Below are 72,089 nucleotides of genomic sequence, written 5' to 3' on the forward strand. Positions count from 1 at the left end.
GGGCAAGGTAGCTCCCATGTTCCCAGCTTTTCTAGGGCCAATTCAGACCCATAGCTTTGCTCTGGGTTTTGTTTCTTGAAGCACGGGCATTCTGGAACTTGTCTTCAGCAATTGCAGCTGCATGGATAAGGGGAGCAGGTGAAAGAGAACAAGCAGGCTAGAATGAGCAGGCTTTTGCTCCCTTATTTATAACTTGCAGGGTACTCACCCCTAGCTCAATCTCAATGCTCTGTGGGTTAGAATCATAGAATATCAGGGTTGGAAGGGACCTCAGGAGGTCATGTAGTCCAACCCCCTGCTCAAAGCAGGACCAATCCCCAACTAAATCATCCCACCCAGGGCTTTGTCAAGCCTGACCTTAAAAATATCTAAGGATGGAGATTCTACCACCTCCCTAGGTAACACATTCCAGTGTTTCACCACCCTCCTAGTGAAAAAGTTTTTCCTAATATCCAACCTAAACCTCCCCCACTGCAACTTGAGACCATTACTCCTTGTTCTGTCATCTGCTACCACTGAGAACAGTCTAGATCCATCCTCTTTGGAGCCCCCTTTCAAGTAGTTGAAAGCAGCTATCAAATCCCCCCTCATTCTTCTCTTCCGCAGACTAAACAATCCCAGTTCCCTCAGCCTCTCCTCATAAGTCATGTGTTCCAGTCCCCTAATCATTTTGTTGCCCTCCGCTGGACTCTTTCTAATTTTTCCACATCCTTCTTGTAGTGTGGGGCCCAAAACGGGACACAATACTCCAGATGAGGCCTCACCAATGTCGAATAGAGGGGAACGATCATGTCCCTCAATCTGCTGGCAATGCCCCTACATATACATCCCAAAATGCCATTGGCCTTCTTGGCAACAAGGGCACACTGTTGACTCATATCCAGCTTCTCATCCACTGTAACCCCTAGGTCCTTTTCTGCAGAACTGCTGCCGAGCCATTCGGTCCCTAGTCTGTAGCGTGCATGGGATTCTTCCGTCCTAAGTGCAGGACTCTGCACTTGTCCTTGTTGAACCTCATCAGATTTCTTTTGGCCCAATCCTCTAATTTGTTTAGATCCCTCTGTATCCTATCCCTACCCTCCAGCGTATCTACCTCTCCTCCCAGTTTAGTGTCATCTGCAAACTTGCTGAGGGTGCAATCCACACCATCCTCCAGATCATTTATAAAGATATTGAACGAAACCGGCCTGAGGGTTATGCAGGTGAATTGCAAACTGTCCATAATCATCCTAGCCCCCATGGATGGTGGGAGGGAGGAGGCAGGGAGGAAGACTTGGAGTTGGAACTGTTTGCTCAGAGCAATAAGGAATGTGTGCTTGATGAGAGAGAGAGAGAGAGAGCATTTGCAAGGAGCAACTCCCTTCAGGAATGGCAGGCATCAAGTCTCTTTTCTAGCTGTTCCCTTCCTTCCAGGTTCCCATGCAATGTGGGGTGGCAGGGAGCATCTCACTGCCCTCAGTCAGAACCTTTCCATTCTGATTCTTGCCCATCGGCCTCGGGTCCATTTTCTTTATTCATCTGGGTGATTCAGACAAGTTGTCATTTAGGGTAATAATACATTTTCAGAATATTGTTGCCAGTTAATGTCTCTATTAGCACTGCCAGGCTCCCATCTGAGATCAGCAAGCCAGTGGTGAGGCGATGCCCATGGACAAACTAAGAACTTGCAATGAGAGTGACCGTGGCAAGATTGCTTGGTGGAGCTCAACCGCCAGCCTGCTGAGAGCTAAATGCAATCTCTTGTGCCACCGATATTTTACCAAAGTAAGAAGAATTAGAGGGATGGAACTGGCAATGGTTGACTACCGCTTCAGCTCAGTTTATTGACAGCTCTGTATGATCTGGAGATTGGAGTTATCTGCCTGTGGCAGGGGGTAAGAGAGTTTAGAGGACAGAAGATCAACCAGCAATGTCCCTAAACCTGACCATCACAGTTTCATTGCCCTTTATGAGGGAATGAAACTAGACTCTCTTCCAATTGCACATTCCATTTCCTTGTAACAGAACCTGGAAGATAAGCTGTGCTGGCTTTTTAGAGGGATAGTTGAGCCAGGGCTTTTAAAGACTCTGCACCCACCCCCACACCTAGTCTCATATAAGGCAGGTCCAAAATCAGAGCTAGATCACAGCAAGTTAGAGTCATTAGCACCTGGCCTGGTAGAAGAGTTGTTATTAAAGGAAGAGTTTGGACAGACACAGCCCTAGGTGTTTTGCTGTCCAGGAAAACATTTTTGGAGCCCCAAGTACCTGAGAAAAATAAAACAAATAGCTGAGTGAGTGACACTCCTGCCAGATTTTGGTATGGCACCCCTGGAAGTTAGCACCTAGGGTGATTCCCTGATCGCCTGGCGCTAAGGCCATCCTTGACTTTGGGGGATATGGGGAGTACGCACATGACACCTGGCTATAGAACAATGAACATAAAGGTGGAGTTGTGACTTTTTGTTTAATAGAGCTGTCTTCCAGCCACTGATCAGCTCAGCATTCTGGGGCTTCACTGAGGAAAAAGCACAAACCAGGGAAATAAAAGCACGACAAGCTGTCTTTTTTCCTGGCAGAGTTTTGGTGAATAAATGAGCTCATTTCCTGTAACCGTCTGCAGATGGGCAAAAATAGGGGGAGTGTTTTATCCACCAAGCTAGGATTGAGTTTGACTTTGTTGAAGGCAAGTTTTCCTGGCACAAGAAGAAAGCAGAGAAAACAAAAGGAGCAGGCCAACTATAGAAAGAAGGACAAAGAGCCATTCACACAGAGCCAGAAGGATGTCCCCTAATGTGACCAAAGCCTATACACACAGCTGAATAGAAGCCCTTGAAGAGCAGCTTCACACTTAAACTCTCATATCAGCTAACCTCTTCTCTTGAAGGACCTGGAGTAATTGCTGCTGCACAGAGTTGGAGGTGCGGGCTGTAATGTCACACTATGTTGCATGGAGTGAATGAAAAGACTTCTTCCCAGTCTTCTTCAATAATGGAACAATTCCTCACCTACCCTGCCCCACCCAGGAGGCCCACTGTCAGAGAGAGAGAGTGTGCACCTGTCTTCATATTGGCTTTTTCCCCATGTGACCGCTTCTTAAGTATGCTGTCACAACTTAGTTTCCCAGCAAGAACTCTCAGCCAACTGTTGCGGGTGAATGTTAGTTCTAGTAGCACTCACCCAGAGGTCCCACACTGACAGCACAAGTGTGTGAGGCAGTGCCCTCCTGCAGGAGGCAGCCATCCCAGGATCAGTTACAAACAGAGGAAGCTCAGTGCACTGCCTGTTGCACCAGAGATGATTTGTTGAGGTAGTTATAATCCAAACACTGTCAATACATTTAACTGGCTCTTTAACAGGGTGAGAAATGTTCTCTTGGCAGCAGGTGAGTTTCTGGGAACCCCTCCAAAAGCGGAAGTGCAGAAGCAGTTCCATGCAGTGAGAGACGACGTAGAGGACAGAGGATCAACACGCTGCTTTCCCACAATTTAATCACCTCCTCCTATAGGGCATTATTAAAAAGCTGGCAAAAAACCCTTGTCAGAGCTAGACTGTTAGTTTGCAACAGGGCCTGGTGCTTACTGAGACAGGGAGAGGGGGTTAATATCTTGTTGTGAAAGGGAGGATGGGCCAAGCCATGTCATAAAACTAGATATAGTGGAAAGAATCCAGGATAGGAAAATGCTGGCTCCAGCAGAAGAGCTGGAAGCAGAAGAGTGAAAGTGGGTAGCAGAAGCCTGTGAAAAAAAAGAGGAGGGGAAATGGCAGCCCAAGAAAAGCAGAAGAAAAGGCAATATGAGCTTAAAAAGCTGGAATTAGAAGGAAGAGCCCTCAGCCCCTGGGTGCTCCTCACAGGGACCGCACAACTGGGACACACTGTGCCCGAGTTACAGGGAGCGGGATTGCATTGCAGAGTATTTGACCATAATATCTTACTCCACAAAGCTGTTAATATTGGGACCAGTAGCAAAAAGGAATATGTCCCTAAGTTCCCAGCGGTAAGCTTTGAGGAGGAAGAGGTAGTTGATAGAAGGGAGAGGAGTCTTGTGCTCCCTTATCAGCAGAAAATAGTTATGAGTCTCTAAGGGAGGGGAGTGAGGATTCACCACTATTAGCTGAGACAGCTCTCAGTGCAAGCAAAAGCTAAATAAAGTTTGCCCTAGAACTAAGTGCAGACACCTCCCCGGAGAGCATGGGTGAAGCCATCCTTAGTAAGGCCATGGAGAAGCTCTTTACAGAAAAGGGAATGATTTACAGAGAGGCCTTAGTTGGGAAAAAGAAAAGTCCAGGGAGTTCTACAAACAATTGATTGTGCTCACAAAGCATTGTGTCCAGTTAATGCTACTAATTCATGACTGCCATTTTGCTGGAAATGGAGAGGACATATGCTAGGCTAAAGAAAAACTTCTATTGGCTCAATATTAAAAATTTGTGACCACTAGTGAATACTCTCCCCCCCTGCCCGAGCCTTAAAAGGTACCCACGATTCCTGAATGGAACTGCTGCACCAGGAGAATCTGAGGGAGTCCCACATCACAAGATCCCATAGTTCACTGCTTAAAGCCTCCTGTTCAAATCCTTTCTCCCCTTCTAGCAGAGAGGGGGGAATTGAACCTCGGTCTCCCACAACCCAGGTACATGTTCTGACCATGGGGCTAAAAGTTTCAAGATCAACACCTGCTTCTCTGGCCTTTTTGCATGGAGCAAGTCAGGCATCTAACTCATTCCTGCAAGAGATACCTGACTCCAAGTGGTGGGTTCCTGTTTGTAGATTGCTAAACAGAGATAGGTGCCTCCCTGGAGCCCAGACTTAGACATCTATCTCCCAGAGGGGGCGGGGCTTAGCATACACCTCTTTTGTTGGCATCTCCCACTGGATACCTTAGATGGTTGCCTAGTGTGCTGGCTTTGTTGATTGCAATCTAAGAGCTTGGCTACACTTACATTTTATAGCGCTCTAACTTGCTGGCTCAGGGGGGTGAAAAATCACCCCCCTGAGTGCAGCAAGTCAGAGCACTTTAAAGCGCTAGTGTAAACAGGCTCCCAGCGCTTGGAGCTAATCCCCTCGTGAAGATGGAGCACCAGGACTGCACTCGCACTTCAAAGTGCTGCCGCGGGAGCTCTCCCGTGACAGCGCTTTGATGTTTCCAGTGTAGCCATGCCCTGTGGATATGTCTACTCATAAACCATGACAGTCGTGCAGCTTCATCGCTGCAGCAGTGCTGCTGTAGCATTTCAGTCTAGCTATTCACCACAGCGATGGCAGGGGTTCTCCCAAGTGCTGTCTACACTGGGGATTAGGTTGGCTTAACTATGTCACTCAGGGATTTGTATTCTTCACACTCCTGAACAATTTAGCTGGGTGGCAGGGGTTCTCCCAAGTGCTGTCTACACTGGGGATTAGGTTGGCTTAACTATGTCACTCAGGGATTTGTATTCTTCACACTCCTGAACAATTTAGCTGGGTTAACTTAACTTTTTTGTGCAGACCTCATCTAAGGTGCCTATCTGATCCCATTCCTTCTAAAGGGAGGCTAGGCTTGTGGATCTCAGTTCTGATTTTGTGATTTTCTTGGAACTTGAAAGTTAGGCACCACGATGCTCAGCATTGTAACGCCTAAGTCCCTTTGTGGGTCCCACCCACAATGAGTATAGACAAATGTTAAACTGCCTCATCTCTTTTCACTGTCCAAGATAAATGAAATGCACAGCATCATAGAGAAGAAATTACTTTAATTTTTCACTTTAATACTGACCTGAATCTGACACCATTCCATTATTAAAACAGTATTCTAATTGTGTTTTTAAAGGGGGTGGTTTTGGAATATTACAAACTAATTTAAAAACATTACACAACTTCCAATTAATTCAAAAAATGATTAAGTTGTGTTGTGATGAAATAAAGGCAGACCTGCAACTAATGATCAGACTGGTGTTCTTCCAGGTTTAATCCTGCAGTCATTGTGCATATAAAATTCTTAATGGGAACTGCATGCAAGTAGGGGCAGGAAGGTCAGGCAACCAGGAGCAAAATGATCAAGAAAAGTTTGTCAGTACATTGCTGACAGGCCCACGTGGAGTTTACATTTCCATAACCTTAACAGGGTTTGATTGTTAGGATTATACTTGTTGGTAAAGCATGAGTAGGAACTATAACCCAATTCTGGTTGTGAAATGAACTTTTTAAAGTAGAGTTTGATTCTGGAAAGAAACAAGACAAAAGTTGTTGTCAATGTATTTCTGTTCTATAGTGTGTATGATGGGTCCACTCAGAGGGGAGTCATGGAGTTATACTGCTCCCTGCAGGTCTAATGGTAGCTCTTTTTCATGTTCACATTGAAAAAATTGGTGCAGGCATAGCACTATGTATATGTAAGGTTAAGGTTCAGATTTTAATCACTAGTCAAAGACTTCAGAATCACAGCAACATAACTGAGCATGTGGACACTCAGCATTATATAGAACTTTAAATGTACAAAACATAGCTCCCATTGACATTAATTGCAGCCGTGGATGCTCAACACTCCTGCAAATTGTGTACTCCAGGAAATGAGGGCACCCTTGTCTCCTGTTTCTCTCACTTTCCGCAAGTGGGTCCTGTGGGAGGGTGCTCCCCACCCACACCTCACCCCTGGCCCTCCAGAATTCCCCCTTAGTACCCTGCCCGACGAGCCTCCCTGTCTGTCCCCACCTGACCTGGCTGCATGACATTCAGCTGGTCCACCTCTGCACTGCACCCAGACAACATCTGAACGCACTCATGCTTCACACCATCCACTTTCTTGCCCTTGTGTCCCACCCTGACATAAAATGGCAGGACCTGTTGTCACCTAAGGAGGGTGAGGAACCCTGGAGGGCCCTCCAGGAATACTAGCTGGCAGTGCTTTCATGGAGCCGTGAGTACAGTCATGTACCTGCTGTGGTTCATGAACTCACCCGACAACTATCCCTTTTGCAGGAAGAGGGAGATTTCTGTATGGTGTATCAGGTTGCAGCACCTCTTCCAGGTCCTCCAGACCCTCTTGCTGAGATTCTGGCTTCACTTTTCCCTGCATCATCTGATTTCTACAGACCCCATCTGTGGTCCCACAAAGTCACGGGACCTCCTCACAGCTTCCTCCATGGTGGCCATCTACCATATATGGAGGAGGAAGCGGGATGGGGGTGAGTACTTTGCAACCGTGGGGCCTGTTTCCATTCCCTTGCTCTAGCACATCTCCTGGCAGAGTTCCTCTGGGCAGTTCTCACTGACTCCCTAAAAGCCTTTGAGGGACAGTGGGCTCTGTCTGGGGTTCTCTTGTAGGTGTCCCCTTCTGGTTTGTTGATTTTTAAACTTTGACCTCACTCATGTTGCTATTTTCTCCTTTGTTGTCCTCCATAATCAATCTGGACTAGTGGTTCCTCTCCCTTGGTTGAGGGGAAGGACCTTTAGTTTGGGGTAGGCCCAGACTCAGCTGTACCAGTACTTCAGATAGTATGTAACTGATTCATTCCCAGAGCAGAGTCCAGTCTGTGCACTGAATGAGGCAGTGGGTCTTGTGGAAAAATTTGTACGTGATCATGTAATTAAAGTCATACTGCACACACACTGGTAAACTTAACTGGCATTTCTTAACTTTTTCTAACATTTTCAATGTAATTTTCTAAATTAAAAAAACAAAACAATAAAAATAAAATTCTGTTTTGTGGAACCCTATTGAGCCCGTGTGTGTTTTCAGAAGGGTTGGAACCTTTAGATTCACTGCACAGACCCCTGCCACTTGAACTAAAGGAATAATTGATAGGTCATCCTCCACGTACGCCAGCATTAGAAGAGGGAGAGACAGACTGTGCCTGTGGGTTTCACAGATACTTGCTGACAGCAGAGGAATGATGAGACACAGGAATCTTCAGTTCCATTCCAGGCTCTGTAGTGTAGTCCCAGCATCCTAGTCCAGCCAGCCACTCTCCCCTCCACAAAGGATCCTTTTCCAAATCTCACACCTCCCCACCAAAACCTGTGGCTCTTTCCTCTTTTGCATTCAAAGCAGTTAACTTCCTCCTCCATAGCGGCTGTGTCATCAGGGAAAGCACTGACAAGTGAGAGCCCCCAAGCAGCCCACAGCTGCAACTGCAGGGAAAAAGTCCTGCTCAGCACAAATGGAAGCTTTAGGGAATTTAGCTGCCAAGCTCCCCCATCACCCCGAGAATGTGTGAACTGCAATTTTTCGAACACATATCACGTGGCCAAATTTAGGTGAACTTTCACAGGCATGGCAAAAGCCCTGCTCTGGGGCCTGGAAGTGCTAGAGCATCTCAAAGAAAAGTTTTCCACAATTTAACATGGGCAAAAATGTACTAATCTCTAACCTTGTTCTTGGAAACTGCTGAACAGTTTTGTCTGAAATTTTCCAGAGATATCCAGCCTGAGGCTGACACCTGGCTTGGAAAATTTCACTCTGAAGAGTTGAAGTTTGGCAGAGTTTAAGCAACTGAACACAGGATCTTATAATGGGAAGTATCAGCCCTGCCTATAATAGCTTTTGAGTACAGAAACACACAGTAAGCGAGGAGACAATCTCCAGACAATAATACAACATAAAAGAAACTCCACTCTAATCCTATGATTCACAACCCATTTTGCTGGAGCTCTCTCCACCCCTACCTTCCAAAGGCTGCGTAGATGGCTGAGACACTTATGTGAACTAGCTCCACTATTCTATTTTCTCTCACCTGTTAATAGTTTGGGAGGAAAGAGGATTTGAGGGCTTTAATTTCTTTTGCCATCATCCTCCTCCCCCCCACTTCATGGCGCATCATTCCCCAAAAACTAAACACGTTGCCCATGTATGGGAGCTGACATAAGTTCTGTAGCAAAAAAAAGGGGAGCTTGAAGGTAGCTGCTCCTATATCTATCTGCTGCACCAGAATCCGGCAGAGGCACCAAGCTAGCACTTTGCATGCAACTATGGAAACATGGTAGCAGGGCAGGGCCCATGAATGATCCCATAACTTTTGGCAGCCCTAATGCTCAGGCAGATTGTGGTGGCCCCCCACAGCACAATTACATGGTAACTATTGTAATGGATGCATACAGTTAACACGGGTGAGTTAGGAAACTAGAAACTGAATTTCCCTATTAAAGTCTCAACTAAAATTTTAGGGTATTTGATTTTTTTTTTTTTTTAAATACAATTTGATGTTAATCTGTTTGAACTTGAGTCAACAACTCAATCCTTCCTATAGAATTACACATTTAAAAAAATCTATTTAGCAGGTAGGCACCACTGATAAGGTCTTTTAGATATTAGCTTACACCTTTTGAGATTTAACACACAAATAACTTACAGTGGAATAGTAACTTGCCAGCCATTTCTCATTTAAGGTCTTCTGAGCAATTTAATTGTACCATTCTCAATATACTATATAGTACTGGAGCCCTTTTGAAACAAGTATATCGTGAAATGACAGCTAAGATATTTCTGTGAAACTATAGTGGGGCTGTTTTGAGAATTTTTGAAATTGCCCAGAATCCCCACTTCTCAATGTTTACACTATAAATAGCTGAAGCAGTGTAGATTATTCTTCAGTATGTCACTTTCCATAGCAGAGAACTCTTCTGTGCAGTTGGAGCACATGGAAGTTGAAGTTCAGTTTTACTTCATTTATTAGAAATTGGTGACATGCTCAATTATTAGGAAGTAGCTTTTGAACTTTGTGGTTTAAATTTCTCAAGTGAAAGAATTTAAACTTTCCTTCTTAAACTGCAGTAAAACACTGCCCTTGGGTCTCCACTGGGTTTTATCATGTTAGTCTTTAGTTTCTCCTCTGAGGTGGTCTTTCATCATGTGTCAGCATTCAACGGTATGTCTACACAGGGATAAAAATCCATGGCTGGCCAGTCAGCTGACAGGCTCAGGCTGAAAAACTGCTATGTAGATATTTGGGCCCGGGCTGCAGCTTGAGCTCTGGGACCCTGGGAGGGTGGAGAGTCCCAGAGCTGACTCCAGCCTGAGCTCAACCATCTACACAACAACTCTTAGTTCCGCAGCCCAAGTCATCTGACCTGGGCCAACCACAGCCATGCTGTGGGTCTTTTATCCCTGTCTAGCTGTAGCTACAGCTGGCGACAATAGGAGGTAGCACTAATCATTATGACAATGATCACAAGTTGTCATTAAAAATGAAATACTGTTAAATAAAAGCAGCTAAAACTACTGGTTTAGAGAATAATAAAAATTAAATGCTCACATAAGGGAAATATATGCTTCAGTGCTTTGATGAATTAGGGGTCTTTGTAGCCGGTCTGTTTTAAAGCTTCTAAGTAGTTTTATTCAGCAAAGCACTTTAACATGTGCAATTTTCAGCACGAGTAGTCCCAATTACTAAAGTTAAGCACAGATTGAAGTGCTTTGCTGAAACTGAGCCAAAATAAAGATAACAAATAAAGTAGTCCAATTTAAGAGGAAAATGAAAGGAATGGACTTTCTACATGTCTAAAATACAGCTATTAGTAATAAAAAATTCTGCAACAAAACTGAAAATTAGGGAGGATGGGACAGTGTAAAATCAAATTTATCACGTGAACAAAGAATACTGCATTATTCGTTTGCATATTTAATTCCATACAAGACTCCATTTTTAAAGTTTATGTAAATTGACAGAGAATTTCCAGTCTGCTGCACTGAAGAGCTAGAGAATCCAGACCATTGGACAGTCAATGGAAAGAGATTCTGTCTACAGGCAACAGCAGGAGTCTGCTGCAGGGACAACGGATGAAGGGCCATAAATAATTTGAACAATGGAACATCTGAGCTACCTTTCTTGCCACATATCAGTATAAAAGGATGTATTTGCTAGGAAAAATGTAAGAACATACAATGATGCCACAAATAACTCTTGAAGCCACAACTGCTAAATGGCATTTTATTGTCTTCAACAACTAGCAGTTACAGTATCTAAAACAAAAAGAAAAGTTGTCAAGAAATAAATAGCTGAAGATGAACTGTTGAGATCTCACTAATTTTTGTTACTGCAGTGGCTCCATTACATTTTATTCCTTGTTTTTCAGCCTTCATTCTTCAGATTCTCCAGGCCTACGAATATCATCAATCTTTAGAATCATTCTAACCATCTGAGTAGCCAGAGCAATCTGTTGCTTTTTACCAATTAAGGTTTCTATGACATGCTGTTTCTTCATATCTGTCAAAAGAGGGGAAATATTTAGACATCCCCCCCAAAATAAAAAATTAAAGACACACTAAAAGAGCCCGTAGAGCGCAAATCACATTTCAGATTTAAAATTCTACCACCATACAATCACACCCTTCTACCAAATCCCAGAATTTTGGTGTTATTCCCTTTCAGCTGTTTAGAGATTACAGTGAGGTATCATTACACATACTGAATCTATTTCCTTAAGTTAAGTATCCTCACACCTTCCTGTCAACTGTCTAAATGGGCCATCTTGATTATCACTACAGAAGTTGTTTTTTCCTGCTGATAATAGCTCATCTTAACTAATTAGCCTCTCACAGTTTGTATGGTAACTTCCAACGTGCGTGCGTGCGTCTCTCTTACTATATGTTCCTTTCTATGCATCTGATGAAGTGAGCTATAGCTCACGAAAGCTTATGCTCAAATAAATTGGTTAGTCTCTAAGGTGCCACAAGTACTCCTTTTCTTTTTTCTAAAAGCAAAGACAGTTCCAAGTCAAATTCTCACCTGAACTCATTCTACTTATGCCAAAATGTTTTGCTCATGTGGTGTAAAATTAAGGGTTTTTATTCCAAATTCTTCAAATATGAAGTACTAAGTGACTGCATTTTCCAAAGTCTTTGTAGCATGCACGGTAAGTCTACTATGGCTTTTTACATTTGCTGAGAAATGCCTTCCACAATATTCACAGTGTACCAAGGATTTCTTACCATTTGTTCCTTTGCGCAAACAATCGATCCCAAGAGCAGGATTGTTTTCTTTCACTTGCCTAGCTCGCACTTCAGTCATAGTCTGTATGGGATTCATTCCACTGTTTTCAGAAAGCGCAATGGGAATGACTTCTAGGGCATCAGCAAAAGCCCTCATAGCATACTGTTCCAAAGAGGGGCACTAGAAGAGTACAGGCTTATATTAGACTGTTGGAAAAACCAGGTTACCACACTAAAACAGTGAAAGAATTTATCCATATACAATAGATACAAGTGTTCCTTAAAAACATGGTCCACCCTACCCAACAGGATGTTTATATGTGGTGCCAAAGTACTTATATGCATAATACATCCTACATCAGTCTTAAGGACAAATGGCTTGTCTACATGATAAGCCATTTCACTGTGTGAATCTACAATGCATCAGCTGGCTGCTCAGTAACTCATCACATAGACCCTGCTACATTAAAAGTCCTGGCATGAAATGGTGGGAGTGACTGCAATTTGATTATCATATTGAAATGAGGGTCTAGGGGTAGGGGATGGAGTCATGTGACACTGAATGCCTCATCTACAACCACAGTCTCCATTCCAGGGGCTGCACATTGTGACCTGGCTAAAGGTTACATCCTTTTAAAGCCAAACCCTAAGATCTGTACTTGAATTCAGACATGACTTTGATATGTTTAAGTTGCCCCATTTCATCTTTCAAAAGACAATTTTAGTATTGCAAAAGGAACATCACTGATAACACTACATCAATCTGGAAAGGCCGCTAGCAATCCAATGGAAAATTTCACAGTATCATTTAATCAGTAACCACAAAGTAGTTTACTAAAGCACAACAGCTTTTCTTCTTCTACTTTGCTTTCCTATGCTGAAGCAGCAGCAGTTACTATGTGAAAAACTATGTATAGTTTTTCAGAAACTATACGACACTGTGCATAAGTGAAAGCATGAAATTCCTTAGCATACACTTGTTTTGCAAAAAGAAAAGGAGTACTTGTGGCACCTTAGAGACTAACCAATTTATTTGAGCATGAGCTTTCGTGAGCTACAGCTCACTTCATCGGATGCATACCGTGGAAACTGCAGCAGACTTTATATACACACAGAGAATATGAAACAATACCTCCTCCCACCCCACTGTCCTGCTGGTAATAGCTTATCTAAAGTGATCATCAGGTTGGGCCATTTCCAGCACAAATCCAGGTTCTCTCACCCTCCACCCCCCCACACACAAATTCACTCTCCTGCTGGTGATAGCCCATCCAAAGTGACAACTCTTTACACAATGTGCATGATAATCAAGTTGGGCCATTTCCTGCACAAATCCAGGTTCTCTCACCCCCTCCCAAAAACCACACACACAAACTCACTCTCCTGCTGGTAATAGCTCATCCAAAGTGACCACTCTCCCTACAATGTGCATGATAATCAAGGTGGGCCATTTCCAGCACAAATCCAGGTTTTCCACACACCCCCCACCCCCATACACACACAAACTCACTCTCCTGCTGGTAAGCTACCAGCAGGAGAGTGAGTTTGTGTGTGTATGGGGGTGGGGGGGTGAGAAAACCTGGATTTGTGCTGGAAATGGCCCACCTTGATTATCATGCACATTGTGTAAAGAGTTGTCACTTTGGATGGGCTATCACCAGCAGGAGAGTGAATTTGTGTGGGGGGGGTGGAGGGTGAGAAAACCTGGATTTGTGCTGGAAATGGCCCAACCTGATGATCACTTTAGATAAGCTATTACCAGCAGGACAGTTGGGTGGGAGGAGGTATTGTTTCATATTCTCTGTGTATATATAAAGTCTGCTGCAGTTTCCACGGTATGCATCCGATGAAGTGAGCTGTAGCTCACGAAAGCTCATGCTCAAATAAATTGGTTAGTCTCTAAGGTGCCACAAGTACTCCTTTTCTTTTTGCGAATACAGACTAACACGGCTGTTACTCTGAAACTTGTTTTGCAGTTACAGATACTAAAGGCTGATGTTTTCCTTGAGCAGGAGAATGATGAAAAAGGTTGTTTGTTTGGTTTTTTTTTTTTTTTTACCTTATCTGCTGTTTCACTAACTGCCAAAGCACAAGAGATCTCGGCAGCACCTCCTCCATACACAATGCGGTTATCACGAACCAGGTTCCGGATTACACACAAGGCATCATGAAGAGATCGTTTTGCTTCTTCGATTATCTTGAATTTTAGAATATAACAAGTTATGTTACAGTATGTAAAGTTAGGAGAGTCCTGAAAATCTTACTTCATCAAGGTTTCCTAATACAAAATCAGAAACTCCACACAGCCAAGTAATATCTGAATAGAAATCTGTTGTTGTAATGACCTAGATTTTTTTAATTCACTGTTTTCATGAACCTTTACATTTTGAAATAATCAACTTTTCAATACTTAGAAATTGCACATGCACATTTTAAAGATTTTTCAACCCTTCACTTGGATGATCAAATTGCGTTTCAAGCCTGGGGTATTTCCAAGATAAAAACAAGGCTTTTTACACTAAAATATTTATGGTTCATACTTCAGAAAGTCCACTTAATAGCTTGATGCATTTTATTTTTTTTTAAAAAGTTAAGCAAACATCAAAAAGTTTTTTTTTTTTTTTTAAAAGATTACAAATCTATTTTTAACTCTTTATTTGCACCCTCTCAGTTTTCCCCTTTTTCTTATGCTTTTGGCTCCAAATAGGACTTAAGTACCAGCAGGATAAGAGCAACACACTAGACACCAACCGATTTAATGCAAAGTTTTGAAATTTTGTTTTGCTGTACAGGAGATACCATTCTTATCTAAAGGTCAGGCCAAGACTTACAGATGAAGATTAGATATCTACTGCTATGTGAAAATGAGTAAGAACCTGATCCTCCAAATTATTCATATCATTTTATTCACATGAGCAGTCCATTAAAAGTAAAAGGGATTAGGCACAAGAGTAAAGTTACTCGTAGAGCATGATAACAAACAATCATCAGTTTTACTCAACACCAAACAAAGTGATTCTTGTGGTACTTTGCACAGCGAGTTGCCACTCTTAACTAGCAATCACTGTTGGCTATCCCAGTCAGGTGGACTACAGATTTATTCACTCCCTCTAGCCACACTTCAGATAAGACAGTACAACACTGAGGCTTCTTTTGGATGCACCTGCTGATTTTGCAAGCTGATAGAATTAGCAGGAGACATGATCAAACTCTCATTTACATATTGAGCATCTCACCATCTTATTTCCTCCTCTAATGAAGATGGTCACAGCTCTGGAATTCTGACATTGCTCAATGACAAGCATTTTATCCTTTGTTGTTCCAAATGAGATCTCCCTGACAATGCCAGCAAAGCCTAGTTTCTCAGACGTGAGTTCGCAGAAACGAGGAACGATGCGCCCTCCAGTTGCAATGGCAATCAACTACAAGTTAAAAAAACAAAACAAAACCAGTCATTTTGAAAAGAATTTTTTCTCAAGGGTTTTTTATTGTGGGACATGGATGGAAGAAGGCCAGCTTATGGACTAGACTCTGAAATGGACACTTCCCCTCCTTCAGAGTATTTCAGGGAACCAGTTGCTTCTGCAGAGCAAGGAATGACATTTTAAATGTGGAGTCTTAGGTCACCTTTCTGTAACCCATCACACTTTTTTAGCTCAATTTTAACTCCCATCCTTCAGTTATTATTTGTATTGGGGTAGTGTCTAGAGGATTCAATTGTGGATCATGGCCCCATTCACAGTGGGCCCTTTTCACAAGTGATATTTTACAATCAGTGATTTAGACTCGTATATATTAGTTGTGCTGCTCTCCTCCTGAAAGCCAGAGCTTCTGAAGTGATCATGTGTTAGAAGTCCGAGAGAAGTTTACTTACTTCTATTTCAGGTCCGCCAACCCAACGAACAGCAGGTAGCTCATTCTGAAGCAGTAAGTGATTTGCCTCATCATCAAACCCCCACTGGCAAATAGCTAGGTTTGCACCAGTGTCTTTAATCTGAAAACAATTCCAATATATGTTGCTAAGTTAAAAGCAATACAATGCATTTAATTTGAACCCACAAGTACCAAAATACAGTGGATACAAAGGATGACCCATAAAGACACTAACCATGGAGCTGAATTTCAAAATAGTCTGTTAATTAATTACAGCTATTTTTTTTGAATAGTTTGTCATTCAGTTGTAACTTTTTAAAAGTATATGTATGCAAACAGGTCTGCTTCTTTCGAGACTACTGGTCAAATCATACATGAAAAGCAAAATATTTCACTCTTATATACACTGGGGAAAAGTCATCAGGGATAAATACGTTTATAAACTCTAACCTGTTTTATCATCTCTTCAAATTTCTCCTTTTCATATTTCTGCAGTGCCTTGTAATCTTCCACGGATGTTACATCAAGCTTGTGCTTGGTTTTAGGCTTAGGTGGCTCAAATGGACAAGTGAGAATTGCAATTTTAGCATCTTTAACTTCCTACATGTTAAAATAAAGTTTAAGATTAATTATTTTGACCTCAAAAATATTTGCACTCTCTCTCCCCCGCCCAACCCCATACTAATAAAGCTATTTTTTCTACAAGCTAGGAAAGAGCAACTTCTATTTTAGAATACATGAGAGGTGTTCAGAGACAGTAGTTAGAGGGGCAAAGAAAAGTTCCTTGATGATTTAATAAAGCTTAACATACAGACACTCCAGAAAAGACTAACTCACTTTAGGCATCTGTGGATGGCTGAAATCTTTATCCACAATCACTCCTTTGACCAACTGGGTATCTTCCAGTCTCCCTCCCACTTTGCCTTGTACTTTGATTAGCTCAAAATCAACATCTTTGCGTTCCATATCAGCCACCGTCAGTACAGCATTGACAGCGATTTCTGCCATTTGTCTGTTGCAACGATTAATTCTAAATTTAAGCAAAATGTAATGAAGTTAGTTAAGATTGTTTAAGACATCCCCCCAAGAGAACAACTGTCCTAATAGAGAACAAACATTATTTGAGCACTGAATGTTTGTTCATTGTAGGAAGATGGGAGAAGAGGAGAAAAAGGAAGTTAAACTATAAAACAGGAGACAAAGACCTGAATATGTCTGCCTGTGTAGTGGAGACGGACACCTCTTCTTGGATATGTTACCAAGAAGCAGATTTGGGCTCTCACACTTAACTGATTACAAGTGAGTTATAACCAATGAATGACCTATAGGCTGCATGCCAAACAACATGCAAGGTACATCTTGGAAAGGACCTCTTTTAACGTGCTTACATATACTTGGTATACTGGTGCATGCTATAGACAACTGGTGCTGGACCATATGTAGATTTTTGGTTGCATAGAAGAAGTTAAATTCTAGATTAATCTTTAAGATTAAAGCAAAATGGTTTGACTATATCCACTTTAATATGCCCCAAAGACAGGGGGAGGAGAGAGTTGCCTCCAACTACGACACTAATTGAACAGTTTTCTGAGAGACCTGAAACGTTCCTTAGTGTAAGACAAGCAGCAAATGTCACAGAGTTAACTGAAAAAACCAAGTGTTTTTTGAAACTTTCTTTATAGTGCCATTGTTCTACCTGCCCTCCATTAAGAACAAAACAAACAGTAAAAAGAAGAGTACTACTTGCGGCACCTCAGAGACTAACCAATTTATCTGAAATAGTGTTAATCAGACTTACAGTTAAGTCAAGCATCACTAGTAGCTTTTCCTTTGTTCCAATAGTGACAGGAAGGAACAAGTGGATTACTTTTGTTTTAAAAAGAAAAGGAGGACTTGTGGCACCTCAGAGACTAACCAATTTATTTGAGCATGAGAAGATAACTCACACCTACTATCTTAAAGGGAACTGAGAAAAACCGTCAATGGTCAATTGATCTGTTGAATACTTGTTGATGCATCATGCTGGGTTACCCTAGACTGTGTTTCTTAACTAGGGGGTCATGAACGGCAATGGAGGGGTCATGAACATTTATTAAGTCTAAAGCAAAGGACATCTCACTCTCCCCTCCCCGTCCCCATTACCTTTCAAGGTTAAATACTCTTCGTCAGCCTCTCAATACACACACAAGTTATATAAGCTTATTATCGTCATCACTGATATAAATTAAATGTAAGGAGGTAGTGGAAAAACTTTGACTTCAAAAAAAGGGGCGGCACACCTGAAAAGGTTGAGAGGCTGTCACCTAAAATGCCTGCACCACTTTGGGCTGGTCTACTGACAAAAGGGGAAAACTATATTATGCCATCAAATCATTATCCCAGCAAATTAAAGAGCCACATTTCATTAATTAACCCATGATGAGTATCAAATTAACTACCTAAATACCATTTTACTATAGCCAAAAAAATAAGAGCAGTGACAGAGCAAATTAATAGAAGTAAAGGAGCAGATAAGGCTATAATAATATTAGCTATTTGTCACATGTGAAATCCATCTACTGTCATCTTTTCTTTAAGCAAACTATCATCTTTTAAAAGTGAGGGGAAACAACCACACAAATATATAAAGGGCAGTTAGGAAGCGTGGAAGTGGAAAAGAAAGGAATTAGACAGATAGCATAGAGGAATTTCTATTGCAGCTGCTTGTCACATGTCATCAAATCTGTAAAGAGAATGGTTTACTAATGTCTTCTCCTAAACTTGCTGCATCAGGGAGTTACAGAAGAGAAATTAACTGGCAATAAAAATAAAAAGTGACTTTAACTTTAAGGAAAAATTTCATTGACGAATGCAACAAATGTTATATTCCAGCTAAAAAAGTCAAACAACTGTAAAGGATTTTTTCCCCAAAATGCTTTCAAGTATGAAACTACATTAGTTAGGTTTTTCAAGTATAAACTTACACTTTAGAACCTAGAGTTGTCTTTGCAGTCTGGATAAGAGGTTCGCTGTTCTGTGGATCAACTGGAAAGCTGTCACTGATTTTGTCTAGATTCTCAATGGCAACGCGTGCAGCCTGTTCATAACCATCTGCTATTCGCATAGGGTGAATACCGCGATCTAACAACTGCTCAGCCTGTTCTAATAATGCACCAGCCAGAACTACAAAACAAAATAAAAACAAGGATTTACTTTCCTCCATCGATTTATTAAGTTATTTGATCTTGCAACACGTTCTTAGAACACGGAAAGTGTGTTTAACGGACTTGCCCCTGCAAGTTTACACTAATTTCTAAAATTCATCAACAGCGGTTGACCAATTATAGTGAGGAAACTACCCAATTATTGCTTTTTCTTAAGGAGTGAAGATGGAATTGGAAGAAAATTAAGATATGTGAAAAAATAAATACATGGATGCATTTTTAAAAACAAAAACAAACCACCCCCTTTCCCCAGACTTCTGATACAGAGCCCGCAATATGGGAGCTGCAAGAGGATTAAAATGCTAGCTACTCTACTAGGTTTGTTCGAGATGCTAATTGTTTATGTAGGGCCAACTCTTTAAATATTTTTTAAATAACCTAATTTCAGAGGTGACAGATTTGAAATGTCTCTTACCAACAACCCCTGTAGTTCCATCCCCAATCTCATCATCCTGCGATTTAGACAACTCTACCATAAGTTTAGCTATTTGATGATCCACATCCATCATACTTAGAATGGTGGCCCCATCATTCGTGACAGTCACCTCACCATCCTTGTCCACCATCATTTTATCAAGACCTAAAACAAGTGTTCAAAAAGTATACAAGTTATAAATAATAAAAGAAACCTTACCAAAAAAAAAAAGTTTTTAAACTTACATTCTCAAACTTACCATTGGGCCCCAGTGATGTTCTCAGTGTATTTGCCACAGCCTTTGCTGCCATTATATGAGACTATGAAACAAAAATGCAAACATAAATTCAGTCATTATGACACATCCTTAAAAATACAATGCTTTATTAGTAACACTAAGCAAATAAATAGTGAAAAAGAAAGTCCTTTGATTTTAGTTGTTTGCAGATACAGTTATGTGTGAGAGAAGATTAGGTGTTAGTGTTTTCAGGGCCATCAGTTAGCCAGTAGCAATTCCCATCTCCAATGTTTTCCATCGGTGCAAATATGAAAAAAACTGGCACGGGTAATAAAAAAGGCAAAGTAACTTCCCCCCCCCCCCAACCACCAAAAAAACCCAACAAAAACAGCATTAAATGGGGCTGAGATACAAAACAACTGCTACAAATGATTTTACTCCATTTCAAGCAGAAGTTAAACTAAATAAAAATGTATACTAAAATTATACCTAGATCAGGCAAATTGTGTGTGTTGAGATCGAGGGATGTGATCATCCCCCTCTATTCGACATTGGTGAGGCCTCATCTGGAGTACTGTGTCCAGTTTTGGGCCCCACACTACAAGGATGTGGATAAATTGGAAAGAGTCCAGAGAACGGCAACAAAAATGATTAGGGGTCTGGAACACATGACTTATGAGGAGAGGCTGAGGGAACTAGGATTGTTTAGTCTGCAGAAGAGAAGAATGAGGGGGGATTTGATAGCTGCTTTCAACTACCTGAGAGGTGGTTCCAGAGAGGATGGTTCTAGACTATTCTCAGTGGTAGAAGAGGACAGGACAAGGAGTAATGGTCTCAAGTTGCAGTGGGGGAGGTTTAGGTTGGATATTAGGAAAAACTTTTTCACTAGGAGGGTGGTGAAACACTGGAATGCGTTGCCTAGGGAGGTGGTGGAATCTTCTTCCTTAGAAGTTTTTAAGGTCGGGCTTGACAAAGCCCTGGCTGGGATGATTTAATTGGGGATTGGTCCTGCTTTTGAGCAGGGGGTTGGACTAGATGACCTTCTGGGGTCCCTTCCAACCCTGATATTCTATGATTCTATGATATATAAATATAGACCCCAACTTTACCTTCTGCACACCCACTAGCACGTGCATGCATTAAAGGCATTTGACTAGTGGGCTGGATCTTTGCCTGTGAACTCTAACTCTCTCATACAAAAGGGATGATCTGGGAAGGACTTTCGCCAGATAAAGGATTATTGACATTCAGTCATTCTTTAAAAATCCCTTGGCCTTTCAACATACCATTGGATTACTAGTATATCCAAACTGCTCACATTATCCACTAGGATAAAACAAGAGCATCCCATCTCTGCTGTTGCAAAACACCAAAAATCCTGGGTTTTTAAAATTATACTTTCCTTCTCTTTCAGTGATGCAACAGGTGAATTATTGAAATGCAACACATTTATTATTTGTGTTACCAAAGCACGTAGGAGCCCTAATAATGGACCAGTACCCCATTGTGCTATATACTGTAGAAACAAAAAAATACGGTCCCTATCCAATCATTTATAATCTAAGGACTGGTCTACTCTGAAAACTTTACCCGAGAGACATAATTATGCTGACCTAACCCTCAGTGTAGACAATACTAGGTCGATGGAAGAATTCCTCCATTTACCTACCACTTCTCAAGGAGGTAGATTAATTACAGCGATGGGACAACCCTTCTCGTCACCGTACACTGTATATGGGATGAAGTGCTACAGAGGCGCCGCTGTAGCATGGCAGCTGTGCCGCTGTAGCATTTTTAGTGTAGATGTACCCTAAGTACGAGACAAGAGCCAACAGATGGATATAGACAAGGGAGTTCATGTAAACAATGAGACGATACATGATCTCGCACACCAGCTGTCCAGTATTTCATAGGCAACATGGTAAAACAAAATTTTAGGTCTTTATAGTCCTGAAGTTTGGGCTATCGGGCATCTGAGTCGCATGCCCCGAAGTGTTGTACTGTAACTGCACCATGTAAACCCTGCTGGCGTGAGCTAAAAGGTACCTAATTCATGTTTCCAGGACTATGTTGATATGAACTGGGTACTTTTTAGTTTACACTACGTAGTTAAGTGCAATGCTATAGTGCACGGCAATTCACACCCCCATAATCCACATCTATGTAGACAAGCCCTTAGGAAGTAGGATCAGAAGGATAATGAGGTAGCTTTGAGAATGTTTATGAGGAGTGCTTCCCAAACGTGAGAGGCAGCATGAGAGAAAGCACAAAGGTGTTTGTTTGAAAAATGCAACAAGTGGGCAGTGGAGGCTGAAATCATGGGCTGATTGTAGGAGAATATGGACTGCTCAATAATCAATGACAGATAATAGGTAGCGTGACCATGAAACACCTTGAAAATTAAGACAAGTAGCTTATGTTTGAAGGGATTGAGAAGGGGGAGCCAGTAGAGGAACACAAAGAGAGGACTGACATGGTCAAAGCAACAGGTTAGGAAAATGATCTTTGCAACAGCATTCTGAATGGATGTGAACAGGACATAACTGCATCTGTCAAATCAGAGAAAAGAACGTTGCAGTAATCTAGATGCAAGATGACAAGAGCCTGGACAAGAATTTTAGTTGTGTGGATGGAGTAGAAAGGCCATATCTTAGCCATGTTAGCCAGAAAGAATTGGCAAGATTCACACACTGCCTGGATATGAATACAGAGGTCAAAGACAAAGCCCAGTTTAACGGCATAAGTGACAGGCAGGATGGTGGTGTTGTCTACAGTGACTGAAAAAGGAAGGAGCAGGGAGAACAGATTAGGAGTTATGTTATAGCCATATTCACCTGGAGCTGACAGCTAGATATGCATGAGATGTCAAAGAGAGGGGCCAAGATTTTAGCTTGGGCAGAAGGAGACAGGTTTGCTGCAGGCAGGTAAATGCGCGAGTTGTCAACATACATGTGGTCGTTTAATTTGTATTTGTGGATGAAATGGATTAACCAGAGGTAAGTTGTAAAGCGAAAGGAGAAAGGTACAGTGCCCTGTGGTCCCCTCCCCCCAAAAGTTGAAAGTGGGGGGAGGGTTGAAGAGCATTCTCCAAAGGACATGCTGAAGGAGTAGTTAGAGATCGGAGAAAAACCAAGAGAAAACAGAGTCCAGGAAGCCAAAGGAGGAAACATTTCAAGAGAAGGAGGGTGGTTAACTGTATCAAAAGCAGGTGACAGGTCAAAGAGAATGGGGATAACATCCTGGCTGTGAGCTCTGACATCATTAGAGACTCTGAGTGGGTTCAGTTGAGTGCAAGGCAGAGAAACTTGAACTGGAGGAAGCGGGCTGTAAACAACGTGCTCAATGCGGTTATTAGGTGGAAGGGAGACGGGACAATAACCGGGGCGAGGGGTTAAGACAGGGGAGACTAAAGCACGTTTGCACGGGGGGGTGGGGTGGGGGGGTTCAGCGCGTGAGAGATTTAAGGGAAGACGCAGACCGATGCTAGTTTAGTGACTCCGTGACAACAGGGCCCGGCCATGGCGTTTAACAAGGCACCCGGCGGATGCCGCCGCCGCCCCGCTCCATCCGCACCAGGAGCCAGCTCCGGGCAGCCTGGGGCGCTTCCGCAAAGGCTTCGCTGGGGCCGCGGCCGGGCCAGGCGGGGAGCCCCCGATGGGGCAGGCCTAAGAGCTCCGCGCCCGAGCCGGGTCACGGCTCCCCCCGCACCCGCCTGGCCTGGCCCGGCCCGGCCCGGGGGGGAGGGCGGGAGAGACACACAAAGGTCCGGCGGCTCCAGACCCTACAGGGGGAAGGGGGATTAGTGACCAACCGGGGGGCGGGGGGGAGAAATCGGGGGGTGGCGCGCTCTGATCCCGAGGTGGGGGAGGGGAAGCACATGGAGCCGGGGCTGGGAACCGGCGGTTCCCCGGTGGCGCATGCGCAGTTACCTTGAGTGCCTCCAGCCCCATGAGGCGGCTCTTGCGATCCTGGTCCTTGAGGATCAGGAAGGGCCGCCCGTACTCATCGAACGCGAGAGTCCCCATCGCCGACATGGTCCTGCCGCCACTGGGGCCGCACGCAGAGAGCCGCTCGGACACCAACCGACCGAGCACGAGCCGCGGCTGCTGCCCGCCACGCCCAATTGCAACGTAACGTGATGGGCGGGAGATGCCGCGCCGCGCATGCGCAGCGGCTTACTACCGGAAGGATTTCTCAGCTGGGACCAATGTGGCGCCCCCCTGAGCCCTTCTGGAAGCGTCTGACGGAAAGAAGGGCGCAAGTCAGAGTGGGAGAGACCATTAAGCGGAACTCCGACACACGTCATATTCGCAGGGTCCACGGCGCTACAGCGCGAGCAGAAAGAAACGGCGCAAATGCGCGCTGCGAGGTGGGATACGCTACTCTACAGTGCTGCGCAGCCTGCCCCGGGCGATCGTCCCCCCTGCGTTTCGGGTGGTATCGTCCACTCCGCTGCTCCTGCGTCGGTCCAAGTCCCCCCACGAGGAGTTCCCGCCTGTTCCTCCGAGTCTCGCGGTATCGGCCCTTCGGTGAGTGGGGAGGGCGCTGGCCTGGCTCGGCGAGGCAGGGCCCTTGGCTGCGCCGCCGGGGTGGGGTGGAGCCCCTGCGTGCCGGACCGGGCCTGGGCTACCGCCGCCCCCGCCGGTGCACGGCGCGTTGGCCAAGGACCCGCCCGCTAGCCGGGGGACCCTGGGTCTGCCACGCCGCGGAGCCGCGCCCGCCCCTGCCGCGGTGACTCCTGAAGCGACGCGCCGGGGGAAGCCGGCTCGGGCTGCTGGTTTTCCCCCTTTATTAAGTCCCTTGAGGCCCGAAGAGTGGAAGTTAGAGCCAGAGAGATGCAGGAGTGGAAGGGGCCTTGCTAGATCATCCAGTCCCGTCCCCTGCACTGAGGCAGGATCAAGTGTTCTCTCGAGCAGTGGTCTCCAAGCTCCTTCGGTCGCCCACCCCTACCAGTAAATATTTTTTGAGCACGCACCCCAATATATGTATATTTGTTTATGTATAAATTATATACATGTACTACTATATTAGGTAAATTATAAAACATACACAAAAAGACATTAGAAACAATGAGATAAAGATGAAATAAACAATATTTTTAATTTTTTAAATTTTTTATTAACGGTACAAAAAACCTTTTTGCTCTCACTAAAAAAATATTAGTGAGAGTAATGTGGTTGAATATGCTTTTATTATTTTTGAAAATCTTGGTTTAACATTTTGTGATACAGCGGGCGCTCAGGGTGGGGTGCAGGGTCTGGGAGGGAGTTCATAGAATAGAATATCAGGGTTGGAAGGGACCTCAGGAGGTCATCTAGTCCAACCCCCTACTCAGAAAGCAGGACCAATCCCCAGTTTTTGCCCCAGATCCCAAATGGCCCTCTGAAGGATTGAACTCACAACCCTGGGTTTGCAAAAAGAAAAGGAGTACTTGTGGCACCTTAGAGACAAACCAATTTATTTGAGCATGAGCTTTCGTGAGCTACAGCTCACTTCATCGGATGCATACTGTGGAAACTGCAGCAGACATTATATACACACAGAGATCATGAAACAATACCTCCTCCCACCCCACTGTCCTGCTGGTAATAGCTTATCTAAAGTGATCATCAAGTTGGGCCATTTCCAGCACAAATCCAGGTTTTCTCACCCTCCACCCCCCCCCCCACACAAACTCACTCTCCTGCTGGTAATAGCCCATCCAAAGTGACAACTCTCTTCACAATGTGCATGGTAATCAAGTTGGACCATTTCCTGCACAAATCCAGGTTCTCTTACCCCCTCACCCCCCTCCAAAAACCACACACACAAACTCACTCTCCTGCTGGTAATAGCTCATCCAAAGTGACCACTCTCCCTACAATGTGCATGATAATCAAGGTGGGCCATTTCCAGCACAAATCCAGGTTTTCTCACCCCCCCACCCCCATACACACACAAACTCACTCTCCTGCTGGTAATAGCCGTCAAGAACACTATCCCCGATAATGTCACGGCTAACCTGGTGGCTGGACTTTGTCCTTACCCATAACTATTTTACATTTGGGGACAATGTATACCTTCAGATCAGCGGCACTGCTATGGGTACCCGCATGGCCCCACAGTATGCCAACATTTTTATGGCTGATTTAGAACAACGCTTCCTCAGCTCTCGTCCCCTAAAGCCCCTACTCTACTTGCGCTGTATTGATGACATCATCATCTGGACCCATGGAAAAGAAGCCCTTGAGGAATTCCACCATGATTTCAACAATTTCCATCCCACCATCAACCTCAGCCTGGTCCAGTCCACACAAGAGATCCACTTCCTGGACACTACAGTGCTAATAAGCGATGGTCACATAAACACCACCCTATACCGGAAACCTACTGACCACTATTCCTACCTACATGCTTCCAGCTTTCACCCTGACCACACCACATGATCCATTGTCTACAGACAAGCTCTGCGATACAACCGCATTTGCTCCAACCCCTCAGACAGAGACAAACACCTACAAGATCTCTGTCAAGCTTTCTTACAACTACAATACCCACCTGCGGAAGTGAAGAAACAGATTGATAGAGCCAGAAGAGTTCCCAGAAGTCACCTACTACAGGACAGGCCTAACAAAGAAAAGAACAGAACGCCACTAGCCGTCACCTTCAGCCCCCAACTAAAACCCCTCCAACGCATTATTAAGGATCTACAACCTATCCTAAAGGATGACCCAACACTCTCACAAATCTTGGGAGACAGGCCAGTCCTTGCCTACAGACAGCCCTGCAACCTGAAGCAAATACTCACCAGCAACCACATACCACACAACAGAACCACTAACCCAGGAACCTATCCTTGCAACAAAGTCCCGTTGCCAACTGTGCCCACATATCTATTCAGGGGACACCATCACAGGGCCTAATAACATCAGCCACACTATCAGAGGGTCGTTCACCTGCACATCCACCAATGTGATATATACCATCATGTGCCAGCAATGCCCCTCTGCCATTTACATTGGTCAAACTGGACAGTCTCTACGTAAAAGAATAAATGGACACAAATCAGATGTCAAGAATTATACCATTCATAAACCAGTCGGAGAACACTTCAATCTCTCTGGTCACGCAATCACAGACATGAAGGTCGCTATTTTAAAACAAAAAAAACTTCAAATCCAGACTCCAGCGAGAAACTGCTGAATTGGAATTCATTTGCAAATTGGATACTATTAATTTAGGCTTAAATAGAGACTTGGAGTGTCTAAGTCATTATGCAAGGTAGCCTATTTCCCCTTGTTTTTTCCTCCCCTCCCCCCCGACATTCTGGTTAAACTTGGATTTAAACTTGGAGAGTGGTCAGTTTGGATGAGCTATTGCCAGCAGGAGAGTGAGAGTGTGTGTGTGTGTCCCCGGAAAAAAAAAAGGGGGGGGGGTGAGAGAGCCTGGATTTGTGCTGGACATGGCCCACCTTGATTACCATGCACATTGTAGGGAGAGTGGTCACTTTGGATGGGCTATTACCAGCAGGAGAGTGAGTTTGTGTGTGGGGGGGGTGGAGGGTGAGAAAACCTGGATTTGTGCTGGAAATGGCCCAACTTGATGATCACTTTAGATAAGCTATTACCAGCAGGACAGTGGGGTGGGAGGAGGTATTGTTTCATGATCTCTGTGTGTATATAATGTCTGCTGCAGTTTCCACGGTATGCATCCAATGAAGTGAGGTGTAGCTCACGAAAGCTCATGCTCAAATAAATTGGTTAGTCTCTAAGGTGCCACAAGTACTCCTTTTCTTTTTGCGAATACAGACTAACACGGCTGTTACTCTGAACCCTGGGTTTAGCAGGCCAATGCTCAAACCACTGAGCTAGAGGGTGCTCAGGGCTGGGGCAGGCAGGAGGTGCAGAGCATTTATGTGGGGCAGCTCCTGTTTGGTGCAGAGAGTGTGCAGGTGGCTCTGCGCAGCGCGGCACCACCCCCAGGGCCACAATTCTGGGAGCTGCCCCCCACCCCCGGCAGGCAGGGCCACCCGGAACACAGGGGCTTTAGGGGCTTCAGGGCCCTGGGCTAAGGGCGCCCCGGGGCCCTGGCCTGCAGCTCTAAAGCCCTGTTCTGAATGCGGCCCTGCGAGCGTGGGCCGGAGGACTCAGGGGCAGCTGCGCAGCCAGCGGCCGGAGGGAGGTGGCACTTTCCCCTTCACCCCACTTTGGAGACCGCTGATCTAGAGAGAGACCCTGACAGGTGTTTGTCTAACCTGATCTTAAACCCCTTCCCCCCCCCAAGCGACAGAGATTCCGTAACCTCCCTAGGCAATTTGTGGCAGTGCTTAACCACCCTGACAGGTTTTTCATGATGTGTAGCTTACACCTTTGCTGCAGTTTTAGCCTATTATTTGTCCTGTCCTCAGCAGCGAAGGAGAACAGTTTATCACCTTTCTCTTTATAAAACCTTTTACATATTTGCAGACTGGTGTCATGTCCTCCTTTGGTCTTCTCCCATTGTTTGTCTTTCATCGTAGATCTTTTTTTTTAGACATTTAATAATTTTTGTTGCTCTCCTTTGGACTTTTTTCTTTTTGGGCACATCTTTCCCAAAGTGTGGTGCTTAGAACTGGGTGCAATACTCCAGTTGAGGCCTTACTAGCGCTGTGTGGAGTGGAAGTATTAATTCTTGTTTTGTATACAACACTCCTACTAATATATCCCAGAAGGAGGTTTGCTTTTTTTACAACAATATTATATTGTTGGCTTATATTTAGTTTGTGATCCATTGTAATCCCAAGTATCAGAGGGGTAGCTCTCAGTCTGTGTCCACAAAAACAATGACCTTAAACACCTTAAAGACTAATAGATTTATTTGTGCATAAGCTTTTGTGGGTAAAAAACCCCCAGATCCTTTTCTGCAAGATTTATTTGAGGCATTTTCCATTTGGGGACAGCTACTGAACTGATATGACTAAGACACGTCTACATTAGAGCCAAAGGTGTAATTCCCAGCTGAGATCCAGCTAGCATGCTAAAAATAGCTGTGTAGCTTGGCCATGGGTGGTAGTGTTTGCTGGCTTCCCAGAGTACAAACCAGTTTGAAACAGTAGGTGTGCTGGAAGAAGCTAGTGCATGCCACCACCTGTGCATCTACACTCCTTTTTTTTTTAGCATGCTGAGTCAGGGCTAGTGCAGGTTTGTCTACACCAGGGGTGGGCAAACTTTTTGGCCCAAGGGCCACATCGGGGTTGCAAAACTATGGAGGGCTGGGTAGGGAAGGCTGTGCCTCCCCAAACAGCCTGGCCCCTGCCCCCTATCTGCCCCATCCCACTTACTGGCCCCTTCAGAACCCCGCACCCATCCAACCCCCCCCCCCGCCCCTTGTTCCCTGACTGCCCCCCTCAGGGACCCCCCCACCCCTCCAGGAACCCACCCCCTATCCAACCCTCTGCTCCCTGACTGCCCCAACCCCTATCCACACCCCTGCCCCCTGACAGGCCCCCTAGGACTCCCCTGCCTCATCCAACTGCCTCCTGCCCCCTGGAACCCCTCCACTTCCCTCCCCCTTACTATGCCGGAGCCTGCCGCGCTACCTGGCAGGAGCGGTGGGCCAGAGTATTGGCGGCGCGGTACAGCAAGCTGAGGCTGCGGGGGAGGGGCCGGGGGTAGCTCCCCTGGCTGGGAGCTCAGGGGCTGGGCAGGACGGTCCCGCAGGCCATAGTTTGCCCACCTCTGGTCTATACCTTTCACACCCTGCGCACCCCTTGAAATTACAACTTTTTGAAAATTAGGATATTTACTTAAGTGTGTGAAAATAGAGCTTAGGCACTTTGGGCACTCATTTTTAAAAATCTTGGCCATTGATTCTGCAAAGGGCTCATACTTCTATCATGCCATAGCTCTTTTGGCACAAAGCAGCTTGCTCTCAACACCATGTGGTACTGGATCTTGAGTGGTAAATGTCACACTTGTATGGACAATGCCTGATGACATGAGGGGAGGGGGGCCCTCCTGTTTATATAAGTGTAGCAACATCGTATTAACTATTTTGATGTTCTCAAAAAAATTGATCAAGACGGAAGCACACCAGTGGGACAATGTGGGGAAGCCTGCACTTTCACTGACTTTGCTATATTGTGTTGCAAAATATAAGACAGGGTTGTCAGGTCAACCTTTCATGAGCACTATATTCATTTCACATAAAAAATACGATATTCAGATTCTCTCTAAGATTTTTAAAGGCATATTGTGTCTGGAGTGTTAATATGATATTACAATGAGCTGAAAGAAAAATTATCAGACTTACATTATTTCTGTACAACTGTTTGTCTGTGTTCCTTGAGAATGCTTGGCTACCTTTGGATATTAAATAAAGTACATAAAGAAGAATGTGTTGTACTTTTTACATTGAACCATAGGTTTATTAGCAGGCTTTGCACTGCACTGCACTTAACTACTTGATTTTTTTTACCTATTTTTCTCTGTTTTAAGTAGAAGAAACCTGCTCCTTTCATGACTGAACACAGTTCTATTTTGATGAGAAAACAGCTACTGATATTTTAAAATAAAAATTTTGCAATCATTATGCACAAGAACAGGTTTTTTGAGTGGAGGTGTTTTCATTTCTCTGTATGTGGGATTTATGTACTTAACTTCTATTTGTATTAATGGGAGTTAAATGTGTAATTTCCCTGTGTTCTGGATGAAAATAGGCTGTGTGCTTCTTAGTTATGTATTCCTTGCTCTCCAGTACATTTATGATGGCCCAAGGTGAGCAAAAAAGTCAATTATGGTAGAAAGAACAGATTTTAAAATTCAATTCTATTCTGATGATTTTCTCCAAGGCCACTTAATATTTTGTTAATAGGATTTATGAATACATCCCAGCTCAAAAGGAGGTAAGCTTTATATAAAATGTAGCTTAAGCCTTAGAGTTTAGTATATGATTCTATTATTGTATACTGTTCACCAACAAGCTTTTGTCTAGAAATAAATAGGTTTGTACTTGGCATTTCAAAGGAGTCATGTTATATATGTTTTTCCCTTTCTTCAGGTACACTTTGTCAATGTCAAAAGTACTTCAAGGAGAAAGCCATACCCAAGGCATCTTGCATATGAACCTTGATAATGACAATGCAAGAAAAAGAAATTGGGGAATGTTGGTCCCTGGCATTGTTGGTGGCACACTGGTAGTACTGTATGCTGTTGTCACTCCATTCATAACTCCAGCACTGAGAAAAATTTGCCTTCCTTTTGTACCTGCAACTTCAACTCAGATTGAAAATGTTTTGAAAATGTTACAGTACAGAAGTGGATCTCTGGTTGACATAGGTAGCGGTGATGGACGTATTGTGAGTTATAAAACTCTGGCTCCTCTAAATTCATGTACATCAAACAGTGTTATAAAAGTGAGCTACTGTAGTAGATATTTTCCATTATGCACCCCTTTTTCCTGGTATTTGTGAAGGTTCTCTACCCTGTTTAAAAGTTTTCCTCTCCATCCCACAAAAATTCAGACAAAATCAGTTAGACTGTTTTTAAAAGTATATATTACAGGCTTCAGGAATACCTTTGGGCAAATAATGAAAATAGTATTCTTCAAATAATATGAAAATGTCAAGTTATTTGACTGTGAATTTTTTTAATAGTGCATAATGGAAAAAATGTTCATTAACTAATTGATATGGAAAACTTCAAAATGTGTGGAATAAACTATTTGAATATTTGACTAGTTTTATTCAGGAACAAAAAATATTTACTTTCTTATCCTTTTCTACTTTTCCATACATTTCTAATACAGAATTTTTAAATTTTAGTTTCACATGATTTGAGTCATTTTATTATTTAAAGATACTTGTCAAGTAGTTTAAATTTTACATATTGCATATCTTGAAAGTTGCTAATTTTGTTACCATATTATTCTCCTGATTAATTAATTGGGGCTTTAGTGTTCAAGCAGCCAGAGGTGGATAAACACAACTAATAAAGACATAGAGCACTCTTCTTTTGGGTTCTGCTGTTAATAAAATTACACTATTCTCTTATGTTTCCTGCAAGCACAATTCTATCATAAATAGTGTCATACTGTAGGTTTATTCTGGCCCTGAATGAAGACTGCTTTTTCTTTTTGTAGGTGATAGCAGCTGCAAAAGAAGGATTCAAAGCTGTTGGTTATGAATTAAATCCCTGGCTAGTCTGGTACTCCAGATACCGTGCTTGGAGAGAAGGGATGCATCATAATGCCACATTTTATATTTCAGATTTGTGGAAGGTACGTGTTTTGTGAAAAAGTACTATAGAAATCAAAGTATGCAATAATAATTTCACTGGTGAATTAGAAGTGATCAATTTGAAAACACACAGCTGTAGATAATATAATTATTAAAAAACCCTCTGCTAAAATAATGTTAATGTTATATATTTCGCATTCATAAGTCAGGAAATACCAAAGGTAAAGATGCAAAGTGAATGTGCTCATGCATTATGATGCAGATACTAATTAGATAATCTCACTGTTTCTCAAATAATACCCTATATCATATAATATTTTCTACAACTTTAACTATGCTAATGTATACAAATATATAGTTTCTACAACTTTCACTAGATTATTTTGTATTATTTGAGAATAGTGTGGTATTATGTAACTCATTCATGTGCACAAGGGAAAAGAGTTATGGTTGCACTGGCAAGTTCAACTTTAGCATTTACTGACTTAAGTATGCTTGTGTGCAGCCTCAACATTCTCATACTGCAGTATTTTTTTTTTCTTTTTAAATAATGGAAACCTCAGGTATTTCTTTTTAAGGGAAAGAAAAAAATAAATTTCATAATCTGGAATTATTTTATTAGACACCACTGGAATGTTGTCTCCTATAATGTGCTCTTCCAAGCCCTGATACAGCAAAGTACACAAACACATGCTAACTATGACTACTCACTAGCTTAAATGCTTTGCTGTTTTTTGGTCCTTGGATATACACCCTTTGCAAAAAGAAAAGGAGTACTGGTGGCACCTTAGAGACTAACCAATTTATTTGAGCATGAGCTTTCGTGAGCTACAGCTCACTTCATTGGATGTATCCGATGAAGTGACTGTAGCTCACGAAAGCTTATGCTCAAATAAATTGGTTAGTCTCTAAGGTGCCACCAGTCCTCCTTTTCTTTTTGCGAATACAGACTAACACGGCTGCTACTCTGAAACCCTTTGCAAGGGCTCTTTTGGGGCCCTGATTCATTGAGTACTTCGCTCACATTTGTGTACTTACTGAATGAGGCTGGGTGCTACAAAGCCCTGCCATAGACAGATCTTGATCCTGCACTCCCTGAAATCAGTGGCAAGACTACTCTCTGTAATGGTGCAGGATCAGGCCTCCATGGGCACTGTATAAGATGTGCATGTTCATATTCTTATTGTGCCTACATGTCATGTAGGACTATCTTTCATTTTGTGTGTGTATATAATATGTGTGCGTGTGCACACACACACTCGATTTTTGAACACAGCTGTTTTAAAGCAACATCGTGCAGTTTGATTTTTTTCAAAGCCTCATAATTCAGATAAATCAGAATAATTTTCTATCAGAACATTTCTTAGTGATTAATTCTCTGCAGGATTTCAGTTTACCTACCCCCTGCAGTTTCAGCCATTGAGTGATAAAGAAAAAGAATGGCAAGAATTTTATATAATGGGAAAAGTGTATTCCCCCCCACCCCCATGTTCAGAAACAGATAAACTATTTTTGAATGAGAGTTTTTTTGTTTTTTCTTTAAATCATCTTAAGGCAGAGAACTGACCCAGACATTCCTTCCCAATAATTAAAAACTGCAGAAAGTTGTGAGGGACTCAAAACACAGTCTTGGATTGGAAATGGTTAGTCCATTTTAACTCTAGATATATTGCTAAAGAGTTAATTGACAGGTGGCAAAGTTAGGATGTTAAATGAGCAAAGTTTTCCTTAGGGATAAGAACTGGAGTAAAAATGAGTAAACTTGTGCAACTTCTCTGAATTGATTAATATTCTGGAACTTAGGGCCAGAGCCTTGGTGACACTGAAGCAGTTTTGTGCCACTCAATTGGTGCAAAGCTACCCTGTGTTGCGGAATCCTTGGGCTATGTTGAGCTGGTGTAGTGGCTTCTATATAATTCCATGTCCTTGTCCTTGGTGTAGGAGGCCTGGCTGTGAAAAAGAGTGTGAATAAAGGGAAGATTATTATTACTAACATTCCCCCCACTATCCACTCATATTATAAATATTGATTGTCCACAATGACGGTAATATACAATTTTTTTTAATAGGTTAGCTTTTCCCAGTATACAAATGTTGTTGTTTTTGGGGTACCTCAAATGGTAAGTCTCTTTTCATTCTTTCATTGTCTGTATTGTGTTTTATGACCATAATAGCAAGGCATTCAGCATTGGGATATTGATCTATAAAGTGAGTCCACTTATCGGGACCTTTGACATTCAAGACTTTGGTTTGACAAAATGCTGATTATAGTTTATAGACATTTAAATAATAAAACCTGTTACAATTTGAAACTTCTGCAGAAGATCTAAATCTCAATTGTCTGTCTGTTCTTCCGAAATTCCAATTTGTGCACTGTCTAATGAAGTCCAAATTCCAATATAGTTCAGAACCATAATTCTGTGAACTCTTACAAACAGCTTAAATTACTTGAAAAGTTAATGGAATGTTCAAAATTCCATTTTGAAATTGGAATTTGAAATTCCATTTTGAAATTTCAATTTCCATTTGATCATTGAAATTGATCATTCTACAGATTTTCAGTAAAATAGTTTTCAGGGAGGATGAGTATTGACTAGTTTCAGCTCACTTCTGTAGACTTATATGGTAAAGAACAAAGTATTGAACTTTGATTATACACTTTTCAAAAACTGAAAGCACCTCAACCGTGTATCAGTTCGTAGTACTGAAGTACTCTTCAATTACCTTTGTAAAGATTAGTAAGATGGAGTGCTTTTAATATAATTGCTAGTTTGCAGAGCGTACAGGGAAACTCTTTTTCACTTTGAGAAAGCTGTATATCACCCATAAAATGTCAAGTTCCAGATGAAATTGTATGGCTTTTTAAAATTACTGTGAAAATGGTATTTCGAGAGAACACTTTTATGATACAGTAGATGGATGGGTAGTGATCAATGGCTCCATGTCTAGTTGGCAGCCGGTGTCAAGTGGAGTGCCCCAGGAGTCGGTCCTGGGGCTGGTTTTGTTCAATATCTTCATAAATGATCTGGAGGATGGTGTGGATTGCAATCTCAGCAAATTTGCGGATGATACTAAACAGGGAGGAGTGGTAGATACGCTGGAGGGAAGGGATAGGATACAGAGGGACCTAGACAAATTGGAGGATTGGGCCAAAAGAAATCTGATGAGGTTCAATAAGGATAAGTGCAGGGTCCTGCACTTAGGATGGAAGAACCCAATGCACAGCTACAGACTAGGGACAGAATGGCTAGGCAGTAGTTCTGCGGAAAAGGACCTAGGGGTGACCGTGGACGAGAAACTGGATATGAGTCAGCAGTGTGCCCTTGTTGCCAAGAAGGCCAATGGCATTTTGGGATGTATAAGTAGGGGTATAGCGAGCAGATCGAGGGACGTGATCGTCCCCCTCTATTCAACATTGGTGAGGCCTCATCTGGAGTACTGTGTCCAGTTTTGGGCCCCACACTTCAAGAAGGATGTGGATAAATTGGAAAGAGTCCAGCGAAGGGCAACAAAAATGATTAGGGGTCTGGAACACATGATTTATGAGGAGAGGCTGAGGGAACTGGGATTGTTTAGTCTGCAGAAGAAAAGAATGAGGGGGGATTTGGTAGCTGCTTTCAACTACCTGAGAGGTGGTTCCAGAGAGGATGGTTCTAGACTATTCTCAGTGGTAGAAGAGGACAGGACAAGGAGTAATGGTCTCAAGTTGCAGTGGGGGAGGTTTAGGTTGGATATTAGGAAAAACCTTTTCACTAGGAGGGTGGTGAAACACTGGAATGCGTTGCCTAGGGAGGTGGTGGAATCTCCTTCCTTAGAAGTTTTTAAGGTCAGGCTTGACAAAGCCCTGGCTGGGATGATTTAATTGGGGATTGGTCCTGCTTTTGAGCAGGGGGGTTGGACTAGATGACCTCCTGAGGTCCCTTCCAACCCTGATATTCTATGATTCTGTGACTCATTCAAACTTTTAAAACTCATTTTTGGTTTTTTTTTCAAGTGCTATTTGGTTATATTTTTACATTTTCCTTTGAAGGGCAAGAAAATACAATATTTATTCCATTTACATACTTTTATGACAGTAATAAGAGCACTAGCCTTGTATGTGTTATGAATGGACTGAGATATCTCCCTTTCACTCCCCCATTAATGTTTGTAAGTAGTTTCATTCCTTAGGGCAGGCGACTGTGTGGCATGGAATGTGTGAAGAGTTTATGCCAGAGAAATGCGGTATATGGTCGTAGTGTAAAACGGGAATAGTGTGTGATTAAAATATCGTTGTAACATAAACAGGGAGTCACAGTAGGAAGCATAATAATACCAACATTCTGTTTTGTTTTCTGTCTTTTTTTTTTCTTTCTTCTCTTGTAGGGAATAGGACTAAAAGCTTATCTGATTCAGACACCAACCACAGTACTCTCTCATTTTGAAAACTGTGTATTTTAAAATGCAGTTTTATTTCTACTTCTGTAGTTGGCATATTGAAGGAAAGTCTACATTATCAAGTGTTCCAACAGTTTTATTGTATGCGTTCCCAAGAGACTGGGTAATAAACTAACCATTTTGGTTGATTTACTGCACCGGAGCAGTCTTTGTTCCAGGAGAGGGCAGTAGATGCCTTTGTTACAGGGATATCTGTAATTAGAAAACAAAGTGTTCAATTGCATGATTTTGACAAGACTATCATGTAGTAATTGTTCTTTGAAGCAGTTAATATGTGAGGAAATTAGACCACCCTTTCTGAACTGAGTGATATTATGATCACTCTCTGGTTCACTTGCCAGTACAGATATGAATTTGCAATTAGAAATTCTGTAGCCGCATTGCAGAATCTCTAAGGGCAAAGGTGCAGAGGCAGGAAGACTATTTGGCAAATAGGAAGTTAACAGTTGCACAGAAAAACAAATGTGAACAAATTGATTAGACATACGTGTTTGGAACAAACTTCAGAATTAGTAGCAGCCTAAGATGAGGTAGATTAGTTATTGTTGCTATCTGACCTAATTAGGTAGAAGGAAGATCCACAAACGTTTGTGGGGAAAAAAAGAGTATTTTACTTATTTAATCCAATATTGTGGTAGTATGCGTTTTTTGTTTGTTTGTTTTTGTTTTAAATCCCTCAAATAATAAAATACTTTTTGGTATGATCACAAATGTTGCCATAAATGCAATGGGCCCAAATGTCTGAAGTAAATGCTGAGGGCCTCCTTCTGGTTGTGGAATGCCCCCATTGCCTTCAGTATGGTGGTTGTGAGAGCTCAGCCTCAGGACACTTTGTAACACATATTTTCTTATATCTTATTACTTGTAGAAAGGTCAGTTACAGTGTTGGCCTAGTTTGAAGCCATGAGCATATTACTTTTTTTCTATTTAATGTCTAAGGCTAACTTACAAAGACAGAGCCTGGATTTATTGACCCACAGGCCACACTGCAAGATCTCTGTTCCCACAAGCTTTTTCTGAAGGAGAGGGTTGATCAGTATGTGTGTATGGGTGGACTGAAGGGAGAGGATCTTATCTGTGGTGGTTGGAGATGTTTTGTAGATATTGAGTGGACTGAAAGGAGAGAACTTTGGGATTGGATGGGGAAATTTTTTTAAACATGTTAATCCAGTGAAAATTTTGTATATATTTTATAATATATTTGTATAGTGCCTATTGCTTTAGTTTCAGAGTAACAGCCGTGTTAGTCTGTATTCGCAAAAAGAAAAGGAGTACTTGTGGCACCTTAGAGACTAACCAATTTATTTGAGCATGAGCTTTCGTGAGCTACAGCTCACTTCATCGGATGCATTCCGTGGAAACTGCAGCAGACTTTATATACACACAGAGAATATGAAACAATACCTCCTCCCACCCCACTGCCCTGCTGGTAATAGCTTATCTAAAGTGATCATCAGGTTGGGCCATTTCCAGCACAAATCCAGGTTTTCTCACCCTCCACCCCCCCACACAAATTCACTCTCCTGCTGGTGATAGCCCATCCAAAGTGACAACTTGGATATGTATAAGCATACCATGAGCCCTTTCCTGAGCCAGGATACAAATTAGAAGGTCTGTCAGCCTTCTTCCTTCAGGTCATAAAGTGGCGAGCATCTGGGGTAAGGCCTTTTAGGTCTAGGTACATGATGAATCTTTTTCACTTTCCTCTGAGTGTTAGGGGGCTTATTCCTTCACCCACTTACTTCCCTGGTCCTTCTTGCATGAACAGAGAGCAACAATACCCGAAGTCTAAAGGTGCAAACAATTCGATGTTTATTGGGGTGAACTTCCAGCAAGCATGATTCCAGTTTCCTTCCTTAGTATCCTCCTTCCAGCTCTGACACCACAGAGCCTTACGCCTGTGTCCCTGTTCCCATTCCTACCCTTTAGCCAAACATGATTCCAATTTCCTTACTCCCATTCCCTGCTCCCATTTCCCACACCCACATGCCCACCCACACCCAGTCACTTCCTCATTGACTACAGATTATATAGTAAAACTTGAGTTCTGCTTAGCTATACCTTAACCAATCATTTTCCTGAAATTTAACTAACCAATCCTAACATTGTAACATGATTATGTAACCAATTATATCCCACCACCTTAATTAGTTTACACCCAGCAAAATTAATTTTACAGCAGACAGGAACAATCACAGAACCAGACAGAGATTATACAGACAAACAATAGCAAAGTGGGAACTACAATGACAAGACAACACAGAAGCGAGGATTTCACATCCCAGCTATTGATAAGTGAGTTCTTGCCAGACAGGATGCTATCAAATTAAGTTTCCTTTTACATTTTCTAGGCACTTCCCTTTCTCTGGAGGTGATAGGAACTATCAGGACAGGATTGTATTCCTAACAGCCGAATAGCACCTTATTTCAGTGTGACTAGTTTGGAATGTGAGGATGTGACTGTTCGCTTCCCAGCTTATGGCTGCCTCTGCTGCTTAGCCAAAGGCCTTAGCCTAAGAACAGGGCCACAAACTGTCACAGTAATAGAAGTCACTTACACCGGCAGACAGTGATTTCTTTCTTTTATACCTCTAGAACTAGCCAAGCGATAAGAATACACCTAAATTCTTAGAGTATAGGCCTTTACAGACAGGCTTGAATATCTATATCCTAACACTGAGCATCTGGTATAAGTTATTGCTGGAGGTAAAATGACCAATTAGATGAACCATTGGTCTGTTCTGGTCTGGCAAATCCTATTTTCTTTGTCCCTGACTATATACTCAGCTTTCTGCAGGTGGAGGGAAGCTGGATTGAATGGATCTCGGGCCAGATGTAGATGTACCATTGTAGATGTAGGGGGAGTTGTGCATATTGGCCCTGTGGTACTATGGCAGGGATTAACCTGCACAAGGTGAGAGCGTGGAGCCAAGGGGACTGGCCTCTCTGTAGCATTGTTTCCTCTTCAATCACCGTATTATTCAGTAACTCCACCTTCCAATTCCCACTCCTGTTGATTTGGTCATTAGCCATCAGGGATGCACTGACTTCTCCAAAAGATGCCGTAGGGGCATGAAGCATCATAGAGGCACTAGCCTCCAAGATGTATGTGGATTCTGGAACATAATAAAGTTTTAGGGGGATGAAAACACGTGAATGTTCAATAGAGGGTCAAACCCCACCACCAGTCCAGTGAGCTGGATGAAATTGAGTCAAAACTTGTGGAGTATCCTGTCCCCCTACACAAGTTTTTCTGTGTAAAGCAGGGGTCGGCAACCTTTCAGAAGTGGTGTGCCGAGTCTTCATTTATTCACTTTAATTTAAGGTTTTGCATGCCAGTAATACATTTTAACGTTTTTAGAAGGTCTCTTTCTATAAGTCTATAATATATAACTAAACTGTTGTTGTATGTAAAGTAAATAAGGTTTTTAAAATGTTTAAGCTTAATTTAAAATTAAATTAAAATGCAGAGCCCCCTAGACCGGTGACCAGGACCCAGGCATTGTGTGTGCCACTGAAAATCAGCTTGCGTGCCGCCTTTGGCCCATGTGCCATAGGTTGCCTACCCCGGTGTAGAGGATGATATAGCTCCCAATAAATGTGATATGTAAGTTCTAAAAAGTTATGTAAACTTAAAATTTTCTTGCTCTTACCATTACTCAGAATAAATTAAAGACTGTGTTTTGGCTTCATATACTGTGTACCTGCATATCAAAGTTAGCATATGACCCTGCATCATGGAAGCTTTCTAAGACTGAAACAGGGATCTTCAAGCCTTGGATTAGTTTTGAGTGCCTGAAGTAGTTTCAAGAGGGAACGCTTCTGTCTTGCACACCATCTGAAGGGCTTTTGTTGTTGCTCCACAGATGCCACAGTTGGAGAAGAAGCTTGAAGAAGAACTTGTTCACAATGCCAGAGTTGTTGCCTGCCGTTTTCCTTTCCCACATTGGATGCCTGATCATACTACTGGAGAAGGAATAGATGTGGTGTGGGCCTATGATTCAAAAGCTTTCAAAGGAAATTTAAAGACATGCTCAGAAACTCTGCAAAAGATGCATCCTTTGTAAGATTTGACGTTAAAAAATGTTGTTGACGCTAACTGTAAATGGTGACCATCTGATTTGGTTTTTAGTATACTTTAAAGTGGTGGGAGGATAAAAATAAGTAACATTGAATGTTTCTTAAACCCATTTAATTGTCAGAATGTCTTATGGTGTTAAGCAAAACTGCATTGTACTTTTATTTTATATGAAAACAAAGCGAAGGCCAGTAAAATGTAGGCAAGGTGTAGACATGGAAAACTGCAAAAAAGACTTGTATGCATTGATTACAAGAAGAAACTCAAGAAATTTTGTTAGTATTATTTTTTAAAAATTCAACATGAAAAGTTGTAGGATGCAGACAGAGTTCAGTACTGTTAAGGACACATGTATAAACTAAATGCTCTACTAATATTAAAGTTATTGTTAACTGGTTTTGGTTTGGCCATATTTTGAGCTCTCAACATTGGTGCTTATAAGCTTATTTATTTATTACTTTTGCATAGCCAGAAGTGGTTGGCAAGCTGCTTTGCAGAAACAAGTAATGACTTGGAGCCTGAAACTCGAAGTGCAAGGCAGTGGAGTCATTTACACATCTATAAAATTAGTGTAAAATGTTAGCACTCTGATCTGTCGGCGAGTTGCATTTACCTTACTCTCACTTGGACTTCATTGTGCAAGGTAGTGCAGAATCAGGCCCATAGCCCTGGACCTGAGCAGCTTACATTCTAAATTCAGATTGACAAACAAGTGAGGGTCATAGAGGGAAAGGAAGGACTTGGGTTACAATATCAAGATAACTCAGTAGAGCATATACACATCTTGATGGCCTCGTTAAATTGAATTCACTTATTTGAATTAACTCCTTTAAGGCAAATTGCAGAAATGATGATTTAGGAGAGACTTCTACTGTTACAGGTGTTTGCAAATTATCATGACTTTCTTTACACCAGAGTCACTCTACCTCTGTTGACAAATGAGACAAAACAAAGGATTTAAAGGTGACTTGGGGAAAAAAAATATTTGTCTCCTTTCTGCTGCTTTATCATATATCAAACAGGCCTGAAAATTCCCCCCTTCCCTCCCCCGCCCTCCCATTTTTGCAGAAGGGCATTTTGGAAGACTGGAGATAGAAATCTGCAACTGAGAGAGAGAGAGAGAGAATTTTTGTCACAGTATTTAGAACTCTTTGAATTTAGTTTGGTGGCACCTTAAAGACTTACAGATTTATTTGGGCATAAGCTTTTGTGAGTAAAAAGCCCCAGTTCTCCAGATGGATAGAGTGAAAATTACAGATACTGGTATAAATATGTATAAATATAAGAGAAAATAAGTAAATATTACAGATACCTGTAATTACAGATATCTGTAATTTTCACTCTAGGCATCTGAAGAAGTGGCTTAAATAAATCTGTTAGTCTTTAAGGTGCCACCAGACTCCTCGTTGTTTTTGTGGATACAGACTAACACGGCTACCCCTCTGATACGTGAATTTAGTTTGGTTTTATTAATACCGACTTCACTTAAATTCTTGGCAAACACTTGAGAAAAGAGCTTTTTTTTTTTTGAGAGACTTGGCATTGCTGCATGTTTGAGGCCCAAAAAAGCTAGTTTTCTAGTCCTTCAAGGTCAGGGAAGGGCTGGAGCCAAAATAGGGAACACAAGATCTGGTATTTCTAATGCAAAAAACCAAGCAGAAGCCCCTCCCACTCTTCCCCAACAAAAATATTCAGACTTTCTTTGTATATCAGTTACTATGCTCCTTAAACATGATTCTCATCTATGATCCTATTTCCACCTGTCAGATCACAGTACTGAGCAAAAACTAAGCCAGATAGATTTGCCTTAGGTTTAGTTGAAATAGAATGAAAGTATTCTCTTTTTCTCTTATGGCTTTGGATAAAGAGTTTCAGTTCTGTTTTCCTGTTCCTCCTCTCCATCTTTTAAAATAAATACATAAATAAATAAATGTACCAAAGATGACTGCTATTTCTGCTGATCTTCAGGACCATGCTTTCATATGTTAACACTTTCATCCAAAATAGTTATCTTGGACTATTTTTAAAGAGACAAAGCTGATATAATTTTTAAAAATTCATTCTTAATATTATACTCTAGATAATCTGTCCAGTCATATTTGATAATCTCTTAACAATAGTGTGCAATATTTACTTAGTACTTTACCTTTTCTTCTGCACATCAAATTTTGTTATAGCCTTTGATCTCTACTTTTGATGTTTGAACCAAAGTCTACTTGTATGCACTGCTGCAGTTCCTGTGTCAGCTAGCTTCATAAAATGTAATGCATGACTCTTACTGTGTGGGAAATTTGGTTACAGGAGCACACTTAGAGGTCCTATTTTCAGGCTGCTGGAAGATAAATGTGCAGTTGCTGTCCAGGAATGAATGTTAGATTGCGTCTGGTGGCTAATCTATAGGCTGGTGGTCATAACTAGAGTGTCTCTTTTGAACCAGGTTACTTTCTTCACTGCAGCCTTTGTGCGTCCATCTGGTGGCGCAAATGCACTGAAAAGGCCAATGAACTTTCCCAGTGGGGTATTCTGACATGGAGGAGTCCCCAGCTAGAATAGAGCTTCCATAGCTGTTTCTACACCAGCCACTTGCAGCCCCTGGTGGGGTGGAGTGGAGTGGAGTGGGGCTGGATTGGTACAGTATTCCAGCTTTTCTGGGCTGGCATAACAGCTTCTGGGGGGCCATAGTCAGGCAGTGTGCTTCAGAGAAGCCCTAAGGCTGCTCTAAAGTATTTCAGGGACAATCTAGAAGCAATGCCAGGATCAACCAGCTCCTTTGTCGTCCCCATAACCACAACTCTGCCCAGTGGATAGTGGGCACAGTGCGAATCTGGACCTGTATGACTAGTATGTGAAAAGGCATAGAAAAGGCAGCATTGGTGACAGCAGGTGGTTTTCAAGATAGGCAGAGAGAAGACGAAAAGTTTGTGTGGAATAGCAGACACAAGATAGAAAATTCCTGTTGTGAAAGGTAACAAGAAAGTGAGACACTCTACAATACTCTGGGATTCTCCGTGTTATAAAAGAATTACATTATTAATTAGGAAACCAAGGGGAGGAATAAGTGGTCAGTTTTCACAATGGAGAGGTAAATAGCGAGGTCTCCCAAGGATCTGTACTGTGATCTGTGATGTTCAACATAATCATAAATTATCTGGGAAAGGGGGGTGAACAATGAGGTGGCAAAATTTGCAGACCACACAAAATTACTCAAAATCGTTAAGTCCAAAGCTGCTAGTGAAGAGTTACAAATGGATCTCACTACACTGGGTGGCAAAATGGAAGATGAAGTTCAGTGTTGTTATGTGCAAAGTAATGCACATTGGAAAATATAATCCCAACTATGCATGCAAAACAATAGGGTCTAAATTAGCTGTTACCACTCAAGAAACAGATCTTGGCGTCATTGTGGATAGTTCCCTAAAAACATCAACTCGATATGCAGCAGCAGTCAACAAAGCAAACAATGTTAGGAACCGTCAGGAAAGGGATAGATTAAAAAACAGAAGGTATAATGCCACTGAAAATCGGTGATATGTCTACATCTTGAATACTGTGTGATATTCTGGTCACCCCTTTCAGAAAAGATATATTTTGGAAAAAGTACAGAAAAGAGTACCAAAAATGATTGGTGGTATGGAACATCTTCCATATGAGGAGAGATTAAAAAGACTAGGACTGTTCATTTTAGAAAAGAGATGACGAAAGGGGGATATAATAGAGGTCTATACAATTATGAATGGTGGGGAGGCAGAATAAGGAAGTGATATTTATCCCTTCACATAACACAGAAACTTGGGATCACCCAATGAAAGCAATAGGCAGTGCGTTTTAAAACAAACAAACGGAAGTACTCCTTTACACAATGCACAGTCAAACTGTGGAGCTTGTTCATAGAATATAAGGGTTGGAAGGGACCTCAGGAGGTCATCTAGTCCAACCCCCTGCTCAAAGCAGGACCAATCTCCCATTTTTGTCCCAGATCTCTAAATGGCCCCCTCAAGGATTGAACTCACAACCCTGGGTTTAGCAGGCCAATGCTCAAACCACTGAGCTATCCCTCCCTGTTGCCAGAGGATGTTGGGAAGGCCAAAAGTATAACTTGTTTCCAAAAAAAAATTAGATAAATTCATGGAGGAGAGGTCCATCAGTGGCTTAGTCAAGATGCAATCTCATGCTCCAGGTGTCCCTAAATCTTCAATTGACAGAAGCTGGGGCTGGACAATGGGGGATGAATAACTCAAAATTGCCTTGTTATGTTCATTCTTCTGAAGAGTTTGGAACTGGCCACTGTTAGGCTAGAGCAGGGGTGGGCAAACTTTTTGGCCTGAGGGCTATATCGGGGTTCCAAAACTGTATGGAGGGCTGGGTAGGGAAGGCTGTGCCCCCCGCAAACAGCCTGGCCCCTGCCCCCTATCCGCCCCCTCCCACTTCCTGCCCCCTGACTGTCCCCCTCAAAATCCCTGACCCATCCAAGACCCCTGCTCCTTGTGCCCTGACCGCCCCCTCCTGGGACCACCCACCCCTAACTGCTCCCCAGGACCCCACCCCCTATCTAACCCCCCCGTTCCCTGTCCCCTGACTGCCCTATCCACACCCCCGCCCCCAACAGGCCCCTTGGGACTCCCACGCCTATCCAACCGCCCCCTGCTCCCTGTCCCCTGGCTGCCCCCCGGCACCCCCTGCCCTATCCAACCCCCCTGCTTCTTTACCATGCCGCTTAGAGCACCAGGACTGGCAGCCATGCCGCCTGGCTGCGGGCGCGCAGTCTAGAGCACTGGGGCAGGCCGGCGGCTCTTGCAGCCCTGCCTCCCAGAGCACTGGTGGCATGGCGAGCTGAGGCTGCAGGGGAGGGGAGATATCAGAGGAGGGGCCGGGGGTAGCCTTCCCGGCCGGGAGCTCAAGGGCTGGGCAGGATGGTCTCGTGGGCTGGATGTGGCCCGAGGGCAGTAGTTTGCCCACCTCTGGGCTACATGAACCATTGGTCTGACCCAGTATGGCCCCTTCTTATGCTCAAAATACATAAGAAAATTTATTAACAGCAAGGCCTGGTATTTGATGAGGCTTGATGAGGCTGTTGAAGTACCCTCCCCCAACTCCTGAGCAGAGTGGCTGGAAAGATAATGATGTTCTTCTGTGACTGGTGGATATACTAGGGGGAAAGTATTTTCCACACTAAACCAAGTAAAGATATTCAAATATGAAATATCTAGTTGCAGCAGGATTAAAGAATAATAGAGCCAGTTATAGCAGCTTTTTATTGCTGGGAAAAAAATTGTTCATCAACTATTAGATCCACTGAGACATGCTCTGTTATTGCAATGAACAATGTTTTGGCTTTCACTAACTAAAAAGGATACAAGTCATTTATGTTACTCTCACATCAGGGACAGCCACAATTAGATCATACATTATGTCAATTGCAGACTCCAATGCCAATACAGTTTAACACAAACATGTGTCTGTTGTACACAAAAGGATTTCTCTAGAGGAACAGCAGTGAAATCCATGCTGTATCTGGATGATGGAGAAACCCTTGCTATGTCTATAGTACAGACAAAAAGCAAATCATCCTGACAGAGTGCTGGTTGTAGATAGAAACTCATTAGCTTGCAATACCTTTACTAGAACATTATAGTTATATAGAAAACAAATGTCTGAAAGTCAGGAAATAAGCATGCTGTAATTAAAAAAAAAAAAGTCCTCCCATCCAGCCAGTGTAGCTGGTGGAATTTGCATAGGTATTAAGTTGCACTGCAGAGCTTTGGAACTCCTGTGACCCAGACTGTTCAGGTGGTGGAGTTTGCAAATGTCACAGATTCAGTTGCTCTGCATGGTTGACATAAGTTTATATGTTCTTGAGGGGGTTGAATACCGTGTTCCCAGACCTGCCAACTAGACTGGGTTTTCCTGTTGGTATGCAGGGAAAACTACACTTCTTTGGGCAGCAGCTGAAACCTTATCAAATATGATCCTGGACATATAGGTGGAATAGGAAAAGGTGTATAAAAAAGGATGTGGCTATTCAATCTGTTATTGGGATGCCGAGACGATGACATGGGACAACTGGGTAGGAAACTTTTCTTTTGGGGTGAGCTCCACTTACTTTTTTTCCATCTTTGCTTCTAATGGTCCCCATAAGGTTGTAAGTATGCACAAATCTAAAATTGTAAGTCTGAACAATGCAGGAAACCACTTTTCTGTACCTATCTTATTCTGACACTTATGTATAATGATTTTTCCTATGATTTCAATTGTATTTGTCTTCATTAACTGTACGCTTCATCTTCTTAATTAACTGTAAGTTGCTGCCTGAAAAAGAATAGCAGGTGCACTTTGCAACCTAGATTAATACCAGACTATGCACAAAAATATACTATGGGTCTGATTCTCCACTGCCTTGCTCCTTGTAGCATCATTTACTCTTGTGCAAAGTGTGTACAAAATGCTACCATTCTGATCTGGTAGTGTTTTACACTCATGTTGTTGCATTAGGGCTGTTGGCTACAGAAGGAGCAAGGCAGGAGTATGATTGCAAAGAAAGCCATCTGAATGTAAATAGCTTCAGTAATTAGGTTAATTGATTATATAACATTGGTAAAGTTGCTTCTGCTGTTGCTAGACATCCCCCAACTGATTAAACAGGCTCAAATAGTACTTTTCCATGTTAAAATCTGAGTGTGGGTTGTATGGAAGGACCAGGGATTCTCAGCTGTGTTCTCTCGAAGCTACGTGGTTGCCCGTCCACCCAGGAGTGAATCAAGTGCCACACACTTCATTAGCAGAGCCACTGTCATAAATATAAAGGGAAGAGTAACCACCTTTCTGTATACAGAACTATAAAATCCCTCCTGGCCAGAGGAAAAACCCTTTCACCTGTAAAGGATTAAGAAGCTAAGATAACCTCGCTGGCACCTGACCAAAATGACCAATGAGGAGACAAGATACTTTCAAAGCTGGGGTGAGGGGGAAATAAAGGGTTTGTCTGTCTGTGTGATGCTTTTGCTAGGAACAGATCAGGAATGCTCTTCAGAACTCCTGTAAAAAGTTAGTAAGTAATCTAGCTAGAAATGTGTTAGATTTCTTTTGTTTAAATGGCTGGTAAATAAACTATGCTGAATGGAATGCATATTCCTGTTTTTGTGTCTTTTTGTAACTTAAGGTTTTGCCTAGAGGGATTCTCTATGTTTTGAATCTGATTACCCTGTAAGGTATTTACCATCCTGATTTTACAGAGGTGATTCTTTTACTTTTTTCTTTAATTAAAATTCTTCTTTTAAGAACCTGATTTGCTTTTTCATTGTTCTTAAGATCCAAGGGTTGGGGTCTGTGCTCACCTATGCAAATTGGTGAGGCTTTTTATCAAGCCTTCCCCAGGAAAGGGGGTGTAGGGCTAGGAGGGATATTTTGGGGGGGAAGACATCTCCAAGTGAGCTCTTTCCCTGTTCTTTGTTTAACACGCTTGGTGGTGGCAGCATAGGGTTCAAGGACAAGGCTAAGTTTGTACCTTTAGAAAGTTTTTAACCTAAGCTGGTTAGAATAAGCTTAGGGGGTCCTTCATGCAGGTCCACACATCTGCACCCTAGAGTTCAGAATGGGGAAGGAACCTTGACAGCCAACACATCTGGCAGCATGTATTCAGGTGCCCCTTCCCCTGCTGCTTTGCAGCCGCTTTTGCAGTATTGCTCCTGCCCTATGCCTTGGAACCCTTGGCCAGCTGCTCCCGGGAGCCTCCTACTTGGTGTGCAGAGTGGGGAGGGAAGGGGGGTGCTGATGTCAGGATGTCCCCCTCCGCCGCCTCCCATCCTGCCCATGTATCCAATGCCCGCAGAGGGGGGACAGGGCTTAGGAGCAGGAGCGCTGCTGCGGTGAGTGATTACCTTAAAGAGGCAGCGCAAAGTCTCTCAAAGACTTCCCCAACAGCCAAACTGTCACTTTATCTCTCTCTCACACGGTGTGTGTGTGTGTGTCTCTCACACACACACTGTGTTTCATGCTCATCTTCCTACCTACACTTGTAGTGTTGTTGTTACTACTTGGTACTTCCTGTAATGCGCTCATATTCTCTGTAATTGTATTCTTTCAAAGTGCTGTTTTAGTTTTTTGGCTGGTCTGTGCATTTCATAATTTTTATTTCTCTCTTATACTTAAATTTATATACTTTGAATAGTGAGTTCTAAAATGCCTAACCTGGAGTACTTATCCCTATGGTAACTTTTAAAAAATATATATGATGTCTAGGTTTTTTGTGTTGACTGGTGGCACACATCCACACATACCTCGATATTGGTGCACATAACAAAATTCATTCTGCATGTCGGGGAAAAATTAGATGGAACATTGGTTCTCAGCCTTTACACCCTGCAGGTCCCTTGAGAATCTCTGCAGGCACAGATACCTTCCTCTGGGGAGACCCTGTGTTTCTATACTGGCTCCTGGATCCCTACGACTCTGCCCTGCGCATTGGATGTCCTGGTGACCCATGACAAAGGGCATAAAGGGCAGAGTGTGCTTAATCACCACTCAGTTCCTTCACTAATACAACAAGGAGTCCGGTGGCACCTTAAAGACTCACAGATTTATTTGGGCATAAGCTTTCGTGGGTAAAAAACTACTTCTTCAGATGCATGGAGTGAAAATTACCGATGCAGGCATTATATACTGATGCATGAAGAGAAGGGAGTTACCTCACAAGTGGAAGAACCAGTGTTGAAAGGGCCAATACAATCAGGGTGGATGTAGTTCACTCACAATAATTGAGGAAGAGGTGTCAATTTCAGGAGAGGCAAAGCGGCTTTTGTAATGAGCCAGCCACTCCCAGTCCCTATTCAAGCCCAAATTAATGGTGTTAAATTTGCAAATGAATTTTAGTTCTGCAGTTTCTCTTTGAAGTCTGTTTCTGAAGTTTTTTTGTTCAAGTACAGCTATTTTTAAATCTGTTATAGAATGTCCAGGAATATTGAAGTGTTCTCCTGCTGGCTTTTGTATGTTACCATTCCTGATGTCTGATTTGTGCCCATTTATTTTTTTACATAGGGACTGTCCAGTTTGGCCAATGTACATGGCAGAGGGGCATTGCTGGCACATGATGGCATATATCACATTAGTAGACATACAGGTGAATGACCCCTGATGGTGTGGCTGATGTGGTTGGATCTTCTGATGGTATTGCTAGAGGAGATATGGGGACAGAGTGAGCAACGAGGTTTGCTACAGGGATTGGTTCCTGGGTTAGTGTTTCTGTGGTGTGTAGTTGCTGGTGAGTATTTGCTTCTCTAAGCAAGGACTGGCCTGCCTCCCAAAGTCTGAGAGTGAGGGATCGTTTTCCAGGATGGGTTGTAGATCGTTGATAATGTGTTGGAGAGGTTTTATTTGGGGGCTGTACGTGATGGCCAGTGGTGTTCTGTTATTTTCCATGTTGGCCCTGTCCTGTAGTAGGTGATTTCTGGGATACTAATACAGTATCCCTTAGGAGCAGGACCCTGAATAAATGGGGGAGGCAGGTAGGTTGTGGAATATTTGTGGACAACACATTTCAAAGAACCACCGCTATTCTAACTGTTCTTTCTTGTTTAAGTGATTGCCCACTCAGATTCCACTCTTGGTGATTAACCGTCAGTTGCCCAGTTGTTTGGAGGTAGGTAAGAGGTGTCCTACTTGAACAGCAATTACATGATGGCCCTACCCAAACTGGTATCCAATCTGGAAGCCTGGACTAGTTGTAAGTGTGTGGATCAGGCTCCATACTGCTGCCCTACATAGATCAGGTATGGAAATGTTTCCCAGACAGGTAGCAGTCAGTCTGGGCCCCTGAGCTCTAATATTATGGCTAGGGGTTCTTTCTTAGTTAGTTAGTAACAAGTCCTTATGCAGTCAGAGGTTGTCCAAAGTGGGTCTCTAAGTAGGCCTTCGACCCTATCAGTGAATGCCACAAGGAGTGTTCCTGAAAGATTTTGTCCTATCTAAATAAAAATATTATGCTCCCACTACATCTAATGAATGGAGTTTTGCTTCTCCTGGGTTAGAATGAGGTTTGGAGGTGAAAAGATTGATCTTTATGTGGAATTCTGAAACCACCTTTCGCAGGAACTCTGGGTGAGGTCTAAGGGTGATTCTGTCCTTGTGAAAGACTGTATACAAGGGACCCTTCCCTTCCTAGAAAGTCTGGATTTCCCTGTCCTCCTAGCTGATGGAATGACCACCAGAAAAGCCATTTAAATTGAAATACAGTAAAAGGAGCAGATTGCCCTCGGCTCTAAACATCAAACCAGTTAGTACTATATTAAGGTCCCTAGAAGCAGGGGGCTCCCTAGCTGAGAGGGAAAACAAACAAGTTCTTTCAGGAATTTTGTCACTGTAGGGTGTGAAAATAGTGTGGCCCTGGACAGGAGGGTGATTTGCAAATATCTCAGCTAGATAGACTCTTACTGAGCTGATGGATAGTCCAGAGGGCTAGCAAATAATTTAGTATTGCTGGAATTGGAGCTCTCAGCTGTGCTGGTGCTGAGCTGCCTAGATAGCAAACCTTAGATGAGCAGATTCTTTCTATGGATGCCCTTCAGCCTGCTTCCAGGTTGTCTGGTGTAACAGTGCTACGTTCAGCTGCCGGATCTGAATAATGTTCTGGGAAGCAAGATTGGGCAGAACTGGTCGGGTAACTGGGGTCTGTACTGATAGATTCACCAGGACTGAGTACCAGAACTGCCTGACCCATGCTGGGGCTATCGCAATGATGCAACCTTTATTTTGACCCAGCTTTCTCAGAACCCTGGGTATCTTGGGTATTGGTGGGAAGATGTACATTAATCCTGGTTTCCACAGAATGAAGGGGGCCTCTGTCAGGGAGCCTGGGCTTGCACTCCCTCTGGAGCAAAATATTTGATACTTGTTGTTGTGATATGTCACAAACAATTCAACTTCAGCATTGTGTCCTTCAGGGACTGCTCATGATTTTTGGAAAAGTCCCTGCTGATCTGATCTGCTAGGGTAATCTGTAGAATGGGTAGGTAGAGAGATACCAGGGTGATATGACCAATCCCAAAGACACATCATTTCTTTAAAGAGTGGAGAGGATCTTGCTTCCATTTGTCTGTTGATATAGTGTATTACTAAGGAGTTTTCTGTCAGCATTTGGATTACTAAATCCTAAAGGAGGAGTAAGAAAGCCTTGCATGCCCTGAGTTCCAGAATGTTTATGCGCAGGTATGCCTCATGAAGAAACCATATCCCTTAAATTTTCTGCTGTTCAACATGCACCCACCCCATCCCTGAATAGAGGCATCTATTGCTGAAGTCTTTGTAGGTGGAGGCATGGAGAAAGGAATTCCATTGCACACCTGAAGTGGTTCTGCTCACCAGTTTCAGGAGAGGACTTCTTGTAGGACTACGATCACCAAATCCATGCAGTGCCTTTGGGTGGGTATAGTGATCTCAACCACCCTGGTGTGAACTGAAGGTGAAGTCTGGCATTCTTTGTAACATAGGTGCATGTCTGACCCATGAGTCTGAGGCATGTTCCCATTGGTGTCCTTAGCTGTGCTTGGAGCTAGTTGATGAGGTCTGTTTTTGTCTGGAATCTCTGAGGAATAAATGCCCTCATTGACCTGGAGTCTAATACTGCCCCACTGAACTCTATGCTCTGGATGGGAGTCAGTGTGGATTTCTCCCTGTTGACTTTGAGTCCGAGCAAGGCAAAGAGATCTAGAATCACAGAAAATGAGTGGGTCACTTTCTGAGGAAATCTTCATCGACCTAACCAGTTTCCAAGATAGGGATATACTTGAAGTCCCTGCATTCTTAGATGAGCTCCCCAACAGCCAGAACCTTGGTGAAGACTCTTGGCAGTGTGGAGAGACTGAAGGTCTGTGCTGGTAGTGTGATGAGCCTCCCAGGAACCTGAAGTATTTCTGTGTGCTGCATGCATCAAAATGTGAAAATATGCATCTTGCAGGTCGTGAACCACAAACCAGTCTATAGCATCCAAGACGGGGGTTATGGAAGTGAGGCTAACCATGCAGAATTTGAAACAATGAATAGAAATGTTCAGATGTCAAAGATTGAGGATGGGTCTCCAACCATTCTCCTTTGGGATTAGGGAATAAAAGCCCTTGCCCCGGACTCTAAGGGCACTTCCTCCACTGCTCCCAGGCACTAAAGAGAGTCTCTACCACCTGCTTCAACAATCATTTGTAAGAGAGATCCCTGAAGCAGGACAGAGAGCATGGGATAGGAGTTGGCATAGACTGAAACTGGATGGGAAACTTTGTTTACAATCTCCAGGACCTACCATTCCAAGGTTTCCCTAGCTCAGGCATCTTGAAAATAAAACAGATGGTTGCCAAATGGAGAGGTTGAACACTTCGATGGTGGTCCAGTCAGGCTCTTGACATTGGCATCAAAAGTATTGCCTATTTGAAGTCCCAGACTGTGGGACTGAATTATAAAAGAAGGGTAAAAACATTTACTCTACTCCTCCCTTTATCTCTGCTCACAACATCAGAACAACAAAGAAGAAACACACTGAATTGCTTGGGGGACTCCTGGCTGGAAGGAAATCCAGCCTATTATAGCATGTAGGTGAGAGAGAGACATTTGCTCTGAATCCATTTTAGTTTGTTAAATGTCAATTGTGTTTTATCTTTTATTTCTTTTGTAACCAGTCCAGACTTTTTATGACTCATTACTTGTAGTAACATCTTTCTTTTCTTCCTGTAGCTAATAAACTTATCTTATTGTTTTATCTTAACCAGTGTGTTTTGGATTTAAATGTGTAGGAAACTCCATTTGGCATAACAAGGCTGGTGCATTTCATTTTCCTTTGATGAAATGATGGCCTTTCTATAAGCTTACATTGTCCATTAGACTGCTGGGCACATTTCTGGGGGACAGGGCTGAGATTGAGAATTTGCTGGTCTCTGCAATACAATTCATGAGTGGCTGGCAGAGTATTCATGAAACATAGCTTTTTTGCATGCTTGAGACTGTGTGAGAGCAGGCCAGGAGTGGATGTTCTTACAGCAAAGCAGTAGAAAAGACACCCCAGGTTGGAGAATTGAGGGGGTACAGTTGTTCAACAGTTCAGATTGTACCCTGGGGAATGTCTCTCTCTCATCCCTAGACTCACTGATGAATAGATCTTTCAGCTTCTTTGGGTCCTTCTTGCAATGACTTTGGATAACCCTGCTACTTTGATCTTGCCTGGACTGCTTGTACTACCAGGGACACAAGTGCAGGATGCTGGCAAAAGTACCCAACCCCTTTGACCAGTACCAGGGTCAAAGGGGTTGGGTACTTTTACCTCGCACCTCTCCAAGGTAGCTGGGATGGATGCAGGCATGTGCCACGTTACCTTGGCAGGTTTGAGTAAGCTCTCATTTATAGGCATCACCAGCCTTCCTAGTGTTGTCATATGGAGGAAATCCAGAAGTTTATGCTACTTCTCCTGGATGACCTTTAGAGGAAAGTACAGTATTTCTACTATCTTTTATTAGGTCCTGAAAGAGCTTGAACTCATCTGAGGCTGTAGATTGAGGGCTGACAGCCTTGTCTGGGGAAGAAGAGGATATGGTAGGAGGTGCTGGGTGCTCCTGTTCTGGGGAATGATTGTTGTCTTCACTGTGCTCCTCACTGCCTTTCAGTAGCTGAGGTTAAATCATCTGGGTGGTTGTGGAGGTTGAATCTGCTTCCTGTGGGGAGAAAATTTCGCTGTTGAGACGGTTGAGGATGATGGTTTTCTGGCGTAGGGTTTCATACCCTAGGGGGATCTAGTATGACTATGGCTGATACAAGTAACAAGGAGTATCCAACCTGTGTATCCACCAACAAGGGTGTTCCCGATGTTATTCCAATATCTTTCTGGCACCCCAACAGAGCAATCTCTGGAATCTCTCCCAGACTCACTGTGCCACGCAAGGGAGGATGAGTCATGAGCAGGGGAAGAAGCTTTGCTATGCTCTTCCAAAGAAGGAGAGGAAAGGAGTAAACCTCCTCAAGGGGAAGGCAGTCCTATCTGGAGTGCTCTGTCTAGGATATGCACATGTCAATGTCAGTGGTGACTGAGCAATTGGGGGTTTAGCTACAACCTCCCTTAATAGCTTTTGCTAGTGAGATTGGAACCAGACCCACTGAGACATAGGATCATAGAATAACAGAGTTGGAAGGGACCTCTGGAGGCCATCTAGTCCAACCCCCTGCCTAGAGCAGGACCAATCCCAACTAAATCGTCCCAGCCAGGACTTTGTCAAGCCTGACCTTAAAAACTTCTAAGGAAGGGGATTCCACCACCTCCCTAGGTAGTGCATTCCAGTGTTTCACCACCCTCCTAGTGAAAAGGTTTTTCCTAATATCCAACCTAAACCTCCCCCACTGCAACTTGAGACCATTACTCCTTGTCCTGTCATCTGCTATCACTGAGAATAGTCTAGATCCATCCTCTTTGGATCCACCTTTCAGGTAGTTAAAAGCAGCTATCAAATCCCCCCTCATTCTTCTCTTCCGCAGACTAAACAATCCCAGTTCCCTCCGCCTTTCCTCATAACTCATGTGTTCCAGTCCCCTAATCATTTTTGTTGCCCTCCACTGGACTCTTTCCAATTTTTCCACATCCTTCTTGTAGTGTGGGGCCCAAAACTGGACACAGTACTCCAGATGAGGCCTCACCAGTGTCGAATAGAGGGGAATGATCACATCCCTCTATCTGCTGGCTACATATACATATACATATCCCTACATATACATCCCAAAATGCCATTGGCCTTCTTGGCAACAAGGACACACTGTTGACTCATATCCAGCTTCTCGTCCACTGTCACCCCTAGGTCCTTGTCTGCAGAACTGCTGCCTAGCCATTCGGTCCCTAATCTGTAGCGGTGCATTGGATTCTTCCGTCCTAAGTGCAGGACTCTGCACTTGTCCTTGGTGAACCTCATCAGATTTCTTTTGGCCCAATCCTCCAATTTGTCTAGGGCCCTCTGTATCCTATCCCTACCCTCCAGCGTATCTACCACTCCTCCCAGTTTAGTGTCATCCGCAAACTTGCTGAGGGTGCAATGCACACCATCCTCCAAATCATTTAGGAAGATATCGAACAAAACCGGCCCCAGGACCGACCCTTGGGGCACTAGATACCGGCTGCCAACTAGACATGGAGCCATTGATCACAACCCGTTGAGCCCGACAATCTAGCCAACTTTCTACCCATCTTGTAGTGCATCCATCCAGCCCATACTTTTTTAACTTGCTGACAAGGATACTGTGGGAGACCGTGTCAAAAGCTTTGATAAAGTCGAGGAATAACACATCCACTGCTTTCCCTTCATCCACAGAACCAGTTATCTCTTCATAGAAGGCAATTAGATTAGTCAGGCATGACTTTCCCTTGGTGAATCCATGCTGACTGTTCCTGATCACTTTCCTCTCGTCTAAGTGCTTCGGAATTGATTCCTTGAGGACCTGCTCCATGATTTTTCCGGGGACTGAGGAGAGGCTGACAGGCCTCTAGTTCCCAGGATCATCCTTCTTCCCTCTTTTAAAGATGGGCACTACATTAGCCTTTTTCCAATCTTCTGGGACTTCCCCTGATCGCCATGAGTTTTCAGAGATAATGGCCATGGAACCAAACATCACTCGGTTCCATGAACTGCTTCAGTGCCGAGATTGTGAGTACCAAGGTATCTGGTGCTGTAGGGTCTGTTGGTACCAACACAGCAGTTGGTGTTGTAGACGAGGCGCTTAATACCAAGGGCCGCATAGTCTTTGCTATCTAAAGAAAGCATTGGTGCTGACTTAGTCTTCAGAATGGTGGTACTGTATGGGTCCTAGACTTAAGTCTTTTGGTGGAAAGACTTGAGGCTGTGAGGAGTGGTGTGGGTCTTATGATTCTTGCTGGGCACTGGAGAAGGTGATCTGTGCCTACCCTCTTCCCAGAGTGGTGCTTCTTTCTGCCCCTCTCAGATGCTGATGTTGATGTGGCAGATGAATGGGGTTTGGGAGAAGCAGCCCAAGAGCCTGGAGTGGTGTGGCAGCTCACTGATGCACCAACATTGTGAGATTGACCCATCTGAAGAGGCTTCTCCGAACATCTCTTGGACTCAGAGGAGGTCTGCATAGATCTTCAGTAAGGAAAACTTGAGTCTTGTCTCCTTCATCTTCAGTGTGTGCTTCAAGAACAAACAGCACACAGAACAACATTCCAAGATGTGTCCCTCCCCAAGGTAAATGAGGCATCAAGAGTGCACATTAACAGGCACAGCCATACCATGCTGGGTGCAGGTTGTAAATCCCAGTGGTATCTTGTTATCTGCCATCTTGTAGAATCCTTGTTGGGGAGGAAGGGAGGAAATTTACCAAACTACCTACTTTGAGTCTTGTCAGCGTAACTATGAACTACTCGCACAGTACAAGGGATACAGATGCTTCTGTGTCTTGCAGCCTTAGTGGTGAGATGGCACTGAGGGGTGCTTCAGCCTGCTCCACCCTTTATACCCTCAGCTTCAGGGGGTAAGGATGCAGGCAATACAACATAGGTCTGTAGATCCTGGTGTGACGATGTGACGCAGCGGAGGGGGGAGTGTTGACCTGGGAATGTGCCCTGGGGATGGGAGACCTGAGAGCCTGTAACCTGAGCCAGGAGGGGGAGGTAACACCTCTGCCCAGGAATGTGAAGACAGGCTGCAGGAGAGTGTTTTTCAGTTTGGGGCTGGGTGGAGGAACACAGGGAACCCCAGGGCTGGGGTCTAAGCTCCCTGCTCCCACAGAAGGACTTGACTGAGGGGTCCTGGGTGTACCCACAAGCTCTGTTTCGGACTGTGTTCCTGTTGTCCAATAAACCTTCTGTTTTACTGGCTGGCTGAGAGTCTCCGTGAATCCCAGGAAGAGGGGTTCAGGGCCTGGACTCCCCCACACTCCGTGGCAGCTGACATTCCTGGGACAGTGCCACCAGGAGGCCATATAGAGGCACAGCCATGGAGCACTGTGGAGAATAGGTGCTGCAGGAAGTACTGCCCAAGGAACTCAGAGTGACCGTACACTATGGCTCTCTGATTGGCTAAGTGCCCTATTTAACCCTAGATGGTGGTCCAGGCAATTGTCTGGGAAACCATACAGACTTCTGGCCTGTTGTGACTCCAGACCTCACTTTGTCTTCTGATGTCTGGTCTCTGACCCTGATGCTTGCCTCCGGACTCTAGCCTGGTGCTACCTCTGATCTCCAGCCTCACTTTGACTCCAACTCTTGCTTACTGAACTCTGCTTTAGTGATTCTTCCGACCCTTGTTCACTGATTGCCATCCTTGATTTGTGAACCCCCGCCTCACTGTGGCTGCTAGACCAGACTGCCTGTGCCTTGGTCACTTACACGGAGCAACACAAGGCACCCAGGGATGCAGGTGGGGCCCCAATGGACACTGCTATTGAAAAAATTCTGATCTTGTATGCACAGGGCACATGTGCACCAAGAGTGGAATTGGTGTGGACAACCACTCAAAGTAGTTCTTATTTCCAGACTATCTGTTAAATTCCAGTGTGTTCCTTATTCTGGGTAGGTCAGTTGGATGTTCTGAGTCAGGCTGCCCTTCCTCTATTCTCTCCAACCATGGAAATTCAGGGCTCTGAATTTCCTTCCTGACTAATTCTGCTACATTGGGAGTTCCCACTGAAAATGTTTAGGGTTGCCATCTTCCATTTGAGTGAACCAGTTCTGCTCCTTAGTTAGCCCCGTGTGAATTTTCCAACCCTGTGAAAGCTTTGTACCTGTGGTTTAATGTTGCAGCCATTATATGTTTTTTGTTGTTTGTTTTTTTTTAAAGTGGCCAATTTTAGTGCACAGAATATTCTTTTGTTTTAGAGTGAAGTGTGGGAAGAATAAAAATACCGGTACATGAGTAATTTCTTAGAGAAACTTTATTCCTGGGTTGTGAAAACTGCAGAATTAATATTTAGATTAAACAGTTTTTTCTCAGTAGAAATTAGTTTTGTTTCCATTCTTTCATTCTCTTCATCTATATTACATTCCATTCTTTTACAACTACAGTTACCACTTCTACCTTTCTTTTTTTAAATTTCATCCTTTGTTGTCTAAATTCTCTCACTCCTATTTCAGCATTTGGTTTCTGACTTGGATCTTATTTGGATTCTCTGACTCCTTTGTCTATGAACTAGTCCTTTTCCTTCATAGACTCGTCTCAGGTTCTCCTCTCGCTCATTTTCATTCCCTTTTATTTTTTCCTATAAAGCAACTGCCTCCTTCTGCCAACTAACGTCTTTGCAATTTTTAAAGGATAAAATATATTTTTAGAAATGTCCCTTCTTTTTATATTTTAGCATGTATTTAACTTACCTCCCTGTTATATTTAGCATTCTGTATGCTGACGCAGCACCACTTTGTTTCCAGTAAATGAAAGAAAAACACCTTCACCCTCATAGTATTTAGACTAAAAAAAAGTTTGTCTACAGCAATTCTGAGTGTTTTGGAAATTTAAGTACTTAATGATTATTATTATTATATTTTACCAGTTGGCAAATTCATCCAGGATTTTTATCCATTTAGTAGTTTTGTGGGTTTATTTGTTCAGGTGGATTTTTGCTGATTTTCCTTTTTAAATATAATTTGGAGCTGTCTATTTAGAGACTTCCTGTTGAAGTGCAGTGTTGATGTTTTGGGTTTAGCATAGTGATGCGCTATGCAGCCTGTGTAACCCCATCCAGTCACTGTAATACAATCCAGTGGATTGTGTTTGGACTGATCAGTTTTAAAGTAAACCACCGTTTGTATACTGCTACATCTTAAATAATTCAGCATAGTTATGAAGACCAATTCTTCAACAGTAAACCATGTACCAATAGTAGTGGAACAAGTGAGCTGTGTGTGAAGTGAGGACCGAAGAAAGAAAGAAAGAATGAAAAGTGAGGACCAGCGAACGAAGACCAAATTGAGTGCGACTGCACTCTCCTATATCTGGACTGCACTCTCCTATATCCCAAACATCCTTGGTTGGGCAATTTCTTCATGTATGGGTGGTTAGGTCAAGTTCCTCCAGCATCTGTGGGTTGACAGTAAAGGGATGGTTGAGTAGCTCAGTAAAGTGCTGCATCCATTTTTCAGAGATGCCTCTCTTGTCCTTAATTAAGGTAGTTCCATCTGAACTCTTTCATGGAGCTGGTCCCAGTTCTGATGGGGCATAAATGGTATTCAGGGAATCATAAAACATCTTTGTGTTGCTAGTATTAACATAACACTGTGTTCCTTCTGCTTTCTTTTCCCACCGGTCACCCTCTAGGACAAACAGCTGTCTTTGAACTTTGACTTTCAGGTGCTTAAATTTATCTTTCTTTGATGTTGATTCTTTGTCATTTTGCCAAGACACAAACACATTATTTTCCTTGAGGATCTTTTTGATTTCATCATTTTCATCAAAGCAGTGTTGATGCCGTCTTTGATTTTTGCCTAGAGTTTCTTCCGAGGCTTGGAGAACGGTTGATTTGAATATATTCCACTTTTTGAATGTGTTCTTGGCTGATGATGTAATGCTATCAATTTTTTCTTTTAAGTTTTCCTTCAGTTTTTCTTGAAGAAATGGAAATTTTAGCTTTGCTCTGTTCAGTTTCCGTTTAATCTGTTCAGCATTGCTTTCACTGACAGGCAACAAGTGGATTGTTCTGGTGATCTCTATGTCCCTTTGACTATGTCATTATATGGCAATCAGGTACCAGTGCTTTGATCTTGCCTGAATGCAAGAGGTTTATATTTGTTGGCTTGCCTGCAGATTATGTTGGTAATAACAAGCTCATGCTCAGCACACTTACTGAGAGGAGGAAACCATTGTTGTTTCTCTGATGCCATGGGTTTTTATTACACCACTCCAAGCCTCACTATCTTTTCCAGCTCTGGCATTAAAACCTCAGAGAGGTATGAGCATGTCTTCACTGAGTATAGCTTTAATTATGTCATCCCAGTCATGATAGAACTGCTCTTTTGTTTCGTCTGTATTGTTCACGGTTGGCGCATAAGCACTGATCAGAGTCACAAAGCATGATTTTTCCCATGTAGCGTCATGAGGCATTCGTTTTTGCCCACAAGTAATTGTTTCAGTGATTTCAGGAGGTTGTCTTTAATGGCAAGACTGCTGCCAAAAATTTTGTCTTCCTCTGCTTGTTTCCTTTTCCAAAAGAAGATATAGTCACCTCTTAGTTCCTTTATGGAGACTTAGTCTGCAAGTCTGGTTTAACTCGGGGTAGCTATAACTAGCAAGTTCCCTTGCAATTACTGCTGTATGCCTTTTGGGTTTTGAAGTGTTATCTCTATCCATTACAGTCTGCACACAGGTTCAAAGTGACTTGAGGAGCTAGTGAACAGGAGCAGCAAACAGGAGATTTTGTGAGGGCGTTCTCCAGGTGAAAGAGGAGACTACGTGATTCATGGGGTAAGTTTGTCTGTTTGTTTGCAGATTATAGTGTGATCTCTTTTGGGGGCTGTGTACTGAGCAAAGTGGCTTGCTATGCTAGGTTGAGAGCTTACTAATGAGTTCCTAGATCCTTTATCCCCACCCCTTGTCAAAGGATCCTAAAAAGGAGTTAGGGTTTAATGTATGGAGAACAGGGGTTTAAAAAGTCAGGTTATATGGGACCAGAGGAGCTAGCAAACAGGAGAGTTTTGCAAGGGACTTTAGAGAGGGAATATGTGGCAGATACACCTAATAAATGCAGTCTATACTTAGGCCAATAACCCCTCCTCCCCAGAGCAAACAAAAAAACTCTTGCAAGAGTAAAAATAATGCAGGCAGAAGTCCAGCAGCATGGTGGGATCTATCCAGTTTGTTGCACTGCATATAGCATGTACAATTACCTGCCTTGTGGGCAGGTAGAGTATATGTGCATATGTTGCAAGCAGCTCATGGCCCTCTGAGATCATGTATGGGCTCTTGAGACCACAGTGGCTGAACAGAAGGAGCTAAGGGAGACCGAAAGGTACACAGAGGAGACTTTCCAGAACACCGTAGCGGGGTCTCACCCCTAGTCTGACAGCCTCTGTGCTGTTGAAGAGGATTAAAGTCATGGGGAAGGAGAACATCAAGCTGGAATGGAGGGAAATGATTCCATAGTTGGAATCCTTGTTCCAGAAGATGTTATGGTATCCTCTCAGACTGAGGAACCCCTCCAGGGGAGATCCCCAGTTGTTAGGAAGAGACAGATAGCAATAATGTAGGATTCAGTTATTAGAAATAAAGATAGCTGGGTTTGTGATGACTGGAAGAACTGCATGGTTAATTTTCAGGTTTCAGAGTAACAGCCGTGTTAGTCTGTATTCGCAAAAAGAAAAGGAGTACTTGTGGCACCTTGGAGACTAACCAATTTATTTGAGCATAAGCTTTCATGAGCTACAGCTCACTTCATCGGATGCATACCGTGGAAACTGCAGAAGACATTATATACACAGAGACCATGAAACAATACCTCCTCTGCCTGGTGCAAAAGTTTCAGACCTCTTAAGTCATCTAGATAGACATATGTGCCATTCTGGGGAGGAGCCAGTGGTCATAGTATATGTAGATGCCAAAGACATAGGGAAAGGTAGGAGAAAAGTCCTGTAAGCCAAATTTAGGCTGCTAGGTAGAAGATTAAAATCCCGGACCTCCATGGTAGCATTCTCTGAAATGCTTCTGGTTCCACACAGAGGGCCAGTTAGACAGGCAGAACTGCAGAGTCTCAATGTGTGGATGATAAGATGGTGTTGAGAGGAGGGATTTAGATTTATTAGGAACTAGGAATCTTTTGGGAAGCAGGAACCTATACAGGAAGGATGGGCTCCACCTAAATCAAAATGGAACTAGATTGCTAGCAAGTAAAATTAAAAAGATCATGGAAGAGTTTTCAAACCAAGGGCTAGGAGAAACCCAACAGATGTGGAGGAGAACACTATTCGGGCAGATAAACCCTTTAGGTGAGGATTTATTAAAGGGGATACTCTATAGCCCAATAAAGAGGAGAGGCCACTGTATGATAATGGTACTTTTGTAAAGGGAAATCATGCCTCGCCAATCTATTAGAATTTTTTGAGGGAGTCAACAAACATGTGGACAAGGGTAATCCAGTGAATATAGTGTGCTTGGACTTTCAGAAAGCCTTTGACAAGGTTCCTCACTAGAGGCACTTAAGCAAACTAAGCAGTCTTGGGATGAGAGGGAAGGTCCTCTCATGGATCAGCAACTGGTTAAAAGACCAGAAACAAAAGGTAGGAATAAATAGTCCGTTTTCAGAATGGAGAGAGGTAAGTAGGGGGTCCCCAAGGATCTTTCTGGGACCAGTGCTGTTCAACATGTTCATAAATGATCTGGAAATGGGGGTGAACAGTGTGATGGCAAAGTTTGCAGACAATACAAAATTACTCAAGACAGTTAACTCTTCGCTGTCAGCTTTGGAGTTACAAAGGAATCTCATTAAGCTGGGTGACAAAATGGCAGATGACATTCACTGTTAATAAGTGCAAAATTGCATGTTAGAAAAAATAATCACATCTATACATGCAAAGTGATGGGGTCTAAATTAACTGTTACCACTCAAAGAGACTTGGAGTCATTGTGGATCCTGAAAACATCCACTTAATGTGCGGCGGCAGTCAAAAAAAAGCTCACAATGTTAGGAGGATAGATAATAAAACAGAAAATATCATAATGTCTTTATAAATCCATGGTACACCCACACCTTGAAAACTGCGTGCAGTTCTGGTCACCCCATCTCAGAAAAAATATATTCGAAGTGGAAAAGGCCCAGAAAAGGGCTAAGAAATTATCAGGGGGGTGGAACAATTTCCATATGAAAAGAGATTAAAAAGATTGTTCAGTTTTCAAAAGAGATGACCAAGAGGGGATATGACGGAGGTCTATACAATCATGACTGGTGTGGAGAAAGTGAATAGGGAAGTGCTATTTACCACTTCATATATACAAAAACCATTGGTCACGCAATAAAATTAATAGGCAGTGGGTTTAAAACAAACAAAAGGAAGTACTTCACACAATACACAGTCAACCTGTGGAACTTGTTGCCAGGGGATGTTGTGAAGGTGAAAAGTATAACTGGGTTAAAAAAAGGGAATTAGAAAAGTTCATGGAGGAAGGTCCATCAGTGACTATTAGCCAAGATGGTCAGGGATGTAACCCTATGCTCTGTTTATCCCTAAACCTGTGACTATCGGTAGCTGAGACTGGATGACAGGGGATAGATCACTCAGAATGTCCCTGTTTTGTTCATTTCCTCTGAAGCATCTGGTACTGGCCATGGTCAGAAGACAGACCAATGGGCCACCTAGCCCAGTATCCTGACCCAGTATGGCCATTCTTACTTTCTTATGTATGTTCCATGTTGTCACACTGAGAGCTCTTGCTTTGCTTACTGAACGACTGCATGTGTGAATGATATACCAACTGCAGTAATCTGGCCAGATTGGAATGGGGTAGGTAATCACTTGGCAAAGAGATCATGCCAGCTCAAATCTTTAAACTCACAGATCCCAAACTGTCGGCTATCTATGTGAAATCATTAAGGATATCTGGAAAGCAGAGGAAATTCCTCAGGACTTCAAAGCTGTAATCATAATTACACTATACAAAAATAAATGCCACAAATGTGGCTGTGGTAACTACCGGGATATCTCCTTACTATATGTAGGTGGTAAAATCCTCACCCATATTTTGCTGAATTGGCTTGTCAGAACAATATAAAGAATTTTCTACCAGAGAACCAATGTGGATTCAGATCAGGTCAGAGCACCACACACATGATTTTCATTCTTAGACAGATTCAGGAAAAATCCAATTCAGAACAAAACATAGAAGGAACTATATGCTGTCTTCACTGATCTAAAAAACCCCTGTGTTCGACACTGAGCAGAAATGGCCTCCCAGAAATTCTAGAAAAGTCTGGCTGCCCCTCCAGTTTCATTAACATCATACATCAATTCCATGAAGACCTGACTGGTCAATTACTCTCAGATGGTGGCCTTTCCAAAGTATTTCCCATATCTAATCGGGTGGAACAAGGCTGTATGGTGGCATCAGCCCTTTTTGGTCTCTTCTTTGCAACCTTTCTATACAAAAGAGAAGGTTCCGAAGGGCATCAACATAAGGTACAGAACTGATGGAAAACTCTTTAGTCTCCGAAGTCTTATTGCAAAGATAAAAGTTCTTGAGGAACTTATATGTGAAGCCCTTTTTACTAATTATTGTGCACTACTTAGTCATAGTGAGAGTGACCTACAGCTTATCAATGACAGGTTCTCAGAGACAACTAAAAAATTTGGACTCACCATCAGTCTGGAAAATAACTGAAGTCCTCTTCCAACCAGCTCCATCAACCATTACCACTGAGCCAAACATCACCATTGATAGTATAGAACTAAAGACCATCAATCACTTTACTTACCTTGGCAGTATCCTCTCAACTGATGGTTCCCTGGATCAAGAAATATCCAAATAGAACATTCAAGGTAAGCCAGGCCTTCTGAAGACTTCACCATAGGATACTCAACCATCAAACAGTCAACAAAACTGATGATATACAATACCGCAGTGATTGTATCCCTTTTACATGGGTGTGAAATGTGGACAGTTTTTATCACAGACACATTAAGCAACTTGAAAAATTTCACATGCACTGTCTCCACTGTATTCTGAAAGTCCGTTGGCAGACAAAGTCTCAAACATGAACATCCTTAAAAGAACAAAACCAAACCGCATTAAGGCATTGATTATCATAGCTCGTCTTAAATAGATGAGCCATGTTATTAGAATGGGCAATGATAAACTCCCCCCCAAAGGTTTTCTATGGCACTTTGAAAGCACAGGAGTGAAAACTCTTCAAAGAGACCCTTAAGCAGAATCTCATCTCATGCAGCATAAATATTGGTCACTTTGAAGGCATAGCCGTGGACAGATCTAAATGGAGAGAAACGATCAATAAATGTTATAAACACTTTGAGGAAGACAGACATGGAAAAAAAAAGTGCCAAGCATCATAATTTTTCAATGGGAGCCTGTGTGTTCCTGTGTGGTATTTGTTCATGATATTGCTCCTCGTGGATCAGACTACACAGCCACATGAAAACAGAGGTGATGCCATGACATCAGCATCTGATATGACACACTGTTGTATGATTGTCTAACAATATAATAAATTTTAATTGCATCTTAAACATGAAGGGCAATGACTTTCTGGCTAAGAGTGGTATCAGTTTTTTGTTTTGTTTTTGTTTGTGTGTGATTAATCCTCTGCTCAGAAAACAGGGTGTACTCAGGAAGAAGGGCATCTTGATACAACTAGAACTAAAACTAACTGTAATGGAGAGATTTGTGGTTTTTAAAGTTGAGCTAATGAGAGTGTGTTTCAAAATACTTTAATATTGTAGGTTAAATGAAAATAACAGCCATGTACCATAAAAATTAAACACCATTTGGACAAACATTTAGTTTATGTTGAATACAAAACAGATGCAATAGGTAATCTAGTGGAATATTGGATAAATGCTGCTCACCAACTCTTATTGTAAGGGAAATCGCAAACCAGGTCACCCAGAAAGACCAATATAAAGCTTAAAATGTGAGGCAGAGGCACTAGCGAGCTCAAACATAATAGGTAATCTGATGGGATCATGCAAAGTATTGGCCAGGTAGGAATATGTTCACAAAATAGTCACATTTTTTCTGCTCTATTCATTGTTGGTTGTCCTGACAATTGAACTACCTTGGGCACTTGCAATCCACACATCTAAGCCTTTGTGCTGCTTTTCCTGCAAGGACATATCATCACAATTCATTGCACTGTGACAGCGTTGTGTGTTGCTGGTGGAGTTTGGTCAGCTCTGGCTCCACTAGACGCTCTTTGACACTGGCACGGACAGCAACTCTGTGCATACTGCAAAAAATAGAGGCAGGAAAAAATATCCCAAATCTGTGTCCATTCATGTCTTTCCTAACCCTCAAGGAAACCTGGACCCCAAAGCTTTCCTGAGTGCTTGGAAATGATGACAAGAAACTGATATTTTTCTTATGGTCAAATACCACCACGCTGCTCTGCAAAGCCCTAGTAACTGGGCTTTGTGTCAGGGACTTATGGGGGTGTTGAGGGCAGAATTCTGTCCCTTAGCCTGGAGTTATGGCAGGAAGCACCTGTGCTGCCTGCCTGTGGCTGCTGCCATAACCCATGAGCTGTAGTAGAGGCTGTGGCCAATGGACAGTGCAGTTTGCAGATCCACTGGCCACACTCCAATCAGGCCTTTGGCTTAGTCAGAAATGTTCCTGTGGCAAATCCACCACAGAACCTAGCTTCATGGCATAGGAAAGCTACAGACTTCCTTTGCTTAGCCTCTCAAGGTCCTGCCTCCCTACAAAGAAAATGTGGTTGTTTTACTATGTGGGGAGCTTCCTGTATTCATGGAAGAAACCAGAGATTTCACTCTTGTTGAATAAATTGCACTTAAGCCTTAGAGCTGTGGCCAGATTGAATTGCAGCTTTTTCCCTATCGCAACAGTTAACATACAGAAGCAGAGTCAGATGTATGCAAGTTGTCACTTGGTGCACATTCATCAGAGATCCCTTTGGCAGAGTGTGACTTTCTCTTTTTTTCTTTAGAACTATATTCTAAAGAGAAGATAGAAGCTCCTCTGTTCCAAGCACTCCAGCTTTCTGTTTTAAAAACATATTTTATTTTATCTTGCTAATTAGACAAAGGAAGGAGGATTACACATTGGTAGAGGATGGGTATTTACTCAGCACTGATAAAACACGGCCCTACTCCCTCACAGAGAAAACAAACATGAAGAATTGAGCCTAGACTTGGAATGGAATGGTGTGAGAATGCAGACGGCAATCCTCTGCAAATTCCAGCTATAACCATATTCTATCTGAGATCAAGCAAAGGTTATATTTCACATTTGCCAAGATTCCACAGAACTGATGCTTCTATTTAACCTCTGCTGTCAAAGTGTCAAATGCAGTGGAAGAATGAGCCATCTAACCTGGCAGAGTGACACAGTTCACAAAAGGGTGATGGTTGGCTCTCAGAGCAAAGAAATTTGTACTTTTTGCAGTTGGAGATTTCCCTTTATGTTTTAGCAGATAATTTAGGCTTTCCAAGGTTCATAAATCTTAACTAAAAGAAAGCCCTGTTGTTGAGGAGTCCTACTATGCTACAAGGCAGTTGTCAGCTGGCATCTTTTTATCAACAAGGACTTTTTGAGCACCTATTGAGTAAAAATAAATTTGGTACTGCTATAAATAGGTTTGGAGAATGAAGAGGCTACCATTACTTCTATGGAGACTGCCAGAGTGCTAAAAAGCACTAACTCAGATTTCTAGTAAATTCAAATTGTGCTACTCAGACCAAACATTAATAACTAACAGCAAATCATAATGGTTTGGGAATATGAATGTTATTGCTAGCAACAGCTACTAGAAGTTCTCCTTTACCTCAATCAGTAGAATTACTGCTTTTGAACTCGGTCCTAAAGGTGTAGCTGGCTACTCTGAAGGGAAGTGAGGGAGTGAAGGTGCAAGCAGCCAGGTGCACTACTTCTACAGAGCTGTCGGGGCAAGCATGGGACTCTTAGGAGTTTCTGCCCTCTGCCAAGAGTCACCTTCTTTCCTTGACAGTACAGACTTCAGCCAGACTTGGCTCCTCTGCTTCTTTCCCTTGGTGGCAGCAGGCAGCCCACATTGGCTTCTATCTGGCCCTGTCAGTTATCAACTCTGTTTATCCTAACTTAGAAGTATCCTTGAAAGTAACAAAAGAGATGTCACTAGCAGGAGTCCTAAATACAAGCTAACACAATTAATGACAAATTAGATTGGCACATTCCAGGTAGTTTGTTTTCGTTACCTCTTCTTCAGTTAGAGTCAGTGAGACTTTTAGGTATGAATAAAAAGAGGAGATGACTCACAGGGAAAATTTTTTTCCCATTCACCTTACTCCTGTCCCTGGAGCAGGAGAGACAGTGCACAGGTGCCAGGGGAACAGTAGCACCTGTTCTTATGGCATTGGTGGAGGAGGGGTACATGTTGTGTCTTCATCTAGAAATATTAGATGCCATCAGCTTAGAGAGTAAAAACAACAAACTCATTAAAAAGGTGAATTTAAAGCAAAGCTCTATTTATCCCCATAAAATTTGTGAACATTTGTTGAAGCTTACAAAAACAGGGCATTCAAAGTCACTCGCTGTGCTCCTTGATATGAGTTTCTTCTTTCCATCTTGGTTAATATGTGCCGAGGGATGATGGTAACCTCAAGACCATTCTATTGTTTTTCATACATGTCCTGTATAATTCTGAAATTTTAGAGGGAAAAAAAATCACTAATTTTCCTTTAATAAATGGTGCAGTTTGGCCAAGCGACAGTTACTACGAGAATTTTGTTTGACTTTCCTATGGTTCTTGACAGTGCAAAATTGCATCCATAAATCTGTATTAACGTAGAGCTAGACTGTGCTCTAGGCAGGGCCCTGAGCAAGGGGAACTGCCCAAGAGTAGCACCATGAGGCACTGTGCATCTCGGCCACAATTCCTTCTCTGCTTCCTCCTTGCTCCACAGGGTTGTAATTTGTTGCTGGTTTAAACGAAAAGCAAATTACAACATTCCTCCCATATGCACACCTGTGCTGGCTGCAGGTAGAGGCTGTGGAGTCAAGACTCTTCCCATCTCTATGCTCCCCAGAGGGTGTAATGAGGTGTGTCCCTATTGTGAGCTAAGGCTCAGGTGCCCACATAGGAGTATAAGTGGCTTCTTCTTTTTCCTTGCTCCATCATGTACTCCAAATCACAATGCAGCCTATATGGTTCATTTATTGCATTTATGTTTGAAAAAGAAAATAATAAATTCAGTGTGTGTAGGATGCATGTGTATTTGTTCCATTGTGTGGAGAGGCAGTGCAATGTATGTTCACACATGTGAAAATCTGAATGCTTTCTCTGTCCTAATTTCTCCTCAGTTACAGCTATGTCACCCCATTGAGAGGAGAATTTGGCAGTTGAAGTGCACTTAAATCAATAAGAATAATATATTATGCACAAACAGTATGCTTTTGTAAAGTAAAAGTAACAGTAAAGCCCTGGCTGGGATGATTTAACTGGGAATTGGTCCTGCTTCGAGCAGGGGGTTGGACTAGATGACCTTCTGGGGTCCCTTCCAACCCTGATATTCTATGATTCTATGATTTTCTCAGCCAAATATATATTTCTCATTAGGGTCTGCACCCATACTAAGTTTGAACTTACAAAAACAAAATAAAACCCCAAACCTATCAATAACCCTAACCCCTGAATAAAGATTTAAAGCATGTAAAAATCACACCTGTTTCATGCTAAAATAAGTAGAAAATGTCTAGGTGAACTTTGCTCAAAGATGGGGGGGGGGAAGGAGAGGAAATAAGGCCCCCTACTCCAGAACCCGAACATTGCTGCTGTATTTTTAAGGTGCTATCACTTTATTACTGATTAGACCTGATGTACTAATTTGATCCAAGCTTCAAAAAAGGTTTTCCATCATGTTTTGTCAGTTCTGTTTGCCTTAGGCATTTCTAATGTTTATCACCTTGGTACAATGGGTGGGTAGGGGTACATTTAAAAAGGTTCCACTAGTGTACCAGAATTTGTTGGCTCCAGAGATTGGCCCTGATACACCTAAGAACTTAAGTACCTGCATAGGCACAGACTCTGTGGGTGCTCTGGGGCTGGAGCACCCATGGGGAAAAATTAGTGGGTGCTCTGCACCCACTGGCAGCCAAGCTCCCCACGACCCTCCTCCTCCTCCCACTCCCCTAAGTTCACTGTGTCCCTGCTCTTCCACCTACCTCCCAGCGTTCCCCCACCCCCAGCTGCTGCCAAGCAGCTGTTGGCATCATTAGCACGCTCCGGGAGGGAGGGGGAGGAGTGGGAACGTAGTGTGGTCAGTGGAGGAGGCGGGGCCGGGGCGGGGATTTGGGGAAGGAGTTGGAATATTGGCAGGGAGGGGGCAGAGTTGGGGTGGGGACTTTGGGGAAGGGTTTGGAATGGGAGCGGGGAAGGGGTGGAGTGGGGATGGGGCCGGGGGCAGAGTGTGGGGAGGGTCGACCATCCACGGGAAAGAGGGGAAGTTGGCACCTATGAGTACATGTGAAACTTTAAGCATGCGAGGAGTCCCATTAACTTCAAGTCTAGATAATACTTAGGGCAGGGGTGGGCAAACTATGGCCCGGGGACTGCATCCGGCCCTCCAGACATTTTAATCTGGCCCTCGAGTTCCTGCCAGGGAGCAGGGTTTGGGGCTTGCCCAGCTCCCTGTGTGCTGTGGCTCCGCGCAGCTCCCGGAAGCAGTGGCATGTCCCCCCTCAGGCTTGTACACATAGGGACAGCCAGGGGGCTCTGCAAACTGCTTCCACCCCAAGTGCTGCCCTCACAGCTCCCATTGGCTGGCAACCATGGCCAATGGGAGCTGCGGGGGTGACGCCTGTGGATAGGGCAGTGCGCAGAGCTGCCTGGCCACGCCTCTGTGTAGGAGCTGGAGAGGGGACATACTGATACTTCCAGGAGCTGCTTGAGATAAGTGCTGCCTAGAGCCTGCACCCCTGAGCCCCCACCATGCTCCAACCCCTGCCCCAGCCCTGATCCCTCTCCCACCCTCTGAACCCCTCAGGCCCAGCCTGGAGCACCCTCCTGCACCCCCAACCCCTCATCCTCAGCTCCACCTCAGAGCTCACACCCCCAGCTGGAGCTCTTACCCCCTTCCGCAACCCAACCCCCAATTTCGTCAGCATTCATGGCCCGCCATACAATTTCCATACAAAGATGTAGCCCTCGGGCCAAAAAGTTTTCCCACCTCTGACTTACAGTATGTCTATACTGGCAGAGTTACAGTGCCAGGAATTACAGCGCTGCTCAGAGAGCTCTGAAGGGAAACTGCTGTTGTGTGTTCACACTGTCAGCTGCCTGAGCAATAGCGTGTTCACACTTGCGGCACTTGCAGCGGTATTTGGAGTGGTGCACTCTGGGTAGTTATCACACAGAGCATCTCTTTCTTTTCTGCCGGTAAGAGTTGTGGGAAGGCGGAGAGGGTTGCATCCTGAGTCCTGTCCCAATGCCCCGTGATGCATTGCTTCATATCCTAGCAATCCCTGTGCTTCTGTCTGCATTTGGCGCCATCTTTCAACGGTTTGTGTACTGCGTGCTCTGCCTCTTCAGTCTGCAGTACTGGATCCTGCACTGTTGACCAATATGCTGCTCACTCTGACTAACATGTCATGAGTGGCAGTGGAGTTATTCCTTAAACTACAAAGGTAAGCAGAGTGCAACATTGATCTCACCATACGTAGTAGCTATGACATGAGATTTCTTGTGACATTCACGGAGGTGCTGACCACAGTGGAATGCTACTTTTGGGCTCAGGAAACAAACACTGAGTGGTGGAATCACATCGTCATGCACATCTGGGATGACGAGCAGTGGCTGCAGAACTGTCAGATGAGGAAAGCCACATTCATGGGACTGTGTGATGAGCTCACCCCAGCCCTGCAGCACAAAGACATGAGAATGAGAGCTGCCCTGCTGTTGGAGAAGCGAGTGGCGATTGCATTGTGGAAGCTGACTACTCCAGATTGCTACCGATCGGTTGTTAACCAGTTCAGAGTGGGAAAGTTGACTGTTGGACTCGTGTTGATGGAAGTGTGCAGGGCTGTTAATCGCATCCTGCTTTGAAAGACTGTGACTCTGGGCAACATGCATGACCTTGTAGATGGCTTTCCCTAAGAATACGTGGCA

At 43.2% G+C, this 72,089-nt stretch overlaps 2 protein-coding genes across 7 annotated transcripts; one reads left to right on the forward strand and one right to left on the reverse strand.

Moving 5' to 3' along the window:
* Window positions 1-10,870: 10,870 nt before the first annotated feature.
* Window positions 10,871-23,748, reverse strand: CCT5 (chaperonin containing TCP1 subunit 5). Its single transcript, XM_084619508.1, has 11 exons — window positions 23,544-23,748; window positions 19,636-19,696; window positions 19,377-19,541; window positions 18,722-18,920; window positions 16,596-16,788; window positions 16,209-16,358; window positions 15,760-15,879; window positions 15,122-15,307; window positions 13,945-14,082; window positions 11,886-12,066; window positions 10,871-11,160 (listed from the first exon to the last, which is right to left on the reverse strand). The coding sequence occupies exons 1-11, from the start codon at window positions 23,646-23,648 to the stop codon at window positions 11,033-11,035; spliced, it is 1,626 nt and encodes a 541-aa protein (XP_084475634.1). The 5' UTR covers window positions 23,649-23,748; the 3' UTR covers window positions 10,871-11,032.
* An 88-nt stretch (window positions 23,749-23,836) lies between these two features.
* Window positions 23,837-40,720, forward strand: ATPSCKMT (ATP synthase c subunit lysine N-methyltransferase). 6 transcript variants are annotated; one of them, XM_084619509.1, is made up of 5 exons: window positions 23,837-23,983; window positions 30,631-30,985; window positions 31,711-31,848; window positions 33,877-33,927; window positions 40,111-40,720. In XM_084619509.1, the coding sequence occupies exons 1-5, from the start codon at window positions 23,970-23,972 to the stop codon at window positions 40,309-40,311; spliced, it is 759 nt and encodes a 252-aa protein (XP_084475635.1). In that variant the 5' UTR covers window positions 23,837-23,969; the 3' UTR covers window positions 40,312-40,720. The 6 variants fall into 6 exon arrangements, with proteins under 6 accessions (XP_084475635.1, XP_084475637.1, XP_084475640.1 ...); XM_084619511.1 differs by having other exon boundaries at window positions 30,631-30,928; XM_084619514.1 differs by having other exon boundaries at window positions 30,631-30,766.
* The last annotated feature ends 31,369 nt before the right edge of the window (window positions 40,721-72,089 follow it).

Source organism: Lepidochelys olivacea (genome assembly GCF_965140295.1).
Source record: "Lepidochelys olivacea isolate rLepOli2 genome assembly, chromosome: 2".
Classification (NCBI taxonomy): Eukaryota; Metazoa; Chordata; order Testudines; family Cheloniidae; genus Lepidochelys; species Lepidochelys olivacea.

Excerpts from the sequence above, each read along its gene's own strand:
- CCT5 (XM_084619508.1), bottom strand. The coding sequence starts at position 23,648 with ATGTCGGCGATGGGGACTCTCGCGTTCGATGAGTACGGGCGGCCCTTC. Across the intron at positions 19,697-23,543 it reads TGGGGCTGGAGGCACTCAAG|TCTCATATAATGGCAGCAAA; the intron begins GTAACTGCGCAT and ends TTTGTTTCATAG. Across the intron at positions 15,308-15,759 it reads TTGGCGGACCTGAAATAGAA|TTGATTGCCATTGCAACTGG; the intron begins GTAAGTAAACTT and ends TTTAACTTGTAG.
- ATPSCKMT (XM_084619509.1), top strand. Across the intron at positions 30,986-31,710 it reads CATCAAACAGTGTTATAAAA|GTGATAGCAGCTGCAAAAGA; the intron begins GTGAGCTACTGT and ends TTCTTTTTGTAG. Across the intron at positions 33,928-40,110 it reads TTTTTGGGGTACCTCAAATG|ATGCCACAGTTGGAGAAGAA; the intron begins GTAAGTCTCTTT and ends GTTGCTCCACAG.